The sequence below is a fragment of the Dipteris shenzhenensis genome, chromosome 16, assembly GCF_047967505.1.
Source record: "Dipteris shenzhenensis isolate YYH24624 ecotype China chromosome 16, Dip_SZ_1.0, whole genome shotgun sequence".
NCBI classification, from domain to species: domain Eukaryota; kingdom Viridiplantae; phylum Streptophyta; class Polypodiopsida; order Gleicheniales; family Dipteridaceae; genus Dipteris; species Dipteris shenzhenensis.
The window spans coordinates 35,699,436-35,771,524 of record NC_141611.1 but is presented as its reverse complement, the minus strand read 5'-3'; the positions used below and the strand labels follow the sequence as shown (position 1 = coordinate 35,771,524).

The 72,089-nt window shown below is 41.0% G+C and overlaps 1 pseudogene across 4 annotated transcripts; it reads right to left on the bottom strand.

The window, feature by feature from the left end:
- Positions 1–22,568: 22,568 nt before the first annotated feature.
- On the bottom strand, positions 22,569–26,018 carry LOC147892895 (scarecrow-like protein 21 pseudogene; annotated as a pseudogene). Of its 4 annotated transcripts, none has more exons than XR_015542317.1 (2): positions 25,894–26,018; positions 22,569–24,938 (listed from the first exon to the last, which is right to left on the bottom strand). The product of XR_015542317.1 is annotated as a scarecrow-like protein 21 pseudogene, transcript variant X2 (transcript). The 4 variants fall into 4 exon arrangements; XR_015542318.1 differs by lacking the exon at positions 25,894–26,018 and adding an exon at positions 25,616–25,802; XR_015542316.1 differs by lacking the exon at positions 25,894–26,018 and adding an exon at positions 25,137–25,603.
- Between the last annotated feature and the right edge of the window lie 46,071 nt (positions 26,019–72,089).

Below are 72,089 nucleotides of genomic sequence, written 5' to 3'. Positions count from 1 at the left end.
TAAACCCTAGCTAAACCCTAAATTTCAATCATTAATTTATAAAAGATCTTGATTTATGCAACCCTAACCTGTTTCATGTGTAATAGGTTAGGGGTGCACCCAATCTATTGCGTGTCCAATAGGTTGAGGGTCCACATAACCTATTGCACAAATCAAGATAATTTAATAATTTGTGCAAAGGTTGGGTACACCCCCTATCTTGTTGCATGAATCAAGAAATTCTATAAATTATTGATTGTAGTTTAGGGTTTAGAATCTAGGGTCTAGGGTTTAGGATTTAGAGTCCACAGCCCAGGATCTACATTGTAGGTTCTAGGATCTATTTTTTAGGATCTAGGTTATAGGAGCAAGGTCTAGGTTTAGGATTTTATGATTTAGGGCTTATAGGTTAGTGTATAAGGTTAAAAGTTTAGATTCTAAAGTCTAGGGTTTAGGTCTAGGGTTTAGGATTTAGGGCTTAAGGTAAAGATAAGGGTTTAATGTCTAGGGTATAAGATCTACAATTTGGGGTTTATGGTCTTGGATTTGGGTCTAGGTCAACGTTTTCTTGGGTGTAGAAAATTGTGGAACTATTTTTGGGGCCATTTTGGGGTCACAACGCGATGCGTTGGTGGGTGCAATTTTGAATTTTGTGCAAAACAGTGCTCTCACCAAAAGTTTTTTCAATAGCATGATTGCCACACTGGCGTAATAATGAGACACAATCTTATCATTTTCAATAGCACAAAGCTGGACACATGGCACTATATGCATTTACTCATGAGCACAAAGATTGTTGCTCTGGCCTGACTACATCACACAACTTTTGCCTTGCCAACTATCATTGTGTAGCTTTGCCATCTGTCACTACACAACACAATCTTTTGTTGCGTTGACCACCATGCTGGTTTTGAGCAATGATGTTGGCATGGAGCGACCACCACATTGGCCTGACTATAGTACAAAATTTTTTCCTTACCACCTATCATTGTGCAGCTTTGCCATCTATCACTGCACAACACAATCTTTTGTTGCACTGACCACCGTGCTAGTTCGAGCAATGATGTTGGCATGGAGAGGCCACCCCGTTGGCATGAAGACCACCGTGGCATGTTGATCTCTGAAGGGGACCCCTCAAGGTCCATACCTACAACCACCATGCTAGATGTTGGAGCTGTTTTAGTTCTAAACCAAGGAAAATATAGTCTTATTTTGGAGATATTTTGGTCGTATTACTCCTTGTGCAATAATTTCTCAACTGCTGCACTGGTTCTCGGTGCTATTTCAGCTCCAAACTAAGGAAAATGTAGATATTTGCAATTTATGATAGTTTCCTTGCAACCACATGCTGGTTATTAAAATTATTATAGTTCTAAACCAAGGAAAATATACTTCTATTTTGAAGCTATTTTAGTCCTACTAGACCTTGTGCAATAATTTTTGCTAGTCCTTGGAGCTATTTTATTTCCATACTAAGGAAAATGTTGTCCTATTTTTGAGCTATTTTAGTCCTTTTGCAATAATTGCTTGTGCAGCAATCACACCGGTTACAATAAATCCTAAATGAGGGCATTTGTGAACCATTTTCACTACTACAGTAACAACAAATGTTTAAACAATTTCTTATGCAACGAACCCTATGGTTGTAGTGAAATGTAAATGAGGGAAGAAATATGTCATTTGTGCTTCTTTAGAGCCACTTTCACTAAAGTAACAACAATAGTTTTGGTGATAATGGTACTACGCTAAAATTGAAACAAAAAAATTTACATTCTATAGCTTTTGTGATGATAGCGAAATTGAAACAAAATAAACTACATCCAAAGCAAACATTCAATAAAACAGATTACATCCAAAGATGCTAGCACATTGTTTTTGTAACACTTCTTTAAACACTTTTAGCACTTGTCAACACCACTGCTGTGGTAGAACCTGGTGTCACTTTTTGCCCTTCTTAGCACTTTCTTACACTTTTGAGCAGGTGCCATGTATGCAGGGGACAATAGGAGCACCTCATAGTGCTATTGTCGTTAGGACTTTCTTACAATTTTGACCCAGAATCCCTCGTATGTAGGGGACAATATGAGCACCTCATAATTGAACATAACCTTCTTCATAGAAACTTCTTTCAAGGCAGTGAGAGAGAGAACTCAACTTGGTGGTGAGCTCAATCGAGCACAACATTCGATAGTGGACAAGGAACTAAATTTGGTGTGGTGAAGCAGACTGACGCACGCTCTCAGTGAGCTCATCACCAAGTTGAGTTCTCCTTCCCCAATATCAAAGGTTGTACTCAATTACAAGAGGCTCATCACCAAGTTGAGTTCTCTCCCAGTGCCCGATGGAACAACAATGATCCGTTTCCCTTTGCTCCCCATCCTACAACTCCCTTGGTTATGGCCATGGCTGGTGGAGTGTCACAAGATGGAGAGCCAAGGCAAACAATGGATCCCATGACTTGGGCAGCATTATGAAGGGGCATGGAGGTTGCAAGGTCATTGTTTGCTTGGGTATAGCCATTTTTGGTGAGGTTCTGGGACTTTTTTGTATATAGGTATCTTGCATGACCCATATACGCATTGCTCAACGGAATTCAGCAAACTTTGTCTTCAAGTTGTAGTACACATTCAAAACTTGAACATGAGAGCAAAAGATTATGGAATAAGGATTTGGAATGAGACTGTTAAAGCATTGAATATGTTATGAAGCATGCATCCTGAAAACTATAGGATATTGTAATTTATTCAAAAAGATCAAAATTTTGCTCTATACATACATGCAACCAAGTAATCATTTAAAGTGATGCATACCCATTTGAGGGCACACTCCATAACTTTTTTTTAAATTTGTTGAAAACCAAAACAGATTGAAATTTTGGAATCCAAATTATTGGGACTAGTGTATGGTGGTCTTAATAGATTAGAGGTGGTGGCATCTAAGATTCCCAACCACGTCTGTGGTGGGGGCTAAGACCCATCAGGCTGGCAGCTAATTACCAGCCACTGCAATGGCCCACAATTACTAAGCTTCCAATTACCACCACCGGGCTTGCATGCATGATTACTATGAGTGTAATAAATTACCAGTCACCGGGCTTGCATGCTCAGGAGAGTACAAGAGTGCATGGTAATGAGGGATTAGAGGTGATTAGGCTTCACTTTTGTGGGAATTATTGCTTGATAGTGGTGGCTGTCATTAGCCACATCTGTCGTGGCTATGATTCCATTGTGCCACCGCTCACCCACCACCACGCTTAAGCAAGCATGATCACTACTATGAGTGCATTAAAAATTACCAGTCATCAGGCTCACATGCTTAGTAGAGTACTAGAGTGCATGGTAACGAGTGATTACAACATTTGTTGTGGCTATGATTCCACCGGGCTGGCAGTTAAAATTAACAGCCATCGCTCACCCACCATCGAGCTTAAGCATGCATGATCACTACGAGTGCAATAAAAATTACCAGTGGCCGGTAGGCTCGCATGCCCAATAGAGAACTAGAGTGCATGGTAATGAGTGATTAGATCTTCATGATTTACCTTTGTGGGAATTACTACCCAGTGGTGGTGGCTCTCATCAGCCACTTCTGTCGTGGCTAAGATTCCACCAGGCTGGCAGTTAATTACCAGCCATCAGAGTGGCACCACATGGCATCTTCTTCATGATTACTAGCCCATCTCGGGTGGCTCCTAAGATTCCACCGCGGTGGCCTGCAAATAATATGGATGAAATCTTGGGCTCCAGCCACCATGGTGGTTCAAACTTTATAATATATATAAGATCCATGGCATTTTACTACATTGCTCTGATCTGCCCATGCTCTGTTACTTTGCTCCACACGCTGTTGTACTTTGCTCCACATCCCTCCTCTAGCTCTTTTTTGCCCCTCCTCTACTTTGCTCCATGCTCCCTCCAACTCTCGTCACTCATCTACTCCCTTGCTCATCTGCTGCTCATCTTCAGCATGCCTACTACCACCCCCCCTCGATGCTCTGTGATCCCAATGTTATCTGCCTTCTCATATAAGGTGATTGTGTTGCACTCACTTGGAGTAGAAATGCTAGCACTAGTGGAGACCCTTCATTCCCATAGTCAATTCCCCACACATCTGCATGTCACCACCTTAGATGACATGCTCACAGAGGGCCTCTTTATGGCTGTGTTGTATGGGTTCCCCCTAGATGTCAACGAAGGCCTCAGTATTTTCAAAGTAGAGTACTCTCAACTTGTTGGGGGGACCATAATATGAGTCTGGGCAATGTTCATGGTGGTCTTCGGCCTCTCCATCGTATCTTCCTTTAGCTCCCTGGAAATGTTTTATGCAATAGCTAGACTGGTAGAAAACTGCATTGTACAAATTCCCTCTTGCTCAGACGAGGCTCTCAGCAATGGCTGGATGTAATCTTTTGGGCTCTCAACAATCTTTTGGCTCACTAGATGTAATGTTTTGGTCTCTAAGGCATTTATGTAATCTCTCTTTGTTCAATTTGAGGCTCTCAGTATGCACAATTGTTAACTTTTATATTTGAATGGTTATGGCCACTACCTATAATCTTTTGGCCTTTAAGGATCTTAGCAATTGCTGAGTTTTTATAAATGTAAGATCCTCTATTCAATTTTTGTTTGGTATAAGTTGATAATTTTTATATAACCTATTATTGGACATAGATGTACATTGTAATCTCTTTTCCTCAATTCTCACTGGATAAATTATACTTTTGCCCTCATTTATATTTACTACAACAAGTACTAAAATAATAGGAAAGAAGAACTACAATTTCCTTCGTTTATGACCAAAATAGCACTAAAATAACTCCAATGACCCCACCGTTGTGGTTGCATGGAGATACATGTAGAAAAATATAAATAAACTTTCAGAAAATGCAATTGATGATATGGACCTTGAGGGTCCCCTCTAGGGGCAAGGGCCATATCGACATTCATTATACAATATCCAAGATGCCACTAGACAAAAATGGCATGTCGATATGGCCCTTTCCCCTAAAGGGGACCCCTCAAGGTCCATATCGTTAATTGCATTTTGCTTGATTGCACAATGGAATACATTTTCCTTGGTACACAAATATATGACTCAAAGAACTAATGACATGGCTTTTATAGATCTCTTTCTATTTGCCAGTGTGTTGGACTTCATAGACCTCCTCCTGTAATACATAAAAATAGGTAATAATGCTATAACTCTAAGAACTAGCATGGTGGTCTCTCCAAGACAACCTTGAATTCTAGGTGATGACAAGTCGTCACGCCAGAGACTGCACTGAGGCGATCCTTAAAATGATAGATTGTGTCTCATTATTATGCCAAAAACCAACACGGTGGCCTCTCCAAACCAATCTATGATTTGCATGGGCTGTGAGCAAAGATGCAGCAAAAGGTTGCACGATGATCGGTGGTCAGGCGAGAGATTACACTGCGGCGGTGTTCAGAATGATAGATTACATCTAATTGTTATGCCAAGAACTAGTGCAGTGGTCTCTCCAAGCCAACCTTCAATTTTAATTATCTGCATGAGTGCGGTGCCCAGTGACAGGTGGCAAAGTTGCAGCAAAAGGCTGGATGATGATAAGTGGTCAGGTAGCACACGCCAAAGACTCCGCTGCACAAAGCAATGTAGAGATGCTATGTGTTGAGCTATGCAATGTTCAGAACAAATAGATTGCATCTCATTATTATGCTAGTGCACCTTCACAATGTCGGGAAAATTTCTGAAGAGAGAGTGGGTCCACGTAAAATTCAAATACTCACCCAAGAGTGCATCGCATCATGGCCCCAAAAATAGTTACGCAATTGGTACACCCAAACAAACGTTAACCCTACAGTAGAATATTCATCACATGGGTGGAAGGGGGCTTGGAGAGCATGGGAGGGGGTAGGAGAGGGATTTTCTTGGGTGCAGTGAATTGTTTCTCTACCCTTAAGGCCTTTATATAGCTAGACTTGCCGCCCTCCCACTCTTTTCCCCTTCATTTATTATTTACTTTGTGTGACTCTTGGGGCCTATCATTGCTAAGAGCACACAATCCAGTTACTAGATTTTTATGGTAACCGAGCCTAGCATAGGCGGTCATATACATCATCATCTAGCCATGACGTGTGATTAGATGGTTGCCATGGGAGAATTTCTCGGTCATCCAGATCCAAGATCATAACAATACAATGGGATAAAGGGGGAGGAGCATTGGCACATGCACCCATCTTGCTAGTAGCCCAGCCTGGCATAGGCGGTCATATGCATCATTGTCTACCATGATGTGCAATTAGAGGGTTGCCATGGGAGAATTTCTTGATCATCAGAGCCAATATCATAATAATTCAATGGGATGAGGGGGGAGTAGCGGTGGCACATGCACCTAACTTACTGGTAGCATAGGCGGTTATATACATCATCGTCTAGCTATGATGTCTGCGATTAGATCATTTTCATGGGACAATTTATCAATCTCATCAGAGCGAGGATTACCAAAGTTCGAGCGACTTCGTTTGAGCGAGGTGGAGGTTTGAGCGAACATGGCTATTGATTTCCACATTTCAATGCAAATATTTATGTTGCAAAAGTATCATTTAACTTTGAATAAAATGTTCTTACGTAGAAATAAAATGGCACCCTTATAATTTGGAAAATGAAAAAATTATTTCTTAGCATTCAAAAAAAAAGAAAGGTAGCAATGTCCTCAATAGAGCAATTCAATCCATGATATATTCAATACTTTCTTAAAGATAGGAAACAGGAAACCTTTAAGCATCTAACTAATACTACCAGCATAAATTTTTAACAAGTCTAATAGCATCGGCCAAATAACATTAATTAAGTAGCATTATCCAAAATAGCTTGAGCATACAATATGCTTCCATAAGTTCCCAAAGATAATCCAAAGCTTCCCCAAATACATTCCGAAGCCACTTGAGAGCTTAATATACTTGTATATGTCCCAAATTGACACAATAGATATGCCAATTGTACAAAATGGTTTTTCAAAAATAAACCCAATCTCAAAAATCAACCAAGCATGTGGCAAACAGTTGCTTCGTTTCCTTAACAACTACAAAGGTAAGCTTATGCAAAATAGTCCCAAAGTTCAACCAAGTGGATGTGACACACTTGGCTGGTTTCTATGAGAACTAAGGGCTTGAAACAATTCAACTTTTGTAAGAGCTGCCTGGTGCATAAACTGATGCACTTTGTCACTCAATTGCAAAACACCAATGAAGACAAAGTACATGTGTTTGCATGGTATATACATCCCTTTCTTTGCATCTCATTGAATGAAGTCCTTGCAAGAACACCGTGGAAACTCTGATATTGTCATGGTGTAGGTAAGGCCCTTTGCCATAGAACTTTCTGTTTGCACATGGAACAGATGCATTTCATTAGGACATATAATCTTCTCTTGCACCACTTTTGCAATCAAACATTGAGCTTTTTTAATCCTATCTTGAAACTCCTTCTTTGGCTTGGATCTCCATCTCACTATCTTGTTATCCCTTCTACTGGCCCGATCGTGACTCAATGGTGTTGTAGTCCTCTGCAAGTTAGGTCCTTGCACATGAAAACTCTCATCCTCCTCAAGCACAAAACATGCCTCCTTCAATTGATCCTTTTCATGTTGCTTTATGGAAGTCCCGAGGTCACCTTCCACACCCGTGGGGAGTGGCCAGGCACACCAAGTATAAACTGATCAACACACCATGTATGGGCAATAGAGGTATTGCAAAACCACACAAATTGTTCTTTGATACCATTAGGATGTTGTCTTCACCCCTTGAAGCAAGGTGCAGGTACAACCTCAGTTGCACTTTGACCCTATGTATTTATGAGTGCTCCACAACGAGACTTAGATTCAGAAATGAATCCAAAGCATGTCACCACACTCCTTGGCTATGTTTTTCTGATAGCCCAATTTGTCTCATGCACAACACTCTCCTTGCAGCTAATCTCATCTCCATTTACAATTCTAGTGGGAGGTCTCCTCCCTCCCATTGGTTGCTTAGTAGAGACATAAATATACTCTGGCCTATGGCTGCCATGTTCCTTAATTGTAGTTGGAGTGGCAGAATCTCTTCTCGTTCTAATTTGAGTTTGCTCCATTGTGGGCCTTTGCATTTCAGGTGTATGAAGGCCAGCCTCTTCCATAACACCGTGGGCAACATCAACAAGTCTCTTTGTTGACACATTGCCAGAATCCCAAATCAAAGTCCTCTCCCTCAACTTCTCTAATGCAGGTCCTATTCCCAAGTGTTTGCCTTCCATGTAAGCTTTGTAGTGTGCACTTTGAAGCACAGACATTGCCAAATCTGTTGTCATATAAGCTTATGTATTTAGCATACCCATGAGCAGCCCTCATGCTAGAGTGCTTGGTCTCAACTAAATTCACAGAGGGCACAAATCCAGTGTCCTTATGTTGTTGCATGAACGAACCTCCCCACTGGGAAACCCACATATCCCACCATGCCAACCATGTCTCAAGGGCAGACAACTCATCCTCCTTAACATGAGTAGGTGTTCAAAATTCCTTTATTGCCTCCTCACAAATTCTTGCACTACTATTTGATGTTGCTCTTCTCCAATTCCTACACAGATGCTTATGCTCTTCCTGAAATGGACCCCTCATGCATCTTCTAGTATGCTCTACCATGCTTATCTCCTAGTGAAAACCACATGTTCTCTCTTTACCTTCCATGACATTTTCTAGTCCACCATTATATACTATTCTAACTGTAAGCCAATTCGCTCCTGCACCATCTGCCATGAACCCTATGAATTCAGGCAAAGGGAATCCATTCTTCAATGTTTGCTCATTCATGAGTTGCCAAAACTTTACTTGTGCACCAGCATGTTCAAGCTTAAATTCACATATTGCAATGGTGAGAAGCTCCCTGAGAAAGGGTCATACAGATGGGCACCCATGGTGGACCATCCTTTCACCCGATGAACATGATCAAAGTGCAACCATTGAAAACCCAAGTTACCAGTTGCCTCATCCTATTCACCAAGTCAAGCCCAGAACTTTTGGTGGCAAAAGTTTTCTGGAGGCACTCAGAAAAATGCCTGTTTTTTGCTGTGCGACCACTGTTCTGCAAGTCGATGAAAAGTTATCGTAGAAAATACAACATATGCCTATGCGTAGAGATATTGGGAGTGACAGAATCATTCTTATTTCCTATTGATGCATAATCGTCACTAGGAAGTGACTGTGTGGTCAAATACCACTCTCGTCAATTTTGCAGATTTGTCCTTGTGAGGCAAAAGTTGCTTTTTTGCAGTGATAGAATATTTTGCAGTGTTCTGTAATGGTGTCTGATGCTCTTTCACAGATTGTCACTGAAAAGCTTGATAAGAACAACTTCCAAGCATGGAAGTTCAGACTGATGAATTTTTAAGGGAAAAGGCTATTGGGAGTTCATTACTAGAGCTAAACAAGAACCAATTATTCCTAATGTTCCCAATCAACAGGAGTTGCAGGCATTTAAAGGCTAGCATGAGAGAGCCAGAAAAGTTATGTATTAGCTGTCTATTAGTATTTCAGATTCTATGATTCTGCATATTCAGGATGCAAGCACGCCGAAGGAGGTTTGGGATGCTTTGACAAAAATGTATAGCACAAATATGCAAGCCAAGAAAATGCAGCTCAAGTAGGAGTTGCATAATGTGCAGAGAGAAAATATGAGCATCAATGACTACCACATGAAGCTAAAGAAGATTACAGATGCACTTGCTTCTATTGGGTCGCTAGTGGAAGATGATAATTTAGTTTCTGTGACCTTGAATGGTCTAGGAAAGGATTATGCACAATTCTGGACATCCATTGCCATCCATGAGAATTTTCCTGATTTTGAGGAGTTGATTGCTCTTCTAATTTCTAAAGAGCAGAGAAATGGTGGTGGATGTTCTTCGGGAGGAACTTCAAAAGAAGCTATCTTCTACTCAAATGCTAGAAGAGGTAGAGGCAAAGGTAAGAGCAGGCTAATCTGGAGGCTGTGGCAGAAATCAAAATATGCAGCAAATTCAAGAAAACTAGTCCTATGGAGGAGGACGTGGTAACTTTAGAGACAAGGGGAGCCAAAGAGGTCGTGGTGGATGGCAGAGACGCCAAAATGCAAACAACAATGTTGAATGCTACTACTATGGTAAAATGGGTCATATGGTTAAAGACTGCTATCAAAAGCAGAATGACATCATGACTAGAAAATTGCAGCAAGGCAATTGTGCATCCTCTAGTAGATAGGGTGATGACAGAAATGAGCATTATTTATGGCGCAGCACATGATCAATTCTATGACAAGTGCAGGAGAAAGCAATGATGTGTGGTATGTTGACTCAGGTGCATCCAACCACATGACAGGTCATGCAAAATGGATGCAGGATGCAAGGAAAACGAAAAGACTAGGATTTATGGAGACTAGTGATGATACTACACATCTTATTGTGCAAATTGGTAAAATTTCATTGTCTATCCATGTAAAAAAGAAATACCTGTATGATGTATTTCATGTCCCAAATATCACCAAGAACCTGGTTTCTGTTGGTCAAATGGTTGAGCAAGGCTTGCAGGTCAGATTTAATCCTCATGGATGCTTTGTTGAGGATATGAAAAATAAAGGTCGCTTGATAGCAAAAGGGAAGAAGAAGGGGAGGATATTTATGTTGGATGTGGAAATGCCTGAATTGAGTGCGGCAATATATGCACATGGGACCGATGTAGTTGTAGATCTTGATATCTAGCATAAACACATTGGTCATGTTAATGTACAGTGACTTAAATTAATGCATGCCCAAAATATTGTTGCAGGATTGCCTAAGTTCAAGGTTGCAGAAATGCATAAGGTATGTGAAGCCTGTCAATTTGGAAAAGATGCAAGGAAACCATTTCCTAGACATGTTCAAGAAAGTAAGAGGCCATTGGAATTAATCCACTCTGATGTGTGGACTACTAAAGCTGCATCTATTGGAGGCTATCATTATTTTGTCACTTTTATTGATGACTATAACAGAAAAATTTTGGGTGTATTTTATGAAAAAGAAAAGTGAAGTGTTTGGGCATTTCAAAGCTTTTAAAGCTATGGTTGGAAAAGAAAAAGGCCTGCAAATAAAATGGCTAAGGTCAGATGGAGGGGGAGAGTACCTCTCAAATGAGTTTACAAGTTTCCTACAGGAGCACGGCATAAAGCAACAATATTCATGCGGTCATACCCCATAGCAAAATGGACTTGCAGAAAGGAAAAACAGCCATGCTCAACGAAAAAGACCTGTCATATTATTATTGGGTGAAGCAGTTGCTACAGCAATCTACATAATGAATAGGACTCCCACTACAACAATACATGCATGATGCCAGAGGAGAGGTATATAGGTAGGAAACTAGATATTTCTCATTTGAAAGTTTTTGGTTGCATTGCCTATGTTCATGTGCCAGATGAGTTGAGATCCAAGTTGGATCCAAAAGCTGAGAAGTGTGTCTTTATTGGTTATTCTCTATAGCAAAAAGGGTATAGATGCTATAACCCTTCTACTCGTAAGTTTACAGTGAGCAAAGATGTTGTTTTTGATGAGATGAGTAGCTGGTATAAACCAGTAAAATGTGATTAATGATTTAGATGCACAAAATGATTATGCTGCACAAAATTTATAGCAGCAATCGCAAAATATTAGTGGACCTGTAGTGTCCTCTAGTAGTGGTTCACATACTTCACCATGGACAGGCAGATTGATTAGGAGAATTTCCTCAAAGTAATGCAGATAGTGGTATGCAAGTATCACGAAAAGGAAAAGAGAAAGTAGATCAGCCCATGGTTGATGTGAATGCAGGTCACTCTTATGTGGATGGTGAATCCAATGGCTCAAAGTAGAGCCTTGATGATGAGTTGGGTATTCCTTCTATTGTTACACCTAGAGTAAGGAAGATAAGGGATGTTTTGAGAGCACCTGGTAGTGAGCCTATTTTGCACAGGTCTACCAGAGCTAGGTATCCTATGGATAGGCTAAAATATGATGGATTTACAGCCATTCACTATGCCTATATGGTCAAAGTGATACATGAACCAGAACCCACTTCTTTTGAGCAAGCCATGGGAAAAGAAAAATGGGAGAAAGCCATGGATGAAGAAATGGATGCCTTGCAAGCAAATGCTACATGGGAATTGGTGCCTTTGCATAAAGACAAGAATGCAATTGGCTGCAAGTGGGTTTATAAGGTGAAGCACAATGTAGATGGTTCTGTGAACAGATACAAGGCAAGATTAGTTGTCAAGGGGTATCCATAGACATATGGCATTGATTATGAAGAAACATTCAATTCGGTTACAAGGATGGCAACGGTACGCGTAGTCATTCATATGGTTGCATCAAAGGGATGGTCTTTCCATCAAATAGATGTAAAGAATGCTTTTTTGCATGGTGATTTCCAAGAAGAGGTCTATATGGAGCAACCACCAACTTATGTTCATGCTGTTCATCCTAAGTTTGTTTCCAGGTTGAAGAAAGCCTTGTATGGCTTGAAGCAAGCACCTAGAGTATGGTTTGACAAGATAGGACAATATCTTGTCACTATTGGCTTTCATATTTCCAAGGTAGATTTCTCACTTTATGTGAGAAAAACAGAGAAAGGCATTATGCTGCTTGTCATTTATGTTGATGATTTGATCATCACCAGTGATAGAGATGAAGATATCCTTCATGTGAAAATGCTATTGAAGCAGAAGTTTGAGATGAAGGATTTGGGAGAGCTGTGTTACTTCTTGGGCATTGAAGTAATTAGATCCACAAGTGGGATATGGCTCTTGTAGAGGCAGTATGGATTGGACATGCTATCCAAATATGGGATGGCAGGCTATAAGCCTATTTCAATTCCTTTGGAGCAGAATGTGAAGCTGAGCGCAGATGCAGGTGAGCTTCTGGGAGGCTTCTGGAAGATCCTACTATGTACAGACGCATAGTAGAAAGTTTGATTTATATGACTATTACCAGGCCAGATTTGAGTTATGCTGTTGGGTTGGTAAGGAGTGTATGCAGGCTCTAAGGAAACTGCATTTGGATGTGGCTAAACGCATACTGAGGTATGTGAAGTCGGCATTGCAGTATGGACTATTTTATGAGACTGGAGTTTAGATACAGTTGCATGGATACACTGATGCTGATTGGGCTGGTACTATTTCTGATAGATGAGGATATATGTTCTTTTTTGGGAGTGCCACAGTCACTTGGAGCAACAAGAAACAACCTACAATTGCCTTGTCGAGCACAGAGGCTGAGTATAGGGGTGCAGCAATGGCTGCATGTGAGGTAGCTTGGTTGCATAAGCTACTTTATGATATGCATCAATCTATAGATGGTCCACTTGTCATTTATTCTGACAACATGAGCAGTATACACTTGGCAAATAACCCAGTCTATCATGCTAGAACAAAGCACAATGAGGTGCATTATTGCTATGTGCAGGAAAAGGTTCTAGTAGGTTTTATTGATCTAGTTTATGTCAGCACAGACACAGAGGATCACGTAGCTGACATATTCATGAAGGCATTGGGTGTAGAGAAGCTACGCAAGTTGAGAGACTTGCTTGGTGTGTAGGAATTGGAGTTCGAGGGGGAGTGTTGAGATATCGAGCTCCACTCGTGATATGCTAGGGTGACCGTTGTGCATTTATGTCACCAACTTGTTAGCTGCAGATGCGGTTGGTACACCGCCCATGAATAATAGCTGGATGACAGCTATCTTAATGTACTCTAGTTAGTGGCTCAGTTAGTATGCCACCTTTGTTAGCTAATTTTGGTTTGAGACCCACATATATAGGGTTCACCTATTCTTTTGTACTAAGAGAGTTATTTTGGCTTTCACAACTAAGAAGAGGAAAATTGTTTTTAGCCTCCACCTTTGTGTATATTCTCCCATTGTGTATGTGAGAAAGCTACAAGTGAGACTCCTTCCTTCTCTCCCACTCTCTTTACACTCCCTTCTCTTGCTCTTCCTCCTCCTCCCTCCTCCCTTCTCCCCTTTCCTCCTCCTCCTCCTCCTTCTCCCTTCTTCTTTCCCTCCTTTCCCCTCATTCTCTTACATCTTCTTCCTCTCCCACTCCTATGCTCCCCCTAACCCGTAGTTCCTCAACCCTTGACCTCCATGATCTACGAGGGAGATGAGTTCTCCACCATGTACTCCACCCTGAACCTTGGATCCTCCTTCTAACTCTTGAACCTCTTCTAAACTTTGGAACCTCTCTTTGAACCTTGGAACCTCCTTCTAAACCGTGAACCTCTCTCTAACCCTTAAACTCCTCCTAAACCCTTCAACCCGCAATGAATGTGAAAGCCTTCATTACCGCAACCATGATGATGCACGTTCCTTTCACACATGCTTGCACTATATTTGCTTAGCACACTTAAGCCTATGTCTCTCACCGAAATATGACTCGAGGTCCTGAGCTACACTTATACTACTAACGACAACACCGATATATCTGTAGGTGACAAAAAGCCTCAAAACCCTGCATACTGAGAAAACCCTGCTCTTCCTGTGGAAGTCGTGGGAAAGAGACAACAATCGTATCACCAAGTTTGCATATATTCATTTGTCAAAAATGGAAGTTTAGAGTCAATATTAAAATAGGCATCAATTGACATAGATACACATGAAGATCCAATTTACACACCTTGACATAAACCACTACATCATTGTTGAATACTTTACCACATGCAACACCAGTTCCACTAATACTAACTTCCACCAGATCACCATTTTTTAGCCTATTGCCTACAAAATAAGCATGTTTCTAAAATCATTCTCTTATATAATTCAAACATAGTCTCTCTCTCTCTCTCTCTCTCTCTCTCTCTCTCTCATTTGAATTGCATCTAGATTGGTCTAAGTGGTTTGATCTAGGCTAAGGTCTGGGTGGTTTTGTCTATGCTCTCATGCTTGATGGAGGAGAATGAAAGGATCAAATTGGCTTAAAATTTTGGTATGAGCATCTTATGCTCGGTGGACTACGAAAAGGCTAAGATCCATTTTAAAACCGACCTTAGCCTTTTAAGCTTGTTGAAGGATGAGAGACTAAGATCGGTTTTAAAACAAATTTTATCCTTACTATCATGCTTGGTGGAGCATGAGAGATGAAGATCAATTTTAAAACCGATCTTAGTTCCTCGTGTTTGGTGGAGCATGAAAGGATAAGAATGGTTTAAAAACTGATCTTAGCCTCTCATGCTCCATCAAGCATGAAAAGCCAACATCGGTGTAAAAACCTATCTTAGCCTTTAATACTCAATGGAGTACGAATGTTAAGATTGGTTTCGAATCCGATTTTACCCTCTTATCCTTTCATACTCCGTGGAAGATGAGAGGCTAATATCACTTATAATACTAACCTTTAGCATTTCATGTTCAATGAAAGATCAGAGATTAAGATCGACTTTAAAAAATTTCTTAGCCTTTCAATCTCCACGGTCAAGCATGAAAGATTAGGATTGGTTTTTAAATCGATCTTATCTACTCTTGGTCTTACATACTCCTCCATTGAGGATGAGAGGTTAAGATTGGCTCTAAAACCTATCTTTGTCTTACATGATCTACCAAGCATGAAAGGAAGGATACAATTCATTTTAAAACTAGTCTTACCCTCTCATTTCCTGTGGAAGATGACTGGTGAAAGATGACTACTTAAGATCATTTTTAAAACCAATCTTAGTGTCTCATGGTCCATTGAGGACGAGAGACTAAGAACAATTTTAAAACAAAGCTAGCCTCTTAAATCATATGCCAAAAAGCTGTGCCTTATAAAAACATTTAAAAAAAGAAACACAAAAAGCAAGTCTTCAAACATACTATGAAAAAAAGGAAATTTAACTTAATCACCTCAACTCATTGTGACTCACCTTCATGCCACATTTCTCTTTTTAACCTTCTCGCCTTCATGCCTCATTTCTCTTTTTAACCTTCTTAGACTATCTCAAGCCTTGCTTCTCTAACCTTGACCTTCTGAATCGATCCTTATTGCTAGGAGCTTTCGTATCATGACTTCAAGGAAGGGAGTTGTGTCAATCCCAAAAAAAATGCCTCAAGTGCCTTCAAAGATGCATCGATGATGTTCTAATTTCCAAGTACAGAGTCTTAGCTCAAAAATCCAAATTTCATCCAAAGCTTTCGCACTACATCTAACCTTCCTTCACGACTCAGAACACATGGGAAAATGCCATTGCCACAGCCATAGCTCCATTCAAACTTTGTTTCATTCAAACTTTGAATGGCTCAAGAATCTAAACTTTATCTAAATCCTTGTAAGTACTGCGGCTGCATTGCCTTCACATGACTCATGATTCACAAGGATCTGTCATCGCCATAGCCATAGTTCTTTTTGAACTTCATGCCTCCATTCAAACTTTGACTCAATGCTTCATGAAACCACCATGTTGCCTTCACATCGCACAAGACTGCCGTGCTATTGTGTTGTCGTGCAAAGTGGGATCCCCCCCCCCCCCTCTCTCTCTCTCTCTCTCTCTCTCTCTCTCTCTTAAAATAGTAACATGCATGGATTAAGATGGCTTTAAAAAATAAAATTGGAATGTGCTTAGGCAACAAATTTTAAATTTTACATTCTAAATTCAAATTCCAAGCATTGAATTTGGAATTCCATTTTCAAAATTTAAATCTGAAATTGAAATTCCAAATTTTGACCTTGGAATTTCAATTCCAATTGTTTTACTTAAATGAATTTTGAACTTTAATGTTTTCAACCAAGCTCTACTGAGATTGGTATTAAAATCGATCTTGGTGGAACTGGAGGAAAGTCAAAGGATTACCTTTTCGTCCTCCACTAAGATCAATCCTAAAATGATATTTGTGGAGAATGAAAGACTAAGGATTAACCTTTCATCCTCTACTAAGATCGGATTTAAAACTGATCTTGATGGAGCATGAGGTTTACCCTTTCGTCTTCCACCAAGGTCAATTTTAAAACCGACCTTGGTGGAGGATGAAAGGCTAAGCCTCATGCTCCAATGAGAGTGATTTTAAAACAATATTGGTGGAGGATGAAAGGATAGTACTTCACCTTTCACCGTATGATTCCACCAAGATCAAGTTTAAAACCAATCTTGGTGTCAATCTTAATGGAGCTAGAGGATGAAAGGAAAAGACTTGGCCCTCCATCCTCCACCTAAATCACTGTTAAAAGTGATCTTTGTGGAAGTGGGGAATGAAAGGGTAAGCCTTATCCTTTCATCCTCCACCAAGATCGATTTTAAAACCTATCTTAGTGGAGGTTGAAAGGCTAAGGCTTATCCTTTCAATCTCCACTAAATTACGTTCTTATCCTTTCATCCTCCACCCGCCAAGATCGAATTTCAAACTAGTCTTATTGGAGGATGAGTATGAAGGGGCTTTAGTATTTCATCCTCTTCCAAGATCTTTTTTAAAACCGATCTTGGTGGAGGATGAAAAAATAAGCCTTTGTCTTTCATTCTTTGGTTTCATGAAGATTGATTTTACAACCGATTGTGGTGGATGCTAAACGGCTAAGGAGGATAAGAAGGGCCTTATCCTTTAATCCTCAACCAAGAGTAGTACATAGAATCTTTTTCATTTCAAAATTCCCCATAGAATTTGGAAAAATCATGCTGTGATATAGGGTCTACATTTGTGCTCTGACCTACTTGTTTCGATCTTATGCTTTAAAATAGATATGGAAAGCAAGCGCACTGAGATTTCAAGAAATAAGGGTACCAAAGGCAAGAGAACAAATACAAGTGCTAGTGGTCATAGCGTAACTAGTAAAAAAAGAGTAAACCCTTTGAGAAAACATACAATGGATGCAAGAATCTAGAATGGGCATAGTACATGGACACATATAGTGAAAATGGTAGAGATTTTAAGAAAGTCCATCTATTCATGAGAAGGAATAATACTCAGACTTCAAAGATGTAGGTAGAGTGTCTGGTAACCAATTGTATAGTGAATAAAGAAGCTGATGAAGCCATTTTATTAGAGTAGGCATGAAAGTTTATTATCTATCACCTCTTGCTTATGAGACAAATCAAAACACTAGATAACAAAAGTATTTGATGGAAAAATTGGGGTGCCAGGATGTTTTGTTGATGATAATCTAGCCTTAACATGTTCATTGAGAGATTCAATAAAGAGAGACAAATGCCCAATACACCAAGGAACTTAACCAAGCTTAAAGAAGCACATGGGAAAAGTAGGAGTGATGAAGGACATGGTCATAGTAGTGAGGGATAATGAGAGTGATCTACCATTGAAGATAAGTCCATTGGAAGATGATTTTGTTGGTCAAGGAAAATGGATCAAGGAGTGGGGGGAGAAAGTTTATTATAGTACTATTCTTTTGGAATGGAAGGGTTCTCAATTCTTGCTCAAAACTGCTAGCAAGCACCATTTGATTATGTGTATAGAACCCCATGTGGATTAGCATGTCTATATATTGCTTAATGAATTTGTAATGAATCCAAGGGATTGCTCCACAAAAGCTGGTTGGATGCCCTTTGAACCACTCACAAATACACCAATAATCAGATCGTCAAAAATTCTACAAGAGAGTACTTATAGAATGGTCGAGTATATCAAACTAGTCTATCCAGCAAAAAGCATGACAATGATAGTTTTGAATTTTCTAAAGCATGTTAATCGCCTTATTTCACGAAAGGCAAATGAAAAAGTGCAACAGGTCATGAAGGATATGCCTTATGCAAAACAACTAAAGTAGCTTCGAATCAATGGTTTGCATTCGGTAAATCCAAGAAGCCTAAAGTTGGAACTAGTAAAGCACATACATTATGGGACGTAAGTATCTCTTTGATCCTAACTTTTTAGATTTTGCTTTGTCTATATTTTGAAACATACAATGTTGTTTTTTATGCATACTCTTGTTTATATAAGCTTGGTTTTAAAACTGTTGTTGGAAATCAGTGTTTCATATATTATTCTTGTGTTTATATAAGCTTGGTTTTAAAACTAATGTTGGAAATTAGTGTTTCATATATTATTCTTGTGTAGCACTTTTCCATATAGTGCACATACCTTGTTGGACCAAAGTACAATCAAAAGAATGTCCATATGATTATTCATTCGGGTGAGCTCTTCTTTGCAAGATGGATGGATGTCATTGATAGGTATGCTAAAGGCAATCTATCTATGTAAAGGGTGAGGTCTTGGTAAAGGAGCTGACAATAGTAGAGAAGTCCACATGGAAAAGTGGGAGAACTATCTCAGTCGAATGGCACAAAAAGATTGGGTCCAACAATGTTTCAATGTATTTTGGTCATGAAAGACTCCATGATCTTGGATTTTTGGCATGAGACTTGGGAGAGAAAACTCTTTCTAGTAGTATCCAAGTCATCAAAGCTTATAAAAATGGATCCTAGAGATGTTGGTGCATGCAATGGGATAAAGTCCTTCAACCAACAATTGTTGATTTCTTCAACTCAAAGTCAAAGGCCAATGCAGGTTCAAGATCAAAAGTTATGGCCATTTAAAATTTGTGCCAAACTTTGTCCAAGGAGTGGTGAAATTTGATGAGGTGTTTTGTATGATGATGTGGTGCTATGTGTTCACATGTTCCTTACAAAAGTGTGCTTACGTAGCACAAGATAATAGGGTATGCTGACATGGCATTGATGGCATTTAACATGAAGTGACATGGTATGCTAAAATGGCAGTGATAGCATGGCATTGTTGACTAGATATGCTGGTTGTACCATTGATTTCTTTGATGATTGAACTAGTAATGATTTGGCAGTGAGGAAAAGGTTACCATGGCCTGACTCAATCTAATCTAACCTAATCTTCACTAACACATGGACGTGGCCTAGGTCACTTGTGAAGAAGGTGATGGAAACTTTGAAGTTGAATAGGGTTTTTGGTAACGATGACAGCATGTAGAGGAGACTCGATGAAGCACAAAGAATGGAGGTCATTGCATGTTGAACTGCTTCATTGATGACTCTATGTGTAGTTCATCTAGTCTCCATTGTTTGCTTCATGTTTGCTTGTATTGCATTAGTATCCTCGCTACTTTACTATTGTTGCTCACAATTGTTTTCTCGTAGCAGTGTGCTATTGAGTATGCTAGCCATCATAACTTGTATGCTATGTGAAATGAACTTTATAACAAAACCTCAAAGAAGGATAATTGAATCTCCACAAGGTAGAATTGAATCAAAAGGAAGAGAAGGAGAAGTTCTATGAGATGAGCGAAACATATGAGGAAGATTCCTTGAGGGGAGGACTTGTGCATTGACAAAGCAAAGGCTTACATCTTGACAAAGCAAAGGGCTTGCACTCAGTCACAACAAATAGAGCTTGAGTGGCTTTGAGTTGGAGGATTGAGGGGAGATAGTGGAGTGCACAAGATTGGTAATTATATACATTGTAAGATACGCTAGAATGTGTTGAACATAAACACGGATATATACATGAATCCCTTAGGATTAGGGTTGGGTTTGACTGTATGTAATATTTGGTATATTGTAATTTACACCATTCTTAGGAGTCCCAACATCATATCTTAAAAGGAGAACACCGGCATATATATGCATGCATTGAAAAAGATAAGAGTTTTAACCCCGTATGTTGCAACCTAGAACATGATGGCTTCAAAGCCAAAAGCTTAGATAGCTAGATCTCAAAAGGTAAAGGCACTCAGAGTGAACATGGAACCCAAAGGAAGCAATCAATCTTTAACCTATTAACCACCAAAGGAAGCAATCAATCTTTAACCTATTAACCATGGACACTAGGGAAAAAAAATGAGGACACGTGACACCTTGGAGGAGAAGACCCTACCACATGTCACAAAGAAGGAGCTTTGGATGGAGGCTTGGAGAGGGGAGGAGGTGGAAAGACAAGAGGCAGGCTTTGAGTGTGGAGGAGATGGAAAGACAAGAGGAAGATTTGGGAGGAAGGAGGAGATAGAAGGTCAATGGAATGAAGGAGATGGAAGTTCACCTTTGGAAGGAAGGAGGAGATGGAAGGTCAATGGAACGAAAGGAGGAGATAGAAGGTCCCAAAGCTGTGGATTAAGACTTAGCCAAAATTTTAAAACCCAATCCAAGTATGCAAGGTGAATTGTTTAACAATTTAAGAACCGATCAATGCATGTGCCAAAAGGAGCCTCTCTCTCTCTCTCTCTCTCTCTCTCTCGCTATGTGTGTGTGTGTGTGTGTGTGTGTGTGTGTGTGTTCCAAGGGCCGGGGGACACTTGCTATATGCATATGTATATATGTGTGTATATGCACAGATATATACATTTGTGTATCACATATGTGCACACATGCTCACGTGTATGTATGCAAGGAGAGAGAAATATATATATATATATATATAGAGAGAGAGAGAGAGAGAGAGAGTCCTCATCATAATTGTGTCCAAAAGAACACAATGGTACAAAAGAAATTCTTAAAGCCTCCAAAGCTATGTACAAAAAGATCCAATAGATAGACCTAGAGCTCCCATAATAAGTTGAATTGTGTTTGTTGAGTATAAAAGAAAGACAACAAATTCAACAAGATAGAATAGATCCACATAGAGCTCCCCTAATAAATTGAATTGCATTTGTTGAGTAAATTGGGTTACATGAAACTTGACGTTTTAAGATCGTACTTTGAGACCCAGTGGAGCGGGCCTCTAACCCGTCGTAGACAGGTGATGCAACTCGTTGATGTAAAAGGCACAATCAGGGCACACACGGAAACTGCAAATTTATTAAGGATATAGATCTTGTTGAGGCTCATATCAATAGACGTGAATACGCTGTTCGCGTTTATAGTCGTGACTTTGCTTTGCAATTTGAACTGAGATGGGAGTTCTCGATCATGTTTTTTATCCTCGGCTAAGAGACACTCCCCTCTTTGATTTCTTGTAAAAATCTCTTATCACAATCTAAATACAGCTCTCTAAGCTTTAGGAAAGAGAAAGACTGCCAGAACACTGCAGTGCTGTGGCTTAAGATTAGATGGCTCACCAAGTCTGGTTAGTTCTTGCCCTCTACAGTCTTGAGTTTTTTGGTTTGCTGCTTTGACCATTTTCCCGTGAGAAAATTGTACCGTAGGGTGACAATGCATATGTCTTGTAAGCATAGCCTTCTAATATGAAATAGCGACTGGCGATCTTTATATTAGTAAGCGGCACCAAAACTGAATTGAATTAGAAGAAAGAAAGCATTTCCAGGTGCTGACATTTCTCTCTCCATATTGTCTTGACATAAAATGCGCATGTAATTCTAGCATTCCTCATCATTCCAACCATTTTCTCAGACGCAGCCTTCAGGATTAGGCCCTCAGCCCTGGGTGATGCTCCATGTGGGAAGGAGAGAAGGACCGATCTATGAAAGTCGGGGGGATATTCCAAGGCGAGTGCAGTGGAAATTGACAGATCCTATGATGAGAGAAAACACTAACTCCGGTAGGGTTTTGGCTTGAGCTTAAGCTCTACTTGAGAGCATTGGAATCAGCCCACTTCATCACTATGAAAACAAAAAAATGTCCTCCTTTGTAAGGACAAACTAAGACAGTAATTCACTTATGTACACAAACCAAAACCGTGGCACACAACCAAAAACCAAGACATTTGAAATCAGTCATTTCATTCACAGGGAAGAACATCAGACTGTCAATGACAGCCCCAGCTGCCACCATGTTAGGATTTTGTGGATTTACATGTATGCAGTATTTTTTTTGCTTGTTAATACCAGTCCTATTCTCTGGAGTATAGCTATTCGTGCAGTAAAGCTAGAGATCTCATCTGGGAAGATGAAGCTAACACAACAGTTTTTTTCAGTTAGTTCCACGCAGAGGCCACTACTAGAGACCTGCTTAACCAGCCCAAAAACAGTGCCCCTCCTTCCTCTTTCAAACGATAATTCTCATTGTAACTTTGCAAAAGCATCCTAATGGTGCTGTTAACGTGAGAACTGAGATGATGGGGCTTGAATCCGGCCATCATCATTCGTGCTCTCCATTTCCCCATCAGTTCATGCCGTTCTATTCTTTCTGATCCTTCACAAGCAATGACATTGACGATGTCTCGTGCCAAGCACTGTTGCTCAACATTGACTCTGTCTTTGCTTTCCCTTGGAAGAGTCACATCAATGGACTCAAAGACTGCATAGTAATAGTCCAAGGTTTCCATAAACCTCAGAAGGAACGGTGCTGTGTTCGTGTTTGCTTCCTGTTCCACCAAGGTTACAACTTTGGGGTTCAAGCTTTTCACCATCCGAAGTAAAGTATCTCGTGGATTTGTGAGGGAAACACTTTCATCGGGCATGTGATGGAGCTGAAGGGCAAAGTTTACAGCTAGAGCCTCTTCAGGTCTTCGCTCTATCATGTGGGCTCGCACTTCGGACATTCGTGCTTGCACTGCTTGGAACTCAAAGGTTACTCCAAGAGACTCTGCAAGGTTCCAGAGCCTTTGCTGCACCATTTGCATTCCTCCCACAGGCGCAGCCTGGGATTGGGGGTCGTCCACTGTAGTGATCCTCACAGAAGGGGGGCCTCCAGGCCTTTTGGCAAGAGCTTGTATAAGAGTGATCCATTGTGCGCCCTGGGCTATCTGGAAGTCGAAAATGTGAACCTTTGCTTCATCTTTGAATGCTTCAGCTATTGCACCATTGGCTGCCATGTACGCGAACTTGAAATACGGGCAGATTTCGTACATCTTCTGCATAGCTGATAGTACATCTGCAGCTGGAGCTTCCATGCATTTCAAGGCTTTGTATAGTGAGGAGCCTGAAGACTCAAGCCGTGCCACAAGACCCTCAGACATATACGCAGCAAGCCTCTCAATGGGATCTCCGTATATTGACACTGCCTTTCTAAGCTCCCCCATTATGGATTCAGCCAAGTCCAGCCTCTCGTCAGCATAAGCCGCAGCACACATCACCAACAAGTCCTTCACGCTTCTCCCTTGGTACATCATTTGCAAAGACTCTGCAGATGGATGACAGAACGAAGACTGTGGAACTCCATTCGGCCCCTCGTGCTGTTCGTCCGGCATAGCTAGACTCTGTACGCTCGGTAATATTGCAGGCATACTATGCTGCACAAGTACCGGAGGTAAATTCTCGTACCTTCCACCCTCCTCTTTCACAATGACAGGACAAAGCTGAGGATTCCGTCGAACAAGCTCCCCTAAAAGATCAGTCCATGCTCCAGGAGGAGCGTTACTCCCGTCCCTTGCAAGATGAGCAAGATCTGTATCATCTCCATCTGGACCCATCAACGCAGTCTCTAGCTCTTGCAACTTGTGCTTGAAGGTCCTGTCACCGGAAGCGAAATTGCGAGTGTAGGGGATGGATGCACACTGGATTGTACTAGGAACGTGGAAATATCCCTGTAGCGAATCAGGACTGCCAATTTGAGGACTGTCCAAAGAGGGAGCCCCTACAGTCTGTGCTCTTAGATGATATGCGCCCTCATAGGCGGACGAATTGTAGACGTATGGCTCTGTGTACTGAGAAGAGCAGCTCTGGTTGGAGTTATCACTCCTGTGCGAATCACTATCGTAGTGATAATCCAAACTGGAGTGGGACAAAGGTTCCGAATTCGCCGAAGACTGAGGAGGGGAGAGGGAAGAAATTGGAGAATTAGCGTTCCTCAAGTTTCCATATCCATACACAGCCTGCTGCTTGCTGCCGAGTCCTGAGACATCGCTTGTCAGCCTGATATCTCTGTTGTAATAAGGCCGCACATTCGGGACTGAGGGTTCGGGAATTCCTCCAGAGACGCCTGAGATGCCGCTATGCTTGTGTGTGTAAGGCATACTCATGCTTGCACAGATTTCACCCTGCTGAGATTGTTGAAAACAGAGCTGAATGGGTGCCCAAGAACGCCGCCCCCCGCAACCTCAAGTCTAATGCGACAGCAGGCGGAAATCACAGAAGAAGCTGCGAGTCTGCGACCCTCCAAAATCGCAAGAGCGAGGAACGGAGAAGCCCCTTCCTGCACGGATATTCAAGCAGAATTGAGTCAGCTACGACTCTGAAGCATGCCGTAAACCCCATACAATTGAAGACATCGAAAGCGGAGCAGATGCGAGCCGAGGCGGTCTAGGCTTCTACTTAATAAGGACGGCAAAGGCTGAGGTGACGTAGAGAAGAGAAGTGAGGTGCATCCTGAAGCTGTCGGGGGGGTACAAACCAGCTGCGCTAGTGCAAATCCAGTGGGCGTGTTTGAGCTGGATGGCAACTTCCTAGGGAGCGGATCATTTCACGTTTCCGAGCAATACGGGGCTGTGCACGCGTTGGGGGAGGTGGTTAAAGACGCATGAAGCAGAAGGAGAGGCAACGGCAACGGGAAGCAAGCGACCAAGCGAGCGAAGCGAGCAATTTGAGCCTGCGTGATCTCCAAATCTTCCTAAAGGTCTTCTCTCTCGCTGTCGCATATGCACACCCAAACACACTCTCTCAACGGAGAAACCAAGCAGCAGCAGCACTCTCTCTCTCTCTCTCTCTCCGCCGTCCGGGGATCGCCCTTCTATAAGCAACCTCGCTTTGGAAATCCCACACACCTCTCTGTGACAGTCTCTCTCTCTCACTCTCAATATCACATACACACGCACACGCTTACGGATCAATCCTGCCTGTCTGACTTCCCAGTTTTTTTTCCTCCCCGTCTACCTCTCTCCACGCCCATCGCCGACCCAGACGTTCGCTGCCGCAGCCACACTTATCCCGCCGCTTCAAAGTCTTCCTGTGTGCTAACAGCCTGAGTGCGCGTGTGGTGTGTCTGTGCTGCGGGGTGCTGCAGCTTTACCGACGTTGAAAAGAATCAGATGACCTCTCTCTCTCTCTCTCTCTCTATGTAGCTCTTCTCGGCTGGGCGCCAGCTCCCCCTCTCTCTCTCTCTCTCTCTCTCTCTCGCCCTGCGTCTGTGGATCAATTGTCAACGAGCTTACCCGCTGAAAGATTCTGGCGCAGAGCCGTCAACGAACTAGGGAGGGAGACGGATATTATTGCTGACAAGAGGAAGATCCAGCGAGGGAGGGGGAGAGCAAGAGACGAAGGAGATGATGGAGTGATGGGAGGAACGTCACGACTAGCACGAGCTTGGACGATTTGGCTATGGCGTGTGAGACTGTTTTAAACTGCAGTAAACGGTCAAAAAACCCCGTTCGTAAGATCGGATAATTGCCGTTTAGCGTATCTAACATTCACGTTTAGTGTATCTAAATTCACCTTTAGCGTATCTAACTTGCTGTCGTTAATGAAACATCATCTCGTGTCTACACGTCCGTAGTCCACGTACTCTGCCCAGTAACTTTGTATTTGACTGTGCCGACCAACTTGTGGCCAGGGTCCTTGGCCCACCTAGCGATGACGTGGCCATACCTAAGCATTTTCGCGGTCCCAAAGTCTCAATCACGAGCAGGGCGTTTTATTCCCCGATGACGTGGCAGGCCTCTGACCCTTGTCTGGCAATGTGCATTTGGCAATGTGCATTTTGGGCACCCTCGTCTGGCAATGTGCATTTGGGGCTCCCTAGACTCTCGAGTCCAATGCTCCAAAAGCGCTTTCTTACCAATCCAACCTTTGCCAGTTGTGGGGTGTCTTGAGTTTTGGCATCTCAAGACAGTGTTACACATGGATTTTTGCCGGTTTTTACGCAACGAAATGAAAGGACTAGGTCGAATCTTTCACGGGTTTTCTCAGTTTCAATCGGTGCAAATTTGCCTCGTTATCTTAAGAATGTCTTGCTCCCTCGACACATCATGCCACCCATCAATCCTTTTGCACCCCATGTGAGTCTTGCAAGCCCTTACCTGTCACTATGGGCCCCACACTTTTTGGTACCTTTCAATGTAATTCTCCTCTCTCATTAAATTATTGCTCTAAAGAATTTCTTTACACTACAAAAGGCATGATAAAAGAAAAGCCACAAAGTTATTTTAAAGATCACTATGTGATGTAACACGATGCCTATCCTCAAACAATTGGCGCTTTTCCTAAGGGCAAAACTAGAGAGGGGAGATGTGTGGAGATGTGTGGAATCCATCTAGAACGTTTGCACGTTTTCTCATGAGAGTTAATTAAATTGTGCAAGTTATTCTAGGCATACTATGTTACAAAAGAAACCTCTCACCTTTTAAGTTCTTGTCACGTTGGAGAAGGTTCACTTTAATTCTCATACCTCAAGAGCTCAAAATTTTGGTAGAGGAATAAAGGGAGTGCTCTTTTCAAGCAAGCCTCAAATATGTTTCTACCTTTTGGCCTTGAGTGAATCTCCTTTTAAAAATGAATTCACTTACCAACATTCTTGTAAAATCCTCCCATCCATTCTGTTTTTTTTTAAATGCTCCCATCCACTTGCTAAGCAATTAACAATATCGTCCTACCTTTCGAAAAATAATATTCTCTAAGAGTCCTCTACTCCATTCCAAAACATCACATCAAAAAATATACGATCCGTGGAAATTTTCAAATATTCTTGTCCTTTAAAAGAAGTAGCGCCATTATGAAATTATCTCCTCCCCATGTAATTCTTTTGTTTTCTAGCCACAACAACTAGAAAATTATATGTGTGCAACCAAAAGAGACCGATTACCCAAATTCAATGATGCTTGTGACTGAAGATGTCCTTATCTATCACCATGTGCAATCCAAAGAACTAAGCCAACTCACAAGCATTCAAAATCTCACTATATATATTACGGCGTGTCAATCGAACAAACTTATGTTTATTTTGCATTGTCGTAGATAATTTTTAAAAAATATTCAACTGGAAAGCATTTGAACTTTTTCACAACACCAAACTAGTAATTGCATTTTTATTACCTAAATGTCACTTATATGCAGGTTTTCGATACTTAGAGTAGGTCAGATTTAGTATTATTGTGAACAAAGCATTGTGGTCTCTCTCTCTCTCTCTCTCTCTCTCTTTCTCTCTCTCTCTCTCTCTCTCTCTCTCTCTCTCTCTCTCTCTCTCTCTCTCTACATATATATATATATATATATAAAACACACACACACACACACACACATACATACATACATACATATACACACACACACACACACACACACATATATATATATATAGACACACACACACACACACACACATATGTATGTATGTCCACATGGATACCTACGTGCGTGTCTATCTGTGTGTGTGCATGCGTGCGTGCACACACGCGCGCATGTGGCAGGGGGCAGGGCATGCACACATATTTCATGCAACACCATTTGTGATGCATTGATCAAAACGTGACAAGCATTCCCAAAAGAACAATGAGTGGGAACCTTAACACTCAATAGAAATTTTATTATATCAATGAACCATCTTCAGATTGAGAACATTGTTGCTCAAATAGCAAATCATACTTTTGAATATTTTACTAAATCTATCAAGAAATATTCTGAAATTGCCTCATGCTAACCTCACTCTAAATGCTTTATCGTTAGTCAAATTGAAATAGATTACAAAGCAACAACTCAAGTAAGAAAGAACTTCTTTTCTCCTTGACACCAACATCCCACAAACCTCTTTTCTTATTACAAAGATAGATTTATTCTCTTGTTCTTTTGTTGAGTAAGGAAACAAATTAATGCAAATGCTCTTGGAAGGTCGGTGTTTGATGCGACATCACTTTACTAACATATCATCCATTAAAGGCCACTACTTTTGTATTGTTTTTCGAAGTGTAGGACATAATGCCAAGATAAAATGCTATGATGTAAGGAAAGGGCAAACCTCTCTTCCCTACTATCAATGAGTCTCCTTGTTTCATCTCAAAGTGGAGGGAATAGGTGGCATATAATGAATGCACCAAAAGTTTTCCCCAATGGCAAAGATGTTAAACTCCCTACGATCATTAACACAATCTTGCCACTGACTTGACTCTCATGCTTACAATCCTCTAAGCAATGCCTCAATAGAAAGAACTATGAATTTTTGCCTTCAAAATTTAGAACTAGCAGGTGACTACCCTTTCGAGTTACAACTTGAGTCATAACCCTAATAATTCCAAGGGAAACATGATTCCACTAACTCTTAGATATCTCAAGAGAACCAAGACAAAAGGAAAACTAAAATTAAACCATCCACACGTGATGAAAGGGGGCTCTTTAAGCTAGGGATGTACCATACGCAAGAGTGTATTGTTGGTTTTGAAGTGCATACATACCACAAACCTTGATTTTTTGAAGGGGCACACCACATACATGAGCACCACATACAAGGGGTTTACTTAAGATCCAAACATGAACATTAGAGGGGACCTTATCACATAAGGGAATCCATCGAGGGCTTTATTTTTTCAAAGGAGCACCGTGGAGCTTAGATGGTGATCTAGACAAATACTAGGTGAAGAGCTACTAGCTAGAAGATCTGATCTGATCTGAACTGATCTGATCTGATATAATGGACTAGGGAGGTCGCCTTTTTATAGCTATGAGGGCGGTAGTTGAATCAACGTAGTCAGTGGAGTCGACCAGTCAACCTAGTCGGTGGAACCAACTAGTCGTCCATGGAATATTCAAGGAATATTCCCTATACCGTCGCCTCGGGGGCTCCCGCCCCCGAACACCCACCAAGGGGGCACCCCATACATAAAGGGGTGTTCTTAATGAACATCACAGGGGACCTTGTAGTATAAGGGAAACCCTCAAGTGTAGGACAAGCACATCAATAGATAGATACAAAAGAATGCATGCATTTAGATGAAAGAAATTGTTAAACATGCACCTCAAGATGAAACAAGCCAAGGAATAATCTTGCCCTGTCTCTAGAAATCTCCCCTGAACCCAATGCATGACATGTGGACCCCCTTTTATGCCAAGTGTCCTTTCAAAGGACCTTAATCTTTTGACCCCTCTTGGCATCCTTCTATAATGCTAAGCATTAATCTTACGTGTCCACCGTTGCACTATCAAGCCCTCTGGTTTCCCACTTCACCATATCCACACTCCCAGGATTATGGCTGATGTAATAGTAGAGATCAAAGGCAACAATGGGTATGTTGTCATTTGCATTGGCACATAGCAAAACCATGCATGAATAAGTGTATATGAAGGAGGGAGGGAAGTTTAAGGAGATTCTTTTCCATGTACCATCTCCATACACTCTCATCAAATCTTAAAATGGAAAAGTTACTTTAACTATTATCATTCCTTTTCTTTGTAAAAGGCCCTCTTATTGACATGTATAATAGGGATGTTTAGTTTCCTTGTTCTTTTAACCTCGGGGATATAGATGTTATATTTAAAGGCATATTCATACTTATAATTATGAAGTATACAATGAAGTGACCCTTGCCATTGGCTCCAAGGTGAGATGATCTTGTCTTATCCTTTTGGATTCTTAATATACATCCTTTTGCTAGTTTCACTTGACAAGATCCTCTTGAAACTCCTTTTTTCCTTGTTCCAATCCTGTTGACTTACAAGATTGGGCCTTTGCAAACAAACTCTCATTGCACCTTGAATTTTTTATTTGTTGTGAACCATCACTCCTCACATGTATCAAAGCATCCACTTGTTGCAAAACCCCATGTGCTTAGGAATCTGCTAACACATTGCATCAATGAAATAGTCTTTCTTATCAAGGGGTTGATAATGCCAATCCTTAGGTATTTCATGTTCAAACATGACAAACATGGAGTGTCTCATGTCATCCATGGAATAGGGTAGAACCATAGGAGAAGATGCCAAAAATGGTATCGAAGGGGTTTTGCAGAGTGAAGTAGATGGTCTTGGGGTGTCCAATGGGATAACTATTGCTATCTGAGGGAATATCATAGCTAGTCCACTAGCAAAGAGAGGTGTGGCTCCCCCACTAGAAGGTTGTGTCTTGGGAGCTAGTCCTCGACTCACATGGATAGACTCCATTATATCATCATCACCTTTAGAGCAACAAGATGTCGTGGAGGAGAAGATATCTTCATTAATAAATTTGGATCTCTATCAATAGCTAGAGGACCATGGAGAAAATAGGGGTTTGTGAGAGATTTAAATAGGTCAATTTAAATCATTGATCTAAATCAATTTGAAAAAAATCAATAAAAACCAACTCTAATTGAGATTTAATCGACTATCGTGTGGTAACCTACATATACCAATGGTGTTTAACATACCACATGGTATTTTGAGATTACTATGCCATATATTTTAACTATATGCATTCTTGTCATTGTAGTCATATCATTTTCTTTGAGACTAGTGTTCTTCACAAAAAGGATTAAGAAAGCCTCAATTTGGATTTGTGAGTTTATACCATCCTTTTTAAAAGAATCATGTATCAGTTCTGTAGCCTACTTTTGTTGTCTTGTATCAACCCACACATATTTGTAAGTACCTTATTCAAATGTTTCTCGTTAGTGTAGTGTTTTGATTTTGGTTATAGTTGATAGTTGCATATTATTTTTATTTAAAATTCATTTGTAGAGTTGATAGCAGCATATGAAATTGTTTTATAGATAGAGAAAGAGTTAGTTTAATAAGTTGAAATCGTTAGACTTTGATCTTTCAATGTTTAATGTACAGTCTTAAAAATAATTCTAAATAATAATTTAAATAAAAATTCTCATAATATAATAAATTTAGTACTTTTTAGAAAGAAAATTTTCATGTTTCAGTTGGCAGATCTCCTTATGGTGACTTGCAAAACGACTCACAGGTAGGTAGCATATATTTTCATTATGTAAGAGATATTATTAGACTTGTGCGAGGCTCACATATGCCATCTTGTATTAACTCATTCATAGTCTAGCTAGTTGTATGCTGGCTTGTATCAATCTGCACACTATATGGGCTAGAAATCTTGACATGTGTGTTAATATGAGTGTATGCGTTTTTATTGCTATATCATATATGATGATACAAAATAAAATAGACATTGCATGTGGCATTTACAACCAGGTACACTTGTTTAGAAAGCAACATTTGTTGATACATCATAGTATACATGCAATATAGATCCCATCCAATAACTTATGTTTAGGTTTATTCACATTGCTCACACATGATAGAAATGTAATGATAAAAGAATTGGAACTTTGTTAGTGTTTTAAAGATGAGGAAAGATAGAGAAACAAAAATAAGTTTTAGATGTACATATTGCTGGTGACTAAACTAGTGCATATGAAATACTGTCAATAGAGCTTGATGTTGCAAATGAGCTTAATGTAGATAGATGCTTACTCAAGAAAGCGTGGCACATGAAAAAAGGTGACATGCCATCCCACACCTTTTATGGTACGTATAATACCACATCTACAAGGGAGGTAGATGGAATGCACTGAAGTAGGGACTGAATGTAGTGAATGAGGGTGAAGGGTCCTTTCATAGATCTAGTGTAAATTTACCGCAATGTATAGTTGGGTTACCATGTGGAAAAGTAGTCAATCATGAGATATGCCATGTTGCAAAAGCTATTGCATGGAAAACATGCATTAGATGTGCAAGGTACATGATAAATAAGCTTAAGATAATATGTGGTATAATATCCAAATTGCCTTGTGGTATCTTGAGAACACCATGCGGTATATTCTATGAATGCCACACAACTTTTCAAGATACTGCAAGGTGTATGGCTAGTCAATTGGTTTCCTTCAAAATTGATGCAAGGTGTATGACTGTTCAACTAATTTCTTGCAATCGATGCAATTTTGGCATTTTGTACATCTTTAATAACATTTAAAAAAAATTAACATAAATTTTGAATTAAAATGTACTTTAAAAACCTTTGGGAGAAAAAAATGGCATGTGAGACAAACCTCTGAGCAAAGCTAGATTATGTTGGATGATCTTGCTCGAGTGTAGGATGAGTAATTAAATCATCCACTTGTTCTAGACTCATTTGGGATAAATGTGAGGCAAGAGACTAATGGAACCACAAAATCCACATGCTTGCATTTGGGAGTGATGTGCACATGTAATAGTTTTCATACTAAAACCCTAAAATAGGGATCTTGCAAATAGTCAAGCTTGGGAATGGGGATTTGAAGTCCAAGTCTTGCATCTATATAGGCAAAGGCACACTCACCAATGTGGGGGATAATTATGATGGATGCTAGAACCACGTGATAAAATTTTAATATTTAGATAGGGATTAGTCTAGCTTAGAGGTTCTAGTTTCGAGAACTCTAATGCTCATATACACACACTAAGTTATACATGATGCTATACTCTCACGTATGCATTGTCTATTTGTAACCCAATTATAGGCTTACTTCACCCCCTAATACAATGGAGTTCCAACATCTCATATCTAGTAATTACACATGAGGTAGTCAAGCGTGGAATCTTACAAACTATTTCTTCACATACTTACTTTCCTCCAATACCACAAGCTAAATGATGATGGGTGCGTTCTTTTGGTGAGCGTGTACAAAAATGGCGAGCTTACTCTCTCTCCTCTCCCTTGTTTCCTCTCCCCTCATGCACTCCCCTATTTTTCCACCTCCTCTATTTTCTTTCTTCCCCATCTCCTTTCCTCCATGCTCTCTCTCTCTCTCTCTCTCTCTCTCTATCCCTTTGTCACATTCCCATTGAAATAAAAAATTTCTTCTTGTAATTGTTATTACTCTCTCTCTCTCTCTCTCTCTCTCTCTCTCTATATATATATATATATATATATATATATACATATATATATATATGTATATATATATATATATATACATATATATATATATATATATATATATACACACACATATATATATATATATATACACACACACACATATATATATATATACATATATATATATATATATATACATACATATATATATATATATATACATATATATATATATACATATATACATATATATATATATACATGTATATATATATATATATACATATATATATATCACATCCCATAGAAAGAAATTATTAGTCTTCTTTGTCCATGTTATTGCACTGTGATATTATCTTAGTCTCTCCCCATATCTTTGCCCTCTCTTCCAAACACATGATTATATTAAGCCTCACCTTCACATTTAAGGATTGGCATGAATATTGTCCATATCTTGAAAATAAACCACTCCAAAATATTTTTTCCACTTAAGTTGAAAAAAAAGCCTTCATACTTGAACGATTGCAGAATAGACTAAAAATTGAAACTTAAGAGAGCTTGCATTTCTTAAGATATTAGACTATGGAGTTTTGCATAGATACGAAAGTCACAACTTCACATCCCAAAAACTCTCCTCGAATTACATTGTGGTTTTCTATTATCATTCACACATAGTCATGGTGGGTATGTCCGCTCATGAGATAGCACCATAGCCACCTCTATCATTCAGAGCATAGGTTGATGGATGAGCGTGTGCTCATTTTGATGGAGACCCATGGTCACTCTTAAAAACACAAAGTAGATATGTTTGCAAGTAGATGTGTTTGCTCACGGCAAGCTTATTGGCTGATTTTGTTGGCACTAGAAATGCGGTTTTAGGCAGCATGGATTGGCATAATTTTTAAGGTGGCTGACACAAGATTGATGGACTATGCATTCCACGTGTGTTGGCAAGAGTGGATAGATTTGTTGCTCGACTCTTGTATCCATGTGATGGGTTCATCTTTGTGGAGATTCGAGTTTGTGGTGCGAAGATCCTGTATTTTATGGCCAGGATGTTGTTTCGTGTGTTTGGCCCATAAAGGGGGGGGGGGGTTGGAATATGGGTTGTGTGGCACAAACCCTTTCACAAGGCATAAGGAGATATATGTGTGGCTAATAAGATAAGGCACTTATTTGAAGGAATAATTCCTTAAGCAGGAACTGTATGACACATGGATGAAGGAAATAGAAATCCCATAAGCATGGGTACAGTTTAAAGTACTTGTGGAGAATCTCTCATAATCTCACTAGTCTTTTTCGAGATTGAGAGAGGCAGCATGGCTAGAAGGAAGTGGGATTGGGAACCCCCTCTACTTGGTGTTAATTTTCAGTCACGTGTGTGTCCAACAATAGTTAAAAAGGACCCCCTTTTTGTTTTCCAAATCTCAAATCTTAATGCACAAGTAGAAAGATCTTGAAATTTCGAGTAAGTTTCCTTTTTGGACCGCTTCAATTTGAGCTATGCATCAAAAGTTATGACCGTTCGAAGTTTTGGCTATGTGTGTGTTGAAAGGGGGGGGGGGGAAAAAGAGGCCACGTGGCATTTCGGCAGCTGAAATGCCACGTGACCTCTTTTTGTTTTTTGCCCTTTCCACATATACATAGCCAAAACTTTGAAGGGTCATAACTTTTGATGCATAGCTCGGATTGAGGTGGTCCAAAAAGGAAAATTACTTGAAATTTCAAGATCTTTCTGCTTCCATGCTCAAATTTGAGATTTGGAAACAAATTAAAGGTCTACTTCAAGCTACAAAGTTTCAGACACATGTATGGGAATGATGATGCAAGAGCATTTAAAAGAGGTGTGTGTGTCTGTGTGTATGCATATGTGTGTGTGGGTGTGGTTGTGTGTCTGTATGTGTACGTGCACACACATGTGGGTGTGTGGGTGTGTACATGCATACACATGCTCTCTCTCTCTCTCTCTCTCTCTCTCTCCCCTACCCTTCACAACTCTTTTTCTCCCTGCTCTTGCTTTCTCTTCCCACATCTTCCTTCCTATCATCCTATCTCTCTCTCTCTCTCTCTCTCTCTCTATTTATCTATCTATCTATCTCATCACTTTGACAGCTGGAAACAACTTGACATCTAAAAAGAACTTGCCACATGGCATTTTGACGATTGAAATGCCACATGGTAGTTTTTAAACTAGTATAAATTAACTTTTTGTGGGTGTGGTTTTTTTGGTTGTTGGTGAAAATTTTTAAGAAGGAAAACTTACTTGAATTGCTTTTAATTTTCAGGATCAAACTTATAGTCATGCTTGTTGGCAACCTACATGGCTACCATATGTCCCAAGGACATTGTTGAGATTTCCCCATCTCCTAGCCATGCATACCTCTGTTCCCCCAAAAGGTCTTGGGAGGGATGAGAGAGAGAGGGGAAATCAAAACAATATATCCAAGTCCACTAGGGCCACACTAAAGCTTATGGGACTAATGTGTGTGTGTGTGAGTGAGTGAGAGAGAGAGAGAGAGAGAGAGAGGGGGGGGGGGAGGAAGACAGGGAGGGAGGGGGGAGGAGAGAGACAGAGAGGTGGGGGGGGTAGGAGGGGAGACTCGAGAGGGGGATTAGGAGGGGAGATTTGGGGGGGGGGACACACACAGAGAGAGAGAGAGAGAGAGAGAGAGAGAGAGAGAGATGAGAGCAAGGAAAATAGATATTCAAAGAGAGGAGAGAGAGAGGTGTGTGGAGGGATAGACTCATGGAGGGAGGGAGAGGATGTGAAGAGAGAGAGAGAGAGAGAGAGAGAGAGAGAGAGAGAGAGAGAGTGGAGAGTGAGGGTGTGAAAGGGAACGAGGAGATAAAGAGGGTTGGGAAGAAGAGAGAGTACATGTGAGATGAAAGCTAGGGAAACAAACATTCAAAGAGAGAGAGAGAGAGAGAGAGAGAGAGGGAAAGGGAGAGGGAGGGAGAGGGAGAGGGAGAGGGAGAGGGAGAGGGGCAGAGAGAGAGAGATAGAGAGAGAGGGAGAGGGAGAGAGAGACAGAGAGAGGGCGGGGGTGAAAGGGGGACGAGTGGATAGAGGGAGTTGAGAAGAAGAGAGAGCACATGTGCATTAGAGAGAGGAAAGCAGGAATTCAAAGAGAGAAGAGAGAGAGTACGCTCGCCATTTTTGGGCAAGCTCGCCAAAATATGCTTGCCAAAAGACATCCCCCATTATAACTTAATGCATGATTATTCCCATGTGCACACACACTTTGTCTCATAGTCAAGTAGCATAGGCGTTGTAGGCTACATGTGAACATGATAATGCATGTACCTAAAAGAGAGAGAGAGAGAGAGAGAGAGAGAGAGAGAGAGAGAGAGAATGAGAGAAAATAACCATCTACATTTGGTTATCATGATGGGATACTAGAAGAGGGGTGAGCGTGTGTACAAAAGGTTGGCCATGTTCTCCAAGTACAAGCTAGCATGCTATCAAGAGTCATGTCCTACTTCAAACAATTCATACCAATCATGGACCATGATGTGCATCTTCTCATAAACTATGTATTTACTAGAGCTTAGATGGAGGAGTGCTAGGTCACTCCTGAGAATATAATCATCACAAAGGAAAATGCCAAATGAGAGAGATAAGGGGGTCCAGAGGTATACAAGATCCCTATCAAGATCTTTGAGCATGGATGAGCAAACCGTAGAGGACCAAGTTGTCCAAGAACTTGATGTAGGAGAGATCTACAAACAACCAAGCAAATTTGACAATGAAATAGAGTTCACCATACTACGAGGGAAAGGAGCCCAATAAGAAAATCATTGCAAGTTAGAGAAGCGTAAGGATCCATGGTAGAGAGTTTTTTTGAGAGATCTTTGGGTACATAGGTGTTTTGAGGAATCAAGTGGTTAGACCAAGAATGCCTCAAGCCACATGTCATGATGCATCAATAAAAGACCGATAAGCTTAAATGAGCAAAGTTAGCCTACAACAACAAGCAATACAAGTAAGAGAATGGTGTTCCATTAAGAATCAAGGTGAAGCTCTAGAATTTATAAGGGCCTAAGGATGAGGATGCCTATATCTCACCTATTGTCATCTCTAGAGTTGTTGAGTGTGCAAGATCAATAAGTGCAACAATGTTGAAGATTACTTACTTTTAATGCACTTTAAGAAAGGTGGCTCAATGTTCAATTAACCAATTCCCAATAGGGTATTTTGATATTGGGAACACATGAAGCACTACTACACACGGATCCTATTGCGACGTTTAAGTACCGATGTTTAGTGCACGCGGGGTGCTAATGGTCGGTATGAAAAGCGCATCCCGTAAAGCGTCGCTATATAGCGACTTTAGGCAAACGTCGCTATATAGCGACTATTACAAAAGTCGCTATATAGCGACTTTTAAGTGTCGCTATATAGCGACACTGAGATACTATTTTATAGCGATGTTTTCCAGAGAGGTTTTTTACTCATATAGGCCTTAAATTTTTTCCAATGATAAATTTTTTTAAATTTTCATACATGTTTGATCTTTTGAGAGAATAAAAATATGAGAGCATGTACATCAAGCCTTTGAAGCTCATATATTCATGTCCAAGTTTGAGATGAAAAAAATCAATGAAGGGCATTTACATCAACTATTTCATCTTGAGCCAAGTCTAAGGCGCCAAACAAGTCTATCTCTATCTCTATACCGAGTTGATCTCCTATATCATCATCGTACTCTAGCATCGTACATTCACCTAAAAGTACTTGATAATCTTATTTAATAAAGTGTGGTGATTCTTGATGATCGTTGTCTTCTTCCTCAATATCATGATCTCCATCTTCCTCCCGTGCGATGTCATTATGTGCATCTTCCTCTTGGCTCATATTGTGATCTTCATCTTCTTCGCTAATTCATTGGGATCAATTGGATCCGGCATTGGTAGTGGCATCTCCATATCCACATCTCTATCTTTAAAAATTTGCTTACTTCGTGGTGCAACTTGGATCACGTACCACCATCTTGGATCAGAACGATCCGAATGAAAAGCCACGTATATTGAAGATGGGTGCCAAATGTCGTCAATTATATATATGAAATTATGCTCAAGTACATGTATCAATGGATCTTTAAAAACAAAAGCTTCGATTAATTAAATCATTAGTATGCACCTGCTCATAGTGCTCGAGAAGAACAAAAGTATCACTTTCATCGGTCCAATGTTTGGTGGAGTCTATTGCAAAGAAACCGCTACTATCTTTTCTCACTATCGCATAGGGACCGTTGTAAATAGTTCTAAACCATTTTACATCAAGAATGAAAATACTAAATTGTCTGAAATCAACTTCATAGATTTCGCGTATGGTTCCACAATAATCCAACTATGAGGAGAGAAGATTGGTATCCGAAGCACTTGCTCGGCTATCTTGTGTGAAGTTAGCCATGACTCCACAATCATATGTGACTCTCTTTGAATCGATGTGTTCCACACGAAAATGTCATCCATATGACCATAATGCACTGTACTTTTTGTACTATAAAAGAGCATCATTAAAACAATGAAGATGCATCTATTTTATAGCGTATATTGCCACAAATAATTACTTAATTACGTCAAGAGATAAGAAACTTACATGCATCATACATCCAGATGATAACTCTCGCTCGTGCTCGTTTATTGTCTCTCCATCACATTCGGCTTTACATAGAGCTAGTTGTAGCCAATCAAGTGACATGTGAGTGGGGAGAAGAGCCAGATCCCATGGATATGGTTGCGATCGCCTGTACATTACTCTGAATCTCGTCCTTGCATTTATTCTTTCTGCTTTGGCCACTTCATATCTCTCAATCCACTTCTGCATCTGAGGGCTATTGAGGATACAAAACTTATTAAATTTCTCCATTTGCTCTTCGCTCATCTCTCTTTCAATCCCTTTTCCTTTGGGAACCTCGCCAACGATGCGATCATCATCCTTGTTATGCCAAGCTTGCAGCATATCAGGATCTGTGGATGCAAGAAACTCCGTGATATATACTAATGACTCTTGCACAAGCCATCCCTCTACCATGCTTGCTTCTAGTCTTGCTCTTTGTCTTACAAATCCCTTCAAAGTTTTCATAAACCGCTCGAGAAAAAACATCCATCGACTATGAACGGTACCTGCAATAGCCACCTCATCAACTATGTGCACAAGCAAGTGGACTTGAGTTGTCATAATGCTCGAGGGAAAGTGCTTCTCAAACAAGCATACGGCTTCGATGGATTCCACCCTAGCCTTCTCGATGCTCAATATGGAGATCTCTTTTTGAGATATCCACCTATTTCACATGTCCATGTAAGATATTTTCATAATCAGTCTACAGATTAATTAGCTTAAATTGAAGAAAATGCAATCAATGCAATTTGATAGTAAGCATACCTCACAATACCACAGATCTTGAATATAGCATTTCTAACATCTTCTTGTAAGCACCCTTTTATTGTAATTGGGAGGATGAACTATCAAAGCAACAAAGAAGTCATGTCAACAATATAACATAATCATAATTATGCTAATGCATCACGATTATCGGTACACTAATTCTACAGCTTAGAATACCTGTAAGACCTTGTGCCAATCATGGGACTTGAGCCCACTAAGCTTATTGTCCTTTGAAAATGCTCCTTTTAAGCAACGCATGTACCTTGTCAGTGTTTGAAAAGAGGCCGCTGCCTCCTCCCTCGTAGAGAGGATCCACGTTGCTTTTGGGAGGACAACTTTTCCCGAAGCATGCACTTGGGGCCACACACAAGACATCCTATTCATAGCACGCAAGTCTTCTTGCACTCCTCTCGAGTCTTTGGAACCAACCAAGTGTGCCCAAATAGTAGCCCCCACATTCTTGAAGATATGCATGGGATCCAAGAGATGATTGATTTGTAACTGACCCTAATAAGAAAGCTCATGAAAGATCGATAGCCTCTTCATACCAGGAGGACATTCCTCTCCATTCGCCCTCCAAGCTTGAATCCAGTCACTTGCCTTCAAATATGATGGTGGTGGATCAAGTTGACCTCCACGTGCGAGATGGTCCAGCGGAAGGTATCGAGCATGACCTTCATAAACATTTTTTCTCATATGTTTGGAGTATCGTGCAAGCGATTTCAAACCCGGTCCACAAATAGGACAAGCATGGTACCCACTTGTAACATCCTGCACGCGTGCATGAATGTGTTAGTATAAGACATGCGTGCGAAAGAGAGTCATAAAAGCATAATCCTATATTATACTTGTAGAGACACAACCACATACCTGCACACTCTCCATATCCTGGGTAGTCATGCATGGTCCACATCAAGACACCCCTGACCAAAATATCATTGGTATGTCTAGGAGCTCTGGAAATATCAAAGACCCGCACTCCTCTCCATAATATCTGTAACTCCTCTATCAAAGGTGCCATGTACACGTCCATATTTTTTGCCTTGTACTTCCCTGGCACAAGTAGTGCAAGCATGAGGTGTCCCTTTTTTATTGTTAGCCATGGTGGGATATTGTAATTCACCACGACTATGGGCCATGTCGACCAAGATGTCGAGCGTAATCTGAAAGGATTCACGCCGTCCATGGCGAGCCCAAGATGTAAGTTGTGTGGCTCCCTCGCAAAGTCCGGCCACTGATTGTCTATGTGCTTCCAAGCTGCACAACCTGTGGGAATCCTCAATGTGTCATCAGTGGACCGATGAGATGCATGCCATGTCATCAACTCCGCTATGGATTTGCTTTGGAACATGTGCTCTATTCTTGCAATGATGGGAAAGTGTCTCAAGACCTTTACTGGTATCTGCTCACCCTGCAAGTCATCTCTATATCATTGTTCCCCACACTTCAGACAACTAGCCAAATCTCCATGCTCACGACGAAAGAGAATACAATCATTACGACAAGCATGGATGGTATCATAATCCATACCCACCGTTGTTAGCATCTTTTTCGCTTCATCTCTTAATGCGGGCATGGTATTTGGTGCAAGCAACATCTTCTAGAGCAACCTATCACAATTCAAACATACATAGGCTTCGAATAATGATGATTCAGTACACTAATCCATACATGATGATTCTCAAATAATGAGTCAAATTAATGCAAGAGCTAACCTCATTAAGGTCGAGACACTTGTATCCGACCACCCATACTTTACTTGCAGATTCAAGATTGAGAGACAAGCACGTAGTTTAGACATCCTAGCACCCTCGTACAATTGTGTTGAATGCAACTCTCGCATTTTGACCTCAAACTCTGACATCACGTGTACATGGGATGTAGTGCCCCTAAAAATAGAATCCATCATGTCGACCATACCCTCGTCATCATCCAGGAGACTATAGTCTTGCTCAAAGTGTGAAGGTATATGCGTACCCTCGTCAGCCTCCTCATCCTGTTTTAAGATTTCGTGTAAATATAAGATCTTGTATTTCCTGGTATCCAATATTAACCACGAACTTAAATAGCTTTGACTTACCGATAATCCATCAACACGTGCAACACCAACGGTGGGTACTGGTTCAGCGGGCTCCTCCCCATACATCCGCAAGTGGTGCATGATAATATGATGTTGATGTCGTGCTTCTCGCTTGCAATGAGTGCAATGACAATATAACCTCTCCGTAAGCCACTTTGTGCTCCCGGGTGTTAGCGCATCATCGGATGAGCTTCCACTCGTCCCTTCCATCTACACTTATCAAATCACAACATAAGTTGCAAGGAAATATATTAACAGTTATAAAATAGCATCTATGAGCTTCTTTTTTAACTTTAAACACAAAGTGTCCTGAAGCGTCGCTATATAGCGACGTTTTGACTTGTTCTGTCGCTATATAGCGACGATTTGCTCTGTTTTGTCGCTATATATAGACGCATCGCTATATAGCGACGCTGTGGGTTAAAACCCGAAACTCGATGCGACGTGCGGCGCTTTCTTTAGCAATCTCTAATCTCTATTGTAAGCAAAGCAATCTCTCCTCCTACCTATTTCCAACGACCTCCCACTCTATTCTCCACTCCTCACCACTACTCACCCCTCTCCTAACACTTGTGCTCCCTCTCTACCCTTCTCCCTCTTTGGTTTCTTGAAAAGAAGTTTTTCAAGAAGGTGAGTCTCTTTGAGCAATGTAGGTAGGTTTTTTGTGAGATTTCATTTTGTGAGTGCTTCTCCTTGTATTGCTAAAGCTGTGTACTAGTTTTCATGCTTGATTTCAAAGGATTGAAACAAAAACGAGATTTTAAGAAAGAAAGAAGACTCACCTCTTCTAGTCTTTTTTGTATTTCTCTTCTTTCTCTTTCTCCTTGTCTCCTCAATGCAATCTCTTTGAGAAGTTGCTTCTGTAATCTTCTCCTTCCTCTAACATCTTATTTGAAAAATGGTATGTTTCCTCTCTTTTGTAGGGCTAGTCCACAAAACACCGAGTGGGACGTACTATTCCAGGTAAGTGCTTCCTCTTTTTTCCATTTGTTATTTTTGTTATTTGCATTGGCCTGCAGCTACGTGCTAGCTGCAGTGATGGGTGTAGGATCCCTCTCTTCCCCTCTCTTCCCTCTTCTTTCCCTCTTCTCTCCTCTTCTTTCCCTCCATTCCTTCTCCTTCTCCTTCAATCTTTCAATCTCTTTTCCCCTCTTTTTCCCTCTTTCCTTTCCCTCTTCTTCTCTCTTTCTTTCCCTCTTTCCCCTTTTCCAATCTCTCTTTCCTTTCCCTCTTCTTCTCACTTCTCCTCTTTCCCCCCCTCTTTTCCCTCTTTCATGCTCATGCTCTTATGCATAAGAGGAGTCTTATGCATAAGCATAAGAGAAGGAGACATATGCTCATGCTTATGCTTATGCATGAGCATAAGAGAAGGAGACATATGCTCATGCATAAGCATGAGCATATGTCTCTTTTTCCCTCTTTCCTTTCCCTCTTCTCTCTTTCTTTCCCTCTTTCCCCTTTTCCAATCTCTCTTTCCTTTCCCTCTTCTTCTCTCTTCTCCTCTTTTCCCCCCTCTTTTCCCTCTTTCATGCTCATGCTCTTATGCTCATGCATAAGCATAAGCATGAGCATATGTCTCCTTCTCTTATGCTTATGCTTATGCTTATGCATAAGAGGAGCATAAGCATGAGCATATGTCTCCTTCTCTTATGCTTATGCTTATGCATAAGAGGAGTCTTATGCATAAGCATAAGCATAAGAGAAGGAGACATATGCTCATGCTTATGCTTATCCATGAGCATAAGAGAAGGAGACATATGCTCATGCATAAGCATGAGCATATGTCTCTTTTTCCCTCTTTCCTTTCCCTCTTCTTCTCTCTTCCCCTCTTTTTCCCCCTCTTTTCCCTCTTTCATGCTCATGCTCTTATGCTCATGCCTAAGCATAAGCATGAGCATATGTCTCATAAGAGAATGAGACATATGCTCATGCTTATGCTTATGCATGAGCATAAGCATAAGAGAAGGAGACATATGCTCATGCTTATGCTTATGCTTATGCATGAGCATATGTCTCTTTTTTCTCTCTTTCCTTTCCCTCCTCTTTTCCTCTTCTTCCTCTTTTCTCTCTTCTTCCTCTTCTTTCCCTCTTCTTCTCTCTTTCCCCTCTTCCAATCTCTTTTCCTTTCCCTCTTCTTCCTCTTTTCCTCTTCTTTCTCTTTTCCCTCTTCTTTCCCTCTTCTTTCCCTCTTCTTTCCCTCTTCTTCTCTCTTCTTTCCCTCTTTCCTTTCCCTCTTCTTCTCTCTTTCCCCTCCTCCAATCTCTTTTCCTTTCCCTCTTCTTCCTCTTTTCCTCCCTCTTTTCCTTTCCCTCTTCATCCCTCTTTCCCCTCTTTTATGCTCATGCTCTTATGCTCTTATGCTTATGCTTATGCATAAGAGGAGACATATGCATGAGCATAAGCATAAGAGAAGGAGACATATGCTCATGCTTATGCTTATGCTTATGCTTATGCATGAGCATATGTCTCTTTTTCTCTCTTTCCCTCTTCTTTCCCTCTTCTTCTCTCTTCTTTCCCTCTTTCCTTTCCCTCTTCTTCTCTCTTTCCCCTCTTCCAATCTCTTTTCCTTTCCCTCTTCTTCCTCTTTTTCTTTTCCTCCTCTTTTCCCTCTTCTTCCTCTTCTTTCCCTCTTCTTTTCCCTCTTCTTCCTCTTTTCCTCTTCTTCTCTCTTTCCCCTCTTCCAATCTCTTTTCCTTTCCCTCTTCTTCCTCTTTTCCTCTTCTTCCTCTTTTCTTTCCCTCTTCTTCTCTCTTTCCCCTCTTCCAATCTCTTTTCCTTTCCCTCTTCTTCCTCTTTTCCTTTACCTATGCCTATGCCTATGCCTATGCTTATGTTTGTTTTTGGTTTTTTATTTTCATGTTTGTGTCTATGTTAGACATGGGATCATGTTGCACGTCCGACGAGTACAGACAGCCTCGCAGGAGGAGACATCACGATCTATATGCTCCAGAGGACTTTGATTCCTCTCAGGCGACACCTGAGGGGACTATCCCTGGTCTGACTCCTCTCGGACCTAGCACTACGACTACCCCTGGTCCAACTCCTCTCGGACGTAGCACTACGACTACCCCTCGGGGGACTCCTTTGCTAGCCGTGCATGGCTTTGTCGAGAGTCCCGACAAGTTTGTAGCGCAGATGACTGATGAGGAGGCAGCGAGATTCTTCTCTCTACTATCTCAGAGGACCTCAGCAATTCCCTCCCCTACACCGACGGTTGGACCTACTGCCTAGCCGTCCCCTCGTGCTCCTTCGACCGAGGGGTCATCACCTACGTGTGCCTCTCGTAAGGGAAGGAAGAGTAGGAGAGGCCGCTTATGTTGTGCTGACTCGGGAGATATAGACGAGTCAGCACACTCACATCCCTACAGGCCTCCACTTGGTCCAGAGACATAGTATCAGTCAGGTCCCTTGTCCTCTCCTACTCCCACTGCTACTCCTCGCTCCGGAAGCGCTCTCACAGCTTCCACTCCTTCTGACTCTACCAATAACCATCAGTCCTCCTTACTCAGTCGAGGATCTCTCCTATCAAATCACGGCTGCCGGAGAGATAATAGAAGATAGAAAGGGCAAAGCAGTGATGGCCACCATGAGAGAGTTGATGAGCCATCACTTCAAGGGCGGCATTGCTACTAATTGGCGGTATCAAGATGACCAAAAGAAGTAGGCGGTCATCGATGAATTAAAACAAAAATACCCTAACCCACCAAATTGGGAGTTTAATGAGAATTATATGCGAGAGCGCATGGGTTTGGTCTTGAAGCATCGTAAATCAACCTTACGTACTTCCATCACAAAGGGGATGGCTAAACCCAGCTAGGCAGACAAAGCTGATTAGATGTTCTTCAAGAAGCAGAATAGGGACCATCACGAAATGTTCAAGGGTCAAAGGAGGGTTGCGAAGAGACGGCTAGACATCGTAGGTACTTCGCACTTTGGTGCAGGCAGATGGTTGGCGTTCGAGGCAACTGTGGTAAGTCTACTTCTTCTCATTTAATGTATTGTTCTATTTGTTTTACTACATATTACATGCACTTTATCTAACTCTAACTCTCGTAAATTGGATCCATAGCAAGCTGCGATGGGTCGTCTTCTTACAGATGCAGAGACGCGACGTGCATTTTGCATAGGAACAAAGCCGTGGTTTATTGAGCAAGAGGCAATGGGAGCGACGGTCGATTGGGCTGAGGTGGCTACTCGCACGGTATAAGTCTACTCCTACTTGTAATCTCACTTTTTAAATTTTTTTATTCCTTATGTTCCAATCTAATTTTCAATTTATATGGTTTACTCTTAGGGTCAAAGCTCGAGCGTCCCATCACCAGAGGCGAGCGATCACCAGGACCAGGGATCAGATGCACGTGACGAGGATCAGGGAGAAGGCACAGCTCACGAGGACCAAGGATCAGGCCAACAAGACGAGGACAATGAGGACGATTCGAATGAGTAGTAGTAGTAATAGTAGTAGTAGTAGTAGTAGCAGTAGCAGTAGCAGTTTTTGCATATACTGCGCAATATATGTCATTTTGTCTATCCACTCGTTTGAGCAATTTTGTATCACCCTTTTCGAAAGGGTAATTTTGTAACAAATAATGTTATATATGTTCGACATGTATATGCTTTTGTTGCTCGTATCATTTCATTTGAGCAATTTTGTATCACCCTTTTCGCAAGGGAAATTTTGTAATAAAAAACTTTTTTTTGTAATTACCAAAAAAAAAAGCATTAGTGGGGCAAAACAGGGCTTACTATGGCCCTGTTTAGCCCCACTAATGCTTTTTTTTTAGTTCTATTAATCGTCGCTATATAGCGACGTTTACCAGTGTCACTATATAGCAACGATTATTAGTGTTGCTATATAGCGACGTTTATCAGCGTCGCTATATAGCGACGCTTTATAGCGACCGTTCTTTTTCGACGCTTTTAACGACGTCAATAACGACGTTTGCACTTGTAAAAAAAAATTTTAATGTAAAAAGCATTGGTATTTTCGTCGGAAAAGGGCCTATGCCTTGTAGTAAAGGATGCATACCTTTTGGTGGTTACACCGAGAGGTGAATGAAGATGTCCACACCAAGCTTGGTATCTTGAAGCAAGAGCACATTGAGTCCATCCAAGACTTGTTGTTTTTCAGTATGCAGCCTCTCACCAACAAACTTGATATCCTCCCTCACTATAAGCTCATAAAAACATAGCTACTAACAAGCACACATCCCATTGAAGATGTTGGATCCCACCTAGATGTAGAATGCCGAGTAGTGTTGATAGAGCTGATCAAATAATCTCTAACACAAGTTCATGTAAAGGGATGATCACCAAGCAACCAAGGGCATAGCCTCAAGACCAAGAAATGGCTAGAAGGAGAAAATTGAAGTAGTATCCCAAGTCATTAGAGGTTTGAAGGGTAAAGCTCTAGTTAACATTGCTTAAGTGAAACCAGAGTGCAGCTCCAAAAAATACTTAGAGGATTGAAAGGAAAAGTCCATAACCCACTGATTGGGAAAAGCATGCAAGGCAACCTAATTGAAGAACCAAGCAAGAAAACCCCAATTCAACTTCATCACAGAGCAAATGATAACAACCAGGAAGAAAGCCAAGCAAAGATGATGCCATCAAGGCATTAGACATATTTAGACCTAAGGGATTATTATTGAGCAACTACTTTAACATGCTACTATTGCACATTCTTTGCCAATCAATTTGTAGAAATTGCCACACTAGCCACAAGAATAGTGGACTCATTGATTGCCATTTCATCTAATAGACACATTAATGTTGATGAGACAATTCCCATTATCAATTTTAAAATAAAAAAGAATAAAACTCAAGAAGTCATAATAGATGGTAACTCATGAGTGAACATCATCTCCAAACACTATTAGTAATCGTTTCAACACAGTAAATTTTGTAATGTTATCGATAGGATTCTCCACAATTAGTATTCATGGTGAATGTATGTATCATGTTGGGATTTTCATGGTCGTAATCATGCATTTGACATAACTAAAGATCCATTGTGCAAAATTGGAAGCTTTACCTTCCCATTTACTGAGCTATTGGCTACATATTTTTCCTTATTCCGATGACCCTCAAGTCCTCTTATTGCTTCCAATGTCTTTATCTTGGATTGTATCCTTTCATAGGCTTTTAGAGACAATTTTAAATATCTTCATTGGATCTAAAAGATAGCTCACTCCTATCATGATCATTCAAATCACCTTCTCCCATAAGATTTATGTGTTGTGGTACATATATGCGCTCATGCTTTCTTACTTTGTGCATGTTCTAGCTCTGATCATGTATCTTGCACATGCGACCTCCTCTGATAATTCAAATTTTAAACCAAATTCTATAATTTAACATAATTTTCTAGAAATAGATAATCCCATGCATTTTTTGTTCTAGTTGTTCTTGAGGAGTAGCAAATTTTTTCCCTACTTATATTGTTGTGAATGTGACCTCTAAGAAGGCTGTGTGATAGTCACATCATGTTTTCATCTTGCTCGTGTTTGGTTAGTTTAAAATTGAAAGTCAAGGATATTGTACCAAATGTTATATTTAATTTGCTATAATAACCATCAATATTAGTTTCAACTCAAATTGAATGAAGTATTTCTTACCTAACAATTCCTCTAAAAATCCTAGATTGTAATGGTCTCTCACCAAGTAAGAACTTGAGAAGATGCCTAGTCTCCACTACTTTATGTGAATGATGTAGCAATCCCTTGTAATGTGATATGTATAGGAGCAATAGAATGCCATTGATGATTGCACAATGTAAGAGTATAAAGGGTAGGCAAGTGTTGTAAACAACAAAAGTTTTGTTGTATTGGCATAATGTAAGATTTAAAAAAGTAGGCAAGTGTTGTAAGCAACAAAAGGTATATTCATGGAAATCATGGATGATGTTTTGATGAAGTTGTTTGAATTCTCAACTCCACCACCTATAAGTTCTTAAGCTCGTTTTTAATTTTTGAAACATGGTGATACTTTACTTTTCACCCTTGTCTTTTTGTGTCACCCATATGTCCCCACCTCCTTAAGAAGTTCATGTGATATTCCCCACCAACTCCCTCTAGGCATTAATTTCATATAGGAACGTAATGCACTCATCAATGGGTATTTACATTGCCTTTATAGCCATTATGTGTGTATATGTTCTCTAAGTCCACAAGAAAAGAAGAACCCTTTTGTTGAATGTACTTCATAACTTACATATTGCTTAGTGAACTCCAACGATTTGATACTAAATGACAACCAGTTGCATCATCATAAGCACAACATCTCGTAAGTGCCATAGAGTTTCAGGATTATGATTTCTTTGTTCTAAAAAACGGGAGGCATTCCATGAACGTCAGTTGCGCTGAAATCTGAAGCGTGGTCGACAACACATGCGCGAGTACGTTCACAGTGGTTTTCTTTCCCATCAAACACATTTCGCAATCATACAAACTGGCCTCATTGACTGTGCTTCTAAGTTCTCTTTTATACGAACCACGAGTGATGCTTCACGCAGGTTGTGGGTCCTTCGAACCGAGACAAAATACACACTCCAGGAGATCGGACTGCTGCAGACAGCTCCAAGCTGCATGTTATGTCAATTACAGCGAGGCTGCAAGGATTCTGATCATTTTTCGAGCCCAATGTCAACCCAAAGATGGCGATTCGATATCCGCTAAACAGCGACGGCGCTGGCCAGAAAATGGTAAGTTGCAACAACGTCAACTAGAATATATCTGGCTACTAGTCGCAGCTGATAAAAAAGAATGTCATCGTACAAATATTTCACCAACCTTACTACCCAACGCTAAAGACTTGAGAGTCAAAGACTCGACGTATATGCTTACGCGAAGGCCACAAAAGCTGAGCTAACAATTCTAGAACCACGCTCCGTTGACAAAGAACTACATTCGGAGCTTTTCGATAATGCTTTCTGTGAAATCGACTTGACGACTTGCAAGGAAGGACGCAAAGAGAGCAATCCCCCTCCTCATGTCTCGTCACTAGTTCAACAGCAAGGACTTCAGTTTCCGCGATCAGTTTCAATGTTGGAAGCACGAGACAACATGGTCAAGGTCCTCCCATGTCCCAAGGCTTTTTGTTCTTTCCTTTTTCCCCGACTCTCTATTCATAAAGGCATAAAATTCCACCCACCAGCAGACGAAAGGGGAGTACTCGTGGGCAATGGGCATGTCACAAACTTCAATGCATCCTAAGGGGGAGGTCCTTAAACCATCATGAACTTTATACCTCTCCCTTACCACGAGGTATGCAACAACAATGGATAAACACAAAAATGGATGACGAAGACATTGTCAAGAGTCATTAACTTCGTATACCTTCATGAGGTTTGGTAGAGCAAGGGCACAAAGTCCAACATATTACTTTACATGCCTAATTGAGACATTGATTGGGTGATACCACCAAATGTGGCATTGTTAGAGATGGTCCAACATGAGTTTTGGGACTCTTTCAACTAATGTGGATGCATATTAAACAGAGTTGATCAAGTACGATATTAACCTTTAGGCAATCATAGCTCAAGGCATAATTGGAAGTTGCTAGATATGGGTATCTAGATCAATATGGAGGAGGCCTTGTATAAAGCTACTCTCTCTTTCCACTTCCAATATGTCCCATTTGTGGTCACGTGTCGATGGGCCGCCATCCCACTAATCCAACTAGAATATCAAGATCATTTTTGAGGTTGTAGCATATCTCTAGCATATCTTTATCTTGTATTTCACCAACACCCGAACATTGATATCAACAAGAGAAATCTCAAAGAAGTTACCACCTCAAAAATACTATGTTGTGCACCTTCTTGGCAATAGATAGAGTGAAACGTGGGAAGGGGTGATCATTAATATCAACAAGAGAAATCTCAAATAAGTTACCACCTCAAAAACACTCTGTTGTGCACCTTCCTGGAAATAGATAGAGTCAAATGTGGGAAGGGGTGATCATGCATTTCGTGGCACTCTAATGCCTAATCCTCGCCTAATCATCCATGAAAAGTTAACAAGATGGAAGTCGCAAAGCTCAATCCCCACAAATTCCATCCTACGTAAGCTTTACATTACTAGGTATATCAATCCCTTTTTACATGCAGTCAGCTAGACTCCTTCACCATCTCAAAAATGCAAACTTCTTGGGGAAGTCTATTTATTTTCTCTCTAAATAAACAAACTTGCAAGTCATTTTTATTTGTTAGTCTTAGACGTCACAACTCTTTTTGAAAGCATTATTTTCCTTACCAATCTGTCCATTTTTACTTTCATCTTGGACAAAAAATGTATTGGAATCAATATCAAGATTGCTAATTGCTTCCTAGAGAGAGGTTAATCCCTTACCAATTTGTCCATTATTTTCCTTATCAATCTCTCTGTTTTACTTTCATCTTGGACAAACATGTATTGGAATTAATACCCATATTTCTAATTGCTTCCTAGAGAGAGATCAATCCCTTACCAATCTCTCCATTATTTTCCTTACCAATCTATCCATTTTATTTTCATCTTCAACAAAAAATGTATTGGAATCAATACCAAAATTGCTAATTGCTTCCTAGAGAGAGGCTAATCCCTTTATAAACTAATGTTCCTTGCATCACTACAACTTGTGAGTAGCAATTGTAAATAGAAATTTGATCAAAGGGCATCCTTCTTCTACTATTCATTGCAAATCAAAGCACCCCACGGGAGCACCCCCCACTAGTCCCATTGAATTCCATTTTATGCCTTATCCATTAGGGAGTCACTATGGCTTTTTTCCCTAGTCAAAGGCAAAGTCAGATCCATAGGCTACAGTAAGGATCTTTTCCACAATGCTCCCCAATAGTACTCAAAGAGATGTATCAGTGATGCAGGCTAAAATGTAGGGGAGACTTGGCAAAGATGGAGCAGTGCAATGGAAGAAGAAACGGATGCCCTGGAAGCAAATGCTACATGGGAATTGGTGCCTTTGCCTAAAGACAAGAATGCAATTGGCTGCAAGTGGGTTTATAAGGTGAAGCACAATGCAGATGGTTCTGTGAATAGATACAAGGCAAGATTAGTTGTCAAGGGGTATGCACAGACATATGGCATTGATTATGAAGAAACATTCAATCCGGTTGCAAGGATGGCAACCGTAAGAGTAGTCATTGCTATGGCTGCATCAAAGGGATGGTCTTTACATCAGATGGATGTAAAGAATGCCTTCTTGCATGGTGATTTGCAAGAAGAGGTCTATATGGAGCAGCCACCAGGTTATGTTCATGCTATTCATCTTGAGTTTGTTTGCAGGTTGAAGAAAGCCTTGTATGGCTTGAAGCAAGCACCCAGACAAGATAGGATAGTATCTTGTCACTATTGGCTTTCAGATTTCCAAGGCAGATTTCTCACTTTCTGTGAGAAAAATAGAGAAAGGCATTATGCTACTTGTCATTTATGTTGATGATTTGATCATCACAGGTGATAGTGATGAAGATATCCTTCATGTGAAAATGCTATTGAAGCAGAAGTTTGAGATGAAGGATTTGGGAGAGCTGCGTTACTTCTTGGGCATTGAGGTGATTAGATCCACAAGTGGGATATGGCTCTTGCAAAGGCAATATGGATTGGACATGCTGTCCAAATATGGGATGATAGGCTGTAAGCCTCCTATTTCAGTTCCTTTGGAGCAAAATGTGAAGTTGAGTGCAAATGCAGGTGAGCTTCTAGAAGACCCTACTATGTATAGACGCATAGTAGGAAGTTTGATTTATATGACTATTACCAAGACAAATTTGAGCTATGCTATTGGGTTGGTAAGTTAGTTTATGCAAGCTCCAAGGAAACCACATTTGGATGCAGCTAGATGCATACTGAGGTATGTGAAGTCCACATTGTAGTATGGACTATTTTATGGTACTGTGGTTTAGATACAATTGCATCGATACACTGATGCTGATTGGGCTAGTATTATTTCTGATAGACAATCTACCAATGGATATGTGTTCTCTTTTGGGAGTGTTGCAGTCACTTGGAACAACAAGAAATAGCCTACAATTGCCTTGTCGAGCACAGAGGCTGAGTATAGGGGTGCAACAATGGCTGCATGTGAGGTAACTTGGTTGCATAAGCTACTTTATGATATGCATCAGTCTACAGATGGGCTCGTTGTCATTTATTATGACAACATGATCAGTATACACTTGGCAAATAACCCAGTCTATCATGCTAGAACAAAGCACATTGAGGTGCATTATCACTATGTGCAAGAGAAGGTTCTAATAGGTTTTATTGATCTAGTTTATGTTAGCACAGAGGATCAAGTAGCTGACATATTCACAAAGGCATTGGTATCAAGCTCCACTCATGATATGCCAAGGTAACCGTTGTGCATTTATGTCACTGGCTTGTTAGCTACAGATGCAGTTGGTACACTGCCCATGAATAATAGCTGGATGATAGCTATCTTTATGTACTCTAGTTAGTGGCCCAGTTAGTATGCCACCTTAGTTAGCTGAGTTTGGTTTGAGACCCACATATAGGGTTCACCTATGCCTTTTGTACTTAGAGAGTTTTCTTTTGGCTTTGACAACCAAGAAGAGAAAAATTGTTTTCAGCCTCCACCTTTGTGTATATTCCCCCATTGTGTATGTGAGAAAGCTGCAAATGAGACTCCTTACTTCTCTCCCACTCTCTTCACAAGCTTCACACAAGAGATAAATTCCAAGCTTAGCAACAAGTTCAAGGGAGATGAAATTAGCTTTGGCTTCTGGATCAAAGAAGATCAGAGCTGTTTGATCTCTCACTTACCCCAAGTATGGAAAAACTATGTTTCCTCTCCCTATGGCTTCTCACCGATCACATCTAGCAATAATCCCATAGAGGGCTTTGACTTTTGCCCCCGGTCATTTTTATAACCCTTATCATGTGTGTGATCATTAGAGTGTTTCCTTTTCCTGTTGGGAAAATCACCAGCCACATGCCCTTCTTCCTTACATTGAAAGCATTTGTTTGCATCCCCGAGAGCCTACCTCTCCTCCTAACTCATCCACCTGATCTTTGGTCCATTGTCTTTGCCTATCCTTTAACTTGCAACAAAATTAGCCTTAACATGCTTTCTAGTCCTTCCAGCCTTCCCTGCATCATCTTTCTTAGAACCCTTCCATCCCCTGCAACAAGGCATCAGCTATTGTCGCATTTTCAATCAACTACGACATATTTGTGACCCGTGTCTTTGTGCAATAATCACGGATCTCCTTAGGCAAACCACAACAACATCCTCAATTTGCTCAACCAGTGGCACCTACTGATAAGTCAAAGCTAACATGTAGTAATGCTTGCCAAATTTTCTTATTGTACTCCTTGAGATTATGTCTTTGTGCAATAATCATGGATCTCCTTAGGCAAACCACAACAACATTCTCAATTTGCTCAGCCAGTGGCACTTGCTGATAAGTCAAAGCTAACATGTAGTAATGCTTGCCGAATTTTCTTATTGTACTCCTCGAGATTATGGCAGCCACAGCAGTTGGCTACATTTAAGTTATGCTAGGCTATCATAACATCAACCTTTTAGGTAGTGGTCAACCAAGAAGCTGAAAATACATGTTGAAACTCTACCCAATAGGTAGGTACATTGTTCTACAACAAAATATTCATCCACCATTACAATGCATTGCCTTTCAAGAAAGTAGCAACCTTTCTAATCTTGGATGATTTTGTAAATTTTCCTCCGTTGGCTCTTTCCCACGGCTTCAGTAGGAAGAGCAGGGTTTTTTCAGTATGCAGGGTTCCGAGGCTTTTTATCACCTACAGATATATCAGGGTTGTCATTTGTAGTATAAGTGTAGCTTAGGACCTCAAGTCGTGTTTTGATGAGAGACGTAGGCTTATGTGTGGTAAGCAAACATAGTGCATGCATGTGTAAAAGGAACATGTATCATCATGTTTGAGGTAATGAAGACTTTCATTTTCATTGGGGGTTGCAGGGTTTAGGAGGAGTTTAAGGGTTAGAAGGAGGTTCCAAGGTTTAGAAAGAGGTTCCAAAGTTTAGAAGAGGTTTAAGGGTTAGAAGGAGGTTCCAAAGTTTAGAAGGAGGTTCAAGGGTTAGAAGGAGATTCCAAGGTTTAGAGAGAAATTCTAGAATTAGAAGGAGGATCCAAGGTTCAGGGTAGAGTACATGGTGGAGAACTCGTCTCCCTTGTAGATCATGGAGGTTAAGGGTTGAGGAACTAAGGGTTTAGAGGGAGTATAGGAGGGGGAGAGGAAGAAGGTGTAAGAGCATGGGGAAAAGAAGAGAGAAGAAGGAGGAGGAGGAGGAGGAGGAGGAGGAGGGGGAGGAGGAGGGAGGAGGATGAGGGAGGATGAGGGAGGAGGGAGGAGGAGAAGGGAGGAGGAGGGAGGAGGAGGAGGAGAAGGGAGGGGGAGAAGGAAGGAGGAGGAGGGAGGAGGAGAGGGAGAGGATGGGTTGCAAGGTTGGAGGAGACGGGAGGAGGAGTTGCAAGGTTAGGACATGCTTTTGGATGTGGAGTGCAAGGAAGCATGGACACTTGAGACAATTGCTTGGAATACCAAAGTAGAACTCAATCCTAATGCCCCAAAGAGTGTGGGCTTCATTCCATTTTGGGTATTTATACAAGTTGGAGAGCTTCTCTCTCTGCATGTAGGAATTGTAAGACATTCTCTCTCTACATGTAGAACTTGCATATAGAAGTTGCATGTATGAGTTGCATGTAGAACTCACATGTAGGAGTTGCATGTAGGAGTTGCAAGTAGAACTTGCATGTAGAACTTGCATGTAGAAGTTGCATGTAGGATTTGCATGTAGAACTCGCATGTAGAACTCACATGTAGAACTTGCATGTAGGACTTGCATGTAGGAGTTGAACTCGCATGTAGGAATCGTATGTAGAACTTGCATGTAGAACATGCAAGTTGGATTTCTAAGAGGGATTATTTCTAGCCTTATGCAAGTACAAGCGGAGCTTTGCCGCTACTCTACACACACATTATGTTCTACCTAAGTCCATGTTGGCACAGAGACAACATACTCCCGGATCCATTTTATCACCCGTCCTCAGGTTATGGCTTATTGTTTACGACGAGCACCTAGTTGGGATGCCATGTGTGTAACCCAATGGCTATTGAGCTTGTGGCATGTGAGTCATTCCTACTGTAATGCTTTTGCTTCATACAATTTATGGTCTATAGTCAGGAAGCTTATCTCCTCTTGAGAAGGGGTAGACAATTGTGAATTTCAGAGGGGATCTCGTTGCTGAGGTTGTGGACTCTGACATCGAATCTTCTTGGGAAGAGGTTTGGCAGGGGTCAAGTTGTTGAGGCTAGCATTTCTTGCTATCTTGCTTACATGTTGGATGCGATTGCCCCCGTATCATTGAGCTTGTAGTAGATAAGTTTGTATGAAAGTCTGATATTTTTGCATTTAGGAGGCGATTCTGATGTTTGGCGGGGGTCTCATTGCTAAGGCTACAGACTCTTTTGCCAATTCATCTTGAGTTTTGGCATAGCTTCTTGTCCTACTTGTGAATTCATTGCATGCTTGGAGAGTATGGAATGAAAGTGTCTGATACTATTATTGATGCAATCTATTATGTGCCTATGCAAAATCATGTGAGTGCATGTGATGTATCGATTAGGTAGGGACTAACTATATGCTTATTTGTGGGATTTAATAGGGAACTAAGACTCAATCATCCCTAATACAAAATTGATTAGGTCTTCCTAAATGTGCAAAAACGTGCATATGCTAGTGAGTGTGCGTGTAACAATCCAGTGCAAACTATATGTGCGAAAATGTGCATATGCTAGTGAGTGCACATGTAACAATCTAATCCTAACTAAGGAAGACTTGGTTTTCCAAATCTTTGTTTTTGTCAGGGATGGCTTGCTTGTTGAAGTAGTAGCGCTTCAGTTGGCTCCTGTTTATTGTTGTGTTGAATGGGACTCCATCCAATGTTTCTAGCAGCATAGCTCTCATGGGATTCATCTTTCTTACTCGGTAGGGTCGTTGACCTAGATACTTCAATTTCCCCTTGTGTACTTTGGCATTGTATTTGGCATTGTATATTAGGACCAAGTCACCTTCCTTGATGTCTTTAGCTTTAAGATTTCCCATCAAACCATGCCTTTCTTCTGCATTTTTCTATTGTAATGGCATGGTAGGTGACTAGTCTTGTCTCTGTATGCTTCTTGAACTGATAAAGTCTTTCTTTCAAGGATTCATGGTCTCCCATGCATACATGATACTGCTATGCGTAGGCTTGGTATTACAAATTCTAGTGGGACCACAACTTCAAGGCCATACACCAATTAAAAAGGTGTGTTCCCTGTACTAACCTTGAGTGTGGTCCTATATGCCCATAAGGCTGCATTCAATTTCTCTGCCCAATTAAAATGATGTGGTTCTACTACCTTGGTGAGGATAATGCATAATATTTTGTTGGTGGATTCGGCCTATCCATTCCCTTGGGGATAGTAGGGTGTGCTTTTTCTATAGATTACCATAAAGCTAGATGAGAGTTCTTGGATTGCCTCATGGAGTGCTTTGAGTTTGGTTTCATCTTCTTGTCGAAGCTATTTTCCAAAATGAAAACTAGTTTTTCTTCCTCCCCTTTAAGGGCGAGGTTTATTGTGCATGTTTTTGTCGGTCCCTCATACATTGGAGTTTCTCCAATGCTATCAATTTCTTTAACTTTAGATTCTCTTAGTGGTCTTGGCATTGCTATTGGCACACTACCACTTGTGTACTTCTTGTAGTATTTTGGACTTCTCGAAGATCGGCCTCTAATGGTGTTGAAATAGCCTGACATGTGCCATGTGTAATGGGTGGCATAGTTGCATTTACCAATTTGTTAGGCTCTTCTTGACTTTCTTTTTTTGAAGTCTCTTGATCGAGCTTCATCCGCACATGTGGCTTATATTTTCAAAACTTTTTATGTTGGGAACTGTGGGGTAACTTTCCCACTAGTAAGGTGTTTCCAAGTAAGGGTTCATTTGTTGCACATACTCCTTCTAGTCCCTCAGGGGACCATTCAAGAGGCAGTGGTTCTGATTTTGAGGGAGTTGGTTTTGTAAGGTACAATTCGACGATCCTTGTTTGGACTCGTTCGAATTGATTGAAGTGTTTGGCCTTGGCTTTTCTATGATTTCCTTCTTTAGCTTTCTTGTGAGAACTTTTGTTGTTATTCAACTTTGGAGGTTCAACTTTTGGGAGCTTGACTGCCATTAGCGCATGCATAGTGGCTAAGTCATTATCAAAGATTTGATCTTCAATTTTAGCATTCTCAGCCTCTGTTTCAAGGTCCCAAGGAAAATCTGTCATCATTGGTATGGGTACCTTCTTCACGTTCATTATTCCGCTCGAGGTCAGCCATAAAGAATGGCACCTCTAGATCGATTGGTTCTTCATGTGTGTGGAGGATCTACTTGTAGCATCTTAGCATCAATCTGCGAGAAGATGGGGTCTAATGAATGGCAGTTGTCGATGGTTGCCAATGTTTGTATCTAGTTATTTATATTGCTTTGTGAATCGCCCACTATGGCATGCTGTTGCAAGGGAGCTGATTTGCTTGAGATTGTCATTGAAGATGTGTCACCCATTGCTCTAGGCACAATTGGTTTTATAGCTCTTGTCCCCACATTCACCCTGACTACGGTGTCCCCACACTGGCATGGGTGCCGCTTGGTATTTTTGAGGTCGAGGTGGGTTGTTGCGCATGTTGAAGATGCAACTGTTTTCATCATGGCCGTCGACGATGCAGATATGGCATCACAACCTTGGCAGTGGATTTGCTTGTGCAGTGATCTGGGCACTCATTTGCTATATGATTGGCCATGCAATGTGGACAGCAGACATTTTCTCACCATGGATGTGTCTGAGTTGGTCGGGCAGTGGGGGGGTGGCGACCGGAGGGGTGGGTGGAGGGGAGGGTGGAGGGGAGGCATCAACAGGCAGGGAGGAGGAGTCGCGGAGGCAAAGGGGAGGCATCAGCAGGCGAGGGAGCAGGAGCCACGGAGGCGGGGGGGAGACGTCAACGGTGGGGAGGAGGAGCCACGGAGGCAGAGGCCAACGGGCAAAGAGGAGGGGCCATGGCCTGTTAGTTATTAGGACCGTCTGGCAAGGGGGGGTAGAGAGAGAGAGAGAGAGAGAAGGGGGGAAGAGGAGAGAGAGAGAGAGAGAGAGAGAGAGAGAGAGAGAGAGAGAATAAAGGGGGAGAGAGAGAGAGAGAGAGAGAGGGGGAAAGAGAGAGAGAGATAGAGAGAGAGAGATAGAGAGAGAGAGAGAGAGAGAGGGAAATGAGAGAGAGAGAGAGAGAGAGAGCGGGGAATAGTAGAGAGAAAGGGAGAAAAGAGAGAGAAAGAGGGGGGAAAGAGAGAGAGAGGGGGGGGGGAGGGGTGGGTGGTGGGGGGGATGGAGGGGAGGGGGGGGGGGAGGGGGTGGTGGTGGTGGTGGAGGGGGAGATGGAGATGGAGGATTGGGGGAGAGGAGGCGGTAGTGGAGGGGGAGATGGAGGACGGGGGTGGTGGTGGTGGTGGAGGGGGAGATGGAGGGGGGAGGGGGGGAGGGGGTGGTGGAGGGGGAGATGGAGGAGGGGTTGGTGGTGGAGGGGGGGTGGAGGAAATGGAAGGGGGGGTGGGGGTGGGGGCGGGGGGGAGAAAGGGTGGTGGTGGAGGGAGAAGGGGGGGAAAGGGGGTGGTGGAGATGGAAGGGGTGGAGGTCGGAGGGGGAGATGGAGGAGGGGGGGGGGGGGGAAAGGGGGGTGGTGGAGATGGAAAGGGTGGAGGGTGGAGGGGGAGATGTAGGAGGGGGAGGGGGAAAAAATAAAAAAGAAAAAACTTTACGAACGAAAAACTTTGATGGAAATCTAAAGGGAGGAAGAGATGATCACCTGAACGCTCTCCAAGTCTTTCTCGATGTAACGGGATTGTTGAGGACCAATGGATGGTAAGTGCATGGCTAGGTTATCACTGGCGAGATGGGCTCGAAGTAACTTACCATGTGAGGATGGGAGTAGGGTGGTGGTCAATGGAGAGGATGAATGGACGGTGGGTGGATGCCTAGGTTATCGCTGCGAGATAAGTAACTCACCATGTGAGGATGGGAGTAGGGTGGTAGTAGATGGAGAGAGAGGAGTGTCTTGCATAGGGCTCGAAATGGGGAAGAGGATGGAGGCAAGATGTGAAAGAAAAAGTATGAGAGGGATTGGTACTCTTTTATAGGGAAGGAGGGGGAGTTGTGGATTTAGTCAAACACTTGGGCACCTTTGAATTTGTCCACTTTTGAGTAGTCAAATACATGTGCAACTTTGAATTTGGTGCACCTTTGAATTTGTCCACTTTTGAGTTCTGCAGCTTTGAATTTGTTCACGTTTGACTATGGAGGTGGTTTTAATTTTTCTTTTGGGTTATGGCATTTAAAACCTTTAATCATTGATTGCCCATAACTTTTGGTGGTTGTGTCAGAATGTGCTTCCGTAAAAAGGAGAAATGTTCAAAATTTCAAGCTCTACACTCTGACAACCATCACATGGTCTGATTTATTCCTTAAGGTGTTGTTTTTCCAAAAAATATGCATTTTCCTAAACCGATAACGAAGAGTTTCAGCTAGGAAATTATTTTATTATTTTTTACTTGAGTTGGAAAAATTTTAGCTCGCCTAGCTGAGTGATATGATCATAAAAGTTCAAAGTAGTTTGTTTTTGCGAGACGACTTTCAAGGCGAATCGAATGCCTTGAACAAATACCAAGGAAGTGGGCATCACATTTTTCTCTTTGACATAAAGCGCTTTGCTTTATAATTTTTGGAAAATATACGTCTTTAAAATGACAACTCCAAAAAGGGATGGTATGATTAGGGAGGCCGAGGAAAGGGCTAGAAAGGGAAAAGCAATAGTTGGAGAGGAAAAACATGAGGAGGTACAAACTAAAAATCAAGAGGATAACATGGAAATGGAGGACATAGACCGGTGATTATGGAATTCCGTATACGGAATTCACTAAACTTGAAACTCGAATGCAAAATATAGAAACACGACTAGGAGTTATCAGTGAAACACTAAAAACCCTATTGAAGCTATAACTAAGATAGCCGATTCTCAATTGGTATCTATTACTGAAAAATCACTGATTCCTCCTAATTAAGTTGAGAGGTTCACCTCTTGACTTAGAAAAACCTCAAACATCCTTAAGGACTTAAAACCGCAAATTTTCAATGGGGAAGAAAAGGAGCCTAATAAAGATGCGATTAATATGTTCTTGCAAAAGTGGCAAGACTTCCATCGACTTAGGAATACTCCTCCTCAAAATCAAGTCATGGAAGCAAGTCTTTCCCTTGGAAATAAAGCCTATAAATGGTTGATGAGCCTCAGGGAGAGTGATAGAACTTCTAGGTATTGGACTGAGTTTGAACAAGCCTTCCTAAAAGAGTTTTTACTGGAAAATTAATGAGAAAGAGCATGGGAGGCTTGGGACAATTGCACTATGGATAAAAACACTCTAGTCCAGTACATAGCGAATTATAGAGAGGTAGTCCTTAAGCTAAAGGGATTTGATGAATTCCAAAAGATAAGGGGTTTCGTGAGAGGTCTGAAAGACACTTATAAGGTTGAGGTGAAAAGAAATTCGATGGGGAAATTCAGAGTTGGAACTTCAGAGGAAACAGGATTTGTTACAAAGTTCAATAAATTTCCCAATTTGAAAAGGAAGGGGCACTTTAAGAAGGAGGTTCCTCAGGCACCACTTAAGAAACCTCAAACACAAAATTATCCTCTCTTGACGAAAGAGAATTATGAAAGGGCCAAGCAAGAAAATTTTTGCTTCAAATGCTTGGGCAAAGACCATGTTGCTTGGAATTGTCCTAAAAATAAACCAACAGGAGCTAAAGCCCCAAATAGACCTCCACAAAGACAAGTGCATGCGGTGCAAATGTTGCCGCTTAATGGTACTGAAAAGTACACTGAGGGAGAGGTCTATCATGAGGATAGCACCCACATGTGATATCTATCATCAGCAATGTGGCAGCCCACCTTTGGTCCTCATGATTTAATGAGGATGCATAGAAAAATTAAGGGGCAAAGAGTAAGAGTGATGGTATGATAGTGCAACACATAATTTCTTAAACTACTCATTAGTTAAGAAATTAATATTGCCTAAGAGTCCCAATGCCCATAAATATGTGGTCTCTTTGGCAAAGGGCAGTGATAATAAATTTTGGGACACCATGATATATGGTGTAGAGGTGGATATTCAAGGCTATCAGGATGCCTTGGATTTTCCAAATCATGCATCTTGACCAAACAGATGTAGTGCTTGGTTGAGAATGGCTGTATAGTCTTGGGTATAGCTTACAAAGGAGTTATCTTAATAACTCCATTATGTTTGAAAAAGAGGGTAAAGTCTTCCAGATTCAAGGAGAACATGATGTGCCTAACTGTCCTCTTATTACTACACCAAGAAGAATGCAAGGTATATCTTTGTGAACTTACTTTTATTGGTGATTTTATGTCTTCTGCATCGAAAAGAAGTAATGTTGTTTTGATAATGTTTAAAAGTATAAATCTTCTTTTAATGATCTAATGTTTGAATTTAAATATGTTTTTTCATCTGATTTACCTGATTGTTTACCTCTTGAGAGAGAAGTAGATCATAAAATAGATTTAATTCTTGGATCTACCCCTATTTGTAAACCACCATATAGGCTTTGTCAAATGGAGGAACATGAGGTTGAAAGACAACTAACGGAATATCTTAGGAAGTGCCAAATCCAACCAAGTAGCTCACCTTAGTCTACACAATTTTACTGGTAAAGAAAAAGGATGGTACTATGCATTTATACATAGATTATCGAGCACTAAATAAAATCACCATAAAAAATAAGTATCCTATGCCTCGCATTGATGAGCTCTTTGATCAATTGCAAGGGGCAAAATACTTTACTAAAATTGATTTAAGATCAAGATATCACCAAGTACAAATTAGGGAAGAGGATGTCCCTAAGACATCATTTTGTACTAGGTATGGGCATTATCAATTTAAAGTAATGCCATTTGGATTAACAAATGCTCCAGCAACTTTCATGACACTTATGAATAGTGTCTTAAGGCCATATCTAGAGAAATTTGTTGTAGTATTTTTAGACGATATCCTTATTTATAGTAAAACAAAAAAAAAGCATTTGGAACATTTGCAGAAAGTGTTCTAGCTGTTTAGGGATAATTACTAATCAAATGTGAATTCTTTGCAAAAGAAGTGAAATACTTGGGACATATAATATCCCGAGAAGGGGTTCGTATGGACCGTGATAAAGTAAGGGCCATATTGGAATGGCCATATCCTACAAATCTAGAAGAATTATAGATATTCTTAGGCTTGTCAGGATTCTATAGGAGATTCATTCAAGGATACGCTAGGATTGTTTTTCCCATGATGGACCAACTTAAGGGGAATGGAAGAACCTTCATATGGGATGAAACTCAAAAGAGAAATTTTGAAAAATTAAAGGTATCTATAGTGGCAACTCCTGTCTTAAAAGTAGTGGATCCCAATGAACCATTCATGGTTGAGACAGATGCTAGTGATTTTGTTGTTAGGGCGATACTTATACAAAAAGGTCGACTAGTGGCTTTTGAAAGCAAAAAGTCCAGACCGTGCCCAACAAAATTACTCAGCATATGAGAAGGAACTATATGCTATAGTCTATGCTTTAAAGAAAGAAGTGGAGGCACTACTTATATGGTGCAAATTTTGAGATCATCTTTGACCAAGAGAGGATTAAGTGGATTTGTAATCAACCAGAGCTTAAAGGTAGAAAAGCTAGATGAACTGAGTTAATGTAAGAGTTTGATATACAATTGACATATAGGAAAGGGAATTTCAATGTGGTAGCAAACTCTGTTAGCCGAATGCCAATTATTAAATGAATTGAGTTTGATCCTCACTTCTCTAAAATATGGAAAGCAATTAAAAATAGGGATCTAACTAATCGAGAGGATTTCACTGAGGAGTCATTGGAAATGGCCGACACACCATAGGTTTGTTGATAAAGGACTTAAGTGGAAAAAATATACTATTGAAGATGGCTAACTACTCTACAAGGGTAGCATATGTGTCCTAGATGATAATGACATGAGGTGCCAAATCCTTTTTAAATGTCATGATAGTCAGCCCTTTTGAGACCCCAAATCTCCTCTAATGTGTGGTTCTTCTAAGCACATCACTTCTAGGAAGAGTCTTTTTGCATCTCTTCATGCACCACCTGCTAAAAAGAAGGTGACATGTGCAAACAGTTCTTCTTATTTAGTGTGTGGAGTGGGTGACATCATACTCACATCCACAGATGGCATAGATTTTAGAATTACAGATGTTATTTATGTGCCAGATATAAAGATGAGTTTTCTTTCAGTGTCCTCTCTCAATCGAGGAGGATTTCATGTCATATTTGATTATGCTAAGTGTGTAGTCCAAGACAAAGAAAATGATTGTGCTTTGATGTTGTCTGGCACTTGGTATCGGGGTCTTTTTCAGCTTGACATTTATGAGAAAATATTCGATCTTGCACTTTCAATGAGCACTCTCACTACTGTGATGCAGAATGTAGAGTTATGGCATGCCAGCTATGGGCACATGAGCTATGGTAGCTTGATGACACTTCAAAAGCATGCTATGGTTGATGTATTTCCTCCTTTGGAGACACCTCCTCCTCCTGCATGTGAGGGATGCATCCTTGGCAAGATGCATATATTTCTTTTAAGAAGGATGGTGCAGTAAGAGGTACTCGTAAATTACAGCTCATACACAGTGATGTCTATGGTCCCATGAGGACACCTACTTTTGGTGGTTACCTCTATTATGTTATATTCATAGATGACTTCACCAATTACACTTGGGTCTATGGTCTGAAGAAAAAATTAGATGTGTTTATGCATTTCAAACACTTTGTGGCCATGGTTGAACAACAAACAGGACTCAAGGTGTAGAAACTTCACACTGATAGAGGCAGGGAGTATATGTCTCATGAATTTGAAGCATTTTTGAAGGAGAAAGGCATCACGCATCAGATTATAGTGACGCTTACACCTCAGAAAAATGGCAAAGCTGAGCGCAAAAATCACACTCTCATGGAGATGGATACATGCATGCTTATTGTGGTAAGAAGTTGCCTCACAGATTTTGGCTAGAAGGCCTCATGTGTGCCAATTATGTTTTGAATTGGGCTCCCACAAAGGCTTTGAATACAATAACTCCCTATGAGGCTTGGCATGGGAGAAAGCCTTCAGTGGATCACTTCAAAGTTTTTGGTTGTGTTGCATATGCCCATTTGCCTGTGGAGGTTTGACATAAGTTGTAAGATAAGGCACTTAAGTGTATATTTGTTGGGGGTAAAGTGCACAAAGGAAAGGCTATCATCTCTACAATCCTGCCTCTCGCAAGATTTTTGTGAGTAGAGATGTTATTTTTTCAAAGAATTCAACACATACACATGCTGAATTTACTATTCCATCTTCTTCAGATGATGTATTTAAGGGGATGCTTCCTATAGATTTTGGTTCCCCAACTCTGAAAATCAGAATTTACAGCAACCTTGTTAACCTTGTGGCAACAAGGGCCAGAAATGCAGTCTAGGACAACAACTATGAGGAGCATTGTGTGTGTAGAGTAGCGGCAAAGCTTTGCTTTGTAAAATCTTGAGCCTAAAAGATTGTATGATAAATCTTAAAGGATGAGGATAGCCAAAATCCTCTCTAGAAAAGATCTAATCATACTTGCAAAATCAGGATCTAGAGAGAGAAAGACTAAAAGCCTTCACTTTCAAAGGTCTCTCTAGTTTATGTAGAGACCCAAAAGGTCCCCCACTTTTATAAGGACCCAAAAGGTCCCCCACTTTGTGTAGAGACCCAAAAGGTCCCCCCAAAAGTGGAGATACCAACATGTATAAATATCTCTCAATGGAATGAAGCTCCACTCTTTGGATTCAGTGTTCTAGCTCACTATTGTGTCATGCGATTGATCTCCATTGCGTCCATGCTCTCTTCACTATCGTGTAGTAGCATGCCCTTACCCTTGCACTCTCTACCTTGAACCCCCTCCTTCTCCTCCATCTCCTCCCTCCTCCTCCTCCATCCTCCTCCCTAATCCCCCTCCTCCATCTCCTCCTTCCTCCCTGCCTTCTCCTCCTCCTCCTCCTCCTCCCTTCCCCTCCATCTCCTCCTCCTCCCTCCCTCCTGCTCCTCTCATCTCCTTCTCCTCCCTCATCCCCCTCCTCCATCTCCTCCTTCCTCCCTCCCTTCTCCTCCCCCCTCCTCCTCCTCCCTTCTCCTCCATCTCCTCCTCCTCCCTCCTCCTGCTCCTCTCATCTCCTTCTCCTTCCTCCTCTATGAAGAGAGTGGGAGAGAAGTAACAAGTCTCACTTGCAACTTCCTCACATACACAATGGGGGAATACACACAAAAGTGGAGGCTAAAAACGGTTTTCCTCTTCTTAGTTGTGAAACCCAAAAGAACTCTCTCTTTTTAGTACAAAAGGAATAGATGAAGCCTATATGTGGGTCTCAAACCAAACTCAGCTAACCTAGGTGGCATACTAACTGAGCCACTAACTAGAGTACATAAAGATAGCTATCATACAGCTATTATTCATGGGTGGTGTACCAACCGCATCTGTAGCTAACAAGTCGGTGACATAAATGCACAATGGTCACCCTGGCATATCATGAGTGGAGCTCGATATCTCAACACTCCCCCTCCAGCTCAATCCCAATTCTTGCACACCAAGCAGGTCTTTGAACTTGCACAGCTTCTCTGCACCCGATGCCTTCATGAATATGTTAGTTACATGATCCTCTATGCTGACATAAACTAGATCAATAAAATCTACTAGAACCTTCTCCTGCACATAGTGATAATGCACCTCAATGTGCTTTGTTCTAACATGATAGACTGGGTTATTTGCCAAGTGTATACTTTTCATGTTGTCATAATAAATGACAATTGGCCCATCTGTCTGATACATATCATAAAGTAGCTTATGCCACCAAGCTGCCTCACATGCAACCATTGCTGCTCCCCTGTATTCAGCCTCTGTGCTCCGACAAAGCAATTGTAGGCTGTTTGTTGCTGCTCCAAGTGACTGCAGCACTCCCAAAAGAAAACACATATCCACTAGTAGATCGTCTATCAAAAATATTAGCAACCCAATCAGCATCAGTGTATCCATGCAATTATATCTGAACCCCAGTGTCATAAAATAGTCCATACTGCAATGTGGATTTCACATACCTCAGTATGCATCTAGCTGCATCCAAATGCGGTTTCCTTGGAGCCTGCCTAAACTCACTTACCAACCCAATAGCATAGCTCAAATATGGCGTGGTAATAGTCATATAAATCAACTTTCTACTATGCGTCTGTACATAATAGGGTCTTCCAAAAGCTCACCTGCATCTGTGCTCAACTTCACATTCTGCTCCAAAGGAACTGAAATAGGCTTAGAGCCTATAATCCCATATTTGGACAGCATGTCCAATCCATACTGCCTCTACAAGAGCCATGTCCCACTTGTGGATCTAATCACCTCAATGCCCAAGAAATAACGTAGCTCTCCCAAATCCTCCATCTCAAACTTTTGCTTCAATAGCATTTTCACATGAAGGATATCTTCATCACTATCACCTGTGATGGTCAAATCATCAACATAAATGACAAGCAGCATAATGTCTTTCTCTGTTTCTCTCACATAAAGTGAGAAATCTGCCTTGGAAATCTGAAAGCCAATAGTGATAAGATACTGTCCTATCTTGTTAGACCATGCTCTGGGTGCTTGCTTCAAGCCATACAAGGCTTTCTTCAACCTGCAAACAAACTCAAGATGAACAGCATGAACATAACCTCGTGGCTACTCCATATAAACCTCTTCTTGTAAATCACCATGCAAGAAGGCATTCCTTACATCCATCTGATGTAAAGACCATCCCTTTGATGCAGCCATAGCAATGACTGCTCTTACAGTTGCCATCCTTGCAACCGGACTGAATGTTTCTTCGTAATCAATGCCATATGTCTATGCATATCCCTTGACACCTAATCTTGCCTTGTATCTGCTCACAGAACCATCTGCATTGTGCTTCACCTTATAGACCCACTTGCAGCCAATTGCATTCTTGTCTTTAGGCAAAGGCACCAATTCCCATGTAGCATTTCTTCCAAGGCATCCATGGCTTTATCCCATTTTTCTTTCCCATGGCTTGCTCAAAAGAAGTGGGTTCTGGTTCTCATATCACTTTGACCATACAAGCATAGTGAATGGCTGTAAATCCATCATATTTCAGCCTATCTACAGGATACTTAACTCTGCTAGACCTGCACAAAATAGGCTCACTACCAGGTGCTCTCAAAACATCCCTTGTCTTCCTTAATCCAGGTGTAACAACAGAAGGAATACCCAACTCATCATCAAGGCTCTATTCTAAGCCACTGGACTCACCATCCACATAAGAGTAACCTGCATTCACATCAACCATGGGCTGATCTACTTTCTCTTTTCCCTTTCATGATACTTGCATACCACTATCTGCATTGCTTTGAGGAGATTCTTCTAATCTCAATCTGCCTATCCATGGCAAAGTATGTGAACCACTACTAGAGGACACTACAGATCCACTATTATTTTGTGATTGCTGCTGTGAATTCAGTGCAGCATTACCATTTTGTGCATCTACATCATCAATCACATTTACTGGTTTATACCAGCTACTCATCTCATCAAAAACAACATCTCTGCTCACTGTAAACTTACGAGTAGAAGGGTTATGGCATCTATACCCTTTCTGCTGCAGAGAATAACCAATAAAGATGCACTTCTCAGCTTTTGGGTCCAACTTGGATCTCAACTCATCTGGCACATGAACATAGGCAATGCAACCAAAAGCTTTCAAATGAGAAATATCTGGTTTCCTACCAGTATACCTCTCCTCTAGCGTCATGCCATGTATTGCTGCAATGGGAGTCCTATTCATTATGTAGATTACTGCAACAACTGCTTCAACCTAATAATAATCTGGCATGTCTTTTTCCTTGAGCATGGCATGAGATACCTCTCCAATATGCATGTTTTTCCTTTTTGCAAGTCCATTTTCCTGTGGGGTATGACTACATGAATATTGCTGCTTTAGGCCATGCTCCTACAAGAACCTTGCAAACTCATTTGAGAGATACTCTCCTCCTCCATCTGACCTTAGGCATTCTATTTGCAAGCCTGTTTCTTTTTCAACCATAGCTTTAAAAGCTTTGAAATGCCCAAACACTTCACTTTTCTTTTTCATAAAATACACCCAAAGTTTTCTGTTGTAGTCATCAATAAAAGTGACAAAATAATGATAGCCTCCAATAGATGCAGCTTTAGTAGTCCACACATCAGAGTGGATTAATTCCAATGGCCTCTTACTCTCTTAAACATGTCTAGGAAATGGTTTCCTTACCTGTTTTCCAAATTGACAGCCTTCACATACCTTATGCATTTCTGCAACCTTGAACTTAGGCAATCCTGCAACAATATTTTGGGCCTGCATTAATTTAAGTCATTGTACATTAACATGACCAATGCATTTATGCCAGATATCAATATCTGCAACTACACCTGTCCCATGTGCAAAACATTAATTCATGCATGTCTGCATCCAACGTAACATCCTGCCTTTCTTCTTCCCTTTTGCTATCAAGCGACCTTTATTTTTCATATCCTCAACAAAGCTGTTGGGATATCTCAAGGTGTATGCCTCAGGCACACCTTATGTTTCTATGTGTGAGTGCTAGAGGCACAGTTAGGTGCCCACAAGCACAGTTAGGTGGTGGAGAGCCACATAGGATGATTGAGAGAATCTAGGAGCAGATTGAGGAGATGATTGTGGAGCTCTGAGGTCATCAGTGATGTCAGTGAGCTTGTATGAGGTGCCTACTTAAGGACCTCACTTTTCTTCATTCCATAAGCAAGTATTCTGAGTTTGTGTCCACTCTACTCTTTCCTTTCAGTGTTACAACATGGTATGAGAGCCATTTGATCCTCCTTGAACCCATTTTTGCCACATCATCATCTTCTTCCTCTTCTTCTTCTTCACCATCTCTCCCTCTTCTTCCAAAAATTTGCTTAAGCCTGTTCTCCTCCGATTCTCAGCCATTTCCCACGCCCTTCTAGCTAAAGATCCACCTAGTTGGGGCGAACTTCTGGCTACAAGGAATCGACGAATCCTCGCTTCTGCTCGTCGCCATTATAGGAAGGTCGTCGATGTTCTCTTCTACGTTTTCTCCCAGCACACTTGATCTTTCTCTAATTCCTTTCAGGGGGGGCTGTTCCATCCTAGAGCTACCTTGTGCTGAAATCTGAGCAGCAATGGCTGCATATTGAAGGAGAAAACAAAGAAAAACCAGTCGATTTTGTTGAAGAAGGAGAAGGCGACCTGACGCGTTTTTTCGCCTCTTCTTCCCAGAGGTTCTACTGTGGTATACCAGCTTTCTTTTGCCTCAGAAAGCCCCCTTTCTTTTGCTTTGAAGAGTGAGCTATAAGCCCTCCAAGTTCAGCTCTCTAGTTTTGACAATTTTGACAAGCTTTTGAAAATGATGCTACATAAAATGCTACTCTAGCATTTCTGGTCTTTTGAAGTTTTCAATAACTTCACTACAAGTGTTGCTTCAGTTTCTTTTTGACTTGCTAGACCTGGTTTTGATTGGAAAGTGTTTATTTCATCCACTTCTATGAAGGATGTAAGAAGAAGCATCATTGTTTGAAATCTAGTCACTACTATTTGCTACATCAAGTGCTCATACTTTGGAAGTCTTTCAGTTATTTTTGCCTTGTAAGAGAGATAGACACTGCCCAATATCTGGGTTAGACCCTCTCATGGCTACCATATTTAATCTTGAGAAGTTCAATGGAAAGGGCTTCCATACATGGCAAATGAAGGTGAAATTTGCATTGATGCGGGAGAACTTATGGGGACTTCTCAAACCTACTCCTACCGCTTCTTCTATGGCCTCCAATGCTGGACAATCTTCAACTCCGACACGACCGGCAAGAATCAGGAAAATTCTCACGAATGACAATGGATGTCCGGAACTGTGCATAATCCTTTCCTAGACCATTCAAGGTCACAGAAACTAAATCATCATCTTCCATTGGCAACCCAATGGAAGCAAGTGCATCTGCAATCTTCTTCACTTTCATGTGGTAGTCATTGATGCTCATATTTTCTCTCTGTACATTATGCAACTCCTGCTTGAGCTGCATTTTCCTGGCTTACGTATTTGTGCTATACATTTTTGTTAAAGTATCCCATGCCTCCTTCGGCGTGCTTGCATCCTGAATATGCACAATCATAGAATCTAAAATACTAATAGACAGCTAGTACATAACTTTCATGGCTCTCTCATGCCATCCTTTAAATGCCTGCAACTCCTATTGATTGGGAACATTAGGAATAATTGGTTCTTGTTCAGCTCCAGTTATGAACTCCCAATAGCCTTTTCCCTTAAGAAAATTGGTCATTCTAAACTTCCATGCTGGGAAGTTGTTCCTATCAAGGTTTTCAGTGACTATTTGTGAAAGAGCATCAAACGCCATTACAGAACATTGCAAAAATATTCTGTCACTGCAAAAAACACAACTTCTACCTCACAAGGGCAAATCTGCAAAACTGACGAAAGTGGTATTTGACCACACAGTCACTTCCTAGTGACGATTTTTCATCAACAGGTAATAAGAATGATTCTCACTCTCAATATCTCTATGCATAGGCATACGATGCAATTTCTATGGCAACTTTTCACCGACCTGCGGAACAGTTGTCGCATAGCAAAAAACAAGGCACTTTTTTGAGTGCCTACGGAAAACTTCTGCCATCGAAACGGTGAAATGGCCTCGAATAAAAAAATAATGTCGCCACACCACGAAGGGCGTCCCAATCTGAGACAGTGCACTCTTGCACTTTCCGGTTGTGCCACCTGCAGAGATTTGCTCCCAAACTCGAAAAAGCAAAGCAACACTAATCCTCTTACCAAGACACCGCGAACTTGGTTTGCTTTCTTGAGCTCCTTACCACCAACCAAGCTCTGATACCATGTGAA